Here is a 72,089-nt window from a genome sequence, read left to right as displayed (position 1 = left end):
TCAACTAAGCTTTCTCCTTTTAAAATCACTTGTGTCTTTCTTCTTTCAAAAATTTTCAACTCGTTATGTGCAAACTTTGCTTGTTTATTCCTACTCTTCTTAAAGTCATAATTAAGCACGGTCGGGAACCACACTAGTGGATCTTGAGGGGTGCCTAACACCTTCCCCTCGAGATAATCTCAAGCCCTTACCCGAACACTGGTTTATCTTTCAAAGTCCTCTTTTTTTTAAGTGTCCTAATGCACTATAATTATTAGGTGGCGACTCTTCAAATTCCATATCCCGATTCCTCGAAAGGGGAATAAGAGTTGTTTTGTCCATAATGTCGTAAACCCGATTTCGCCTTCTTTTAGGAGGGAAAAAGGGGGGCATCGACAATATGGCGACTCCGCTGGGGAGATGCCTTAAGGCTTTTACCATTACGTTCTTTTTTATGACTTTATTGCTTCCTTTATTTCCTGCTTTTAATCATTTCTCCGTGAATACTAACTTGACTCTTCGTGTTTTCTTTTCCTTTAATTGCTTTCCCCTTTACTGTTTTACCATTATCTCAATTCCGTTTTCATTTCAGAGCATTTATTGTAATCTTTACTTTATGAACGTGAAAATACATGTAATTTGTTTCATTATTGTAATTGCATCTCTCAACATCATATCCCACTCGTGCCAAAACAAATCCTATAGCAACGCTTATAATGAGTGGTTGCGCCCTTCCGATATCATAACCCCTAAATGTGGCAAAGGCATATTTGCGGTAAAACCAGTCGATCAATGGTGTAGTCGACGGTTCCGCGCCTTTCCCTCTTGAGTTGTCCGCTCAAGGGTACCTTGTCTAGCACTTCAAAGTAGAAACCTTACTCTATTAAACTGTTCATGCATCATGGTCAAGCCTAGCCGAGTCAGTTATGTTGTCCGCATAATGACTCATTAAGACAGCCTAAACCAAAGTCCATTGGGTTTCTTGAAACCCAAACGGACACCTTCACGCTATGTGCATTTATTTGGAGAACTAAACGCCTTATGCTAATTATTGGTATTAAATAGTCGAGTCCGGTGGGGGTGAGGTCTTAACCCTTTGTTTTGCAGGAAATGAATGAGAAAGTTCCCGACTTCCGTATGGTAAACATACCCTCAATCTTGTTGACCTGGTGGAGGAACCTCCCATCAAGTAACCAAATCAACGAATGGAAAGAAAGAGTCACCAAGGCTAGTGAGAAGCTAGAATACCTGGAGTACAGCTTGCTAGAATTGGAAGGGAAAGTGAGGAAAAGAGTCACCGACTGTCAAAACATTGAGGGAATCGAAGGAGAACGCCTGGCAAAGGCATTTTTACTGGAAAATCTGCGCGAGCTGGAGGATCTGATCAATGAGAACATTCAACCTGAGGAAGGTCCTTCGGGGACCAAGTAGTTAGGATTTTTACTCTTCTGCTTTCTTAAATGTAATAAGGCCGCTGGCCATTAGTGACATCTTTTATTATTCAGTTGTTTTTGACTCGTCTTATTTTTATCAATAAAATAAGGCATTTAGCATTATAAGTTCTCCCAATTTAATTTGTCGCTAGGCTTACCTCAGGCACAACGAGGCACCCAAATTAGGAAGCGATTTATATTCTAGCACAATGTGTTTAAATATTGCAATATTATTTATCAGAATCCACGCTAACTTTTTACCTTTTTTTTCTTTTATTATTTTTATTCCCCTCCCCAAAGGTTAGTTCGTGCATTCTGGCACCATCAGCATACTCAACAAGATCCAAGGGTCCTCCACCTCCTCCTCCTCCAAGTCCTACCAGAAACAGGAACAAAGGCAAAATGGGAGATACAAGTGCTAGAAAGGAAATCGAGGAAACCTCTCAGAACGCTTCAATCACTAAGGAAACTGCTGCTCATCTTGAGCAAACTTTGCTGAGATTTCGAGAAGAATTGGAACAAGTTCGAAACCTGGAAAGTCTGTCAATCACTCTTGCCACTGCTGATGCCAACAACCAGAACCATACTACACCACCAGTACAACCCGCTCATGCCCAAGCCTGAAACACCTGCAACAACACTCCACTGCACGTTCCTGAAACACAAAATACCACAAAAGACCATAACACTCCAATCTTTGTGGACACCATGCCACATTACAGTCAGCCAATCGCCAGTGCAATCGAGACAGATAACAAGAGCTCCCTCATTCAGAATCTGGCCGCTGAGATCAAGAAGTTAACTAGCCGGGTCCAAGATTTCGAAGGTAACAAAAGTGTTGAAGGGTTAAATTACGAAGATCTCTGTGTTCAGCCAGATGTTGAGCTCTCGGAAGGGTACAAACCTCCCAAGTTCGAACTATTTGACGGTACAGGTGATCCCAGGGTCCACCTTAGAATGTATTGTGATAAACTAGTAGGAGTCGGAAGGGACGAGAAGATTCGCATGAAGCTGTTCATGAGGAGTTTGAAGGGTGATGCTTTATCATGGTATATTAGCCAGGATGCAAAGAAATGGACTAGTTGGGTGAACATGGCGTCTGACGTTATGGATCGGTTTAGGTTCAACACTAAGAACGCACCAGATGTGTTCTATATCCAGAATCTCAAGAAGAAGCCCATAGAGACCTTTCGCGAGTATGCTACTCGTTGGAGGTCAGAAGTTGCTAAGGTCATCCCCGCCGAGGTAGAAATTCCTTACTTAAGGGTCATACAAGAAGCAGAATTAGATGATGCAGAATGGGTCAAGAGTCGATACGAGCAGTTAGCCCTCATAGACGAAAAAAGAATGAGCGCTGTTTGTCACAGTCAATTATATCAGAAGAGAATGTCCAGAGCCTTCAACAAGAGAGTCAAGCCAAGGAAGTTTACACCAGGACAGCTGGTGTTGAAGAAGATATTTCCATATCAAGATGAAGCCAAAGGGAAATTCTCTCCTAATTGGTAGGGTCCGTATATGGTGCATCGGGTTCTAACCGGAGGAGCCCTTATTCTCATGGAAATGGACGGATAAGTTTGGCCGAAGCCTATCAACGCAAACGTAGTGAAGCGATACTACATTTGATCATATGTTTTTCTGTCATAATGTATTTTGAACTACGCCTGACCTGATTCTCATTTAAGAGGGGATACGTAGGCAGCCCTATGGGTTCGGTCACATTTTAATAAAAATTCCATTTTTCCCCGCTATTGGAACTGGGGCAGAATTTTGAGGAGGACCCTCAAAATTCTGAAGTCAGTCGTCAGTTTTCTCATCAGCACCAACCCAGTAAACTGGGGCAGAATTTTGAGGAGGGCCCTCAAAATTCTGGGATTGTTCCACGTTCAGTCATCCAGCACAGCCGTCAGCAGTGTCAGCCTAGTAAACTGGGGCAGAATTTTGAGGAGGACCCTCAAAATTCCGGAGCAAGCGAGGTTGCCGTGTCTTGAACCACGTTGCAGTTGTTGGTTCATCCCGAAATAAAATTATTCTTTTTACCTATATATACATGCACTTGCCTTAAATTCATTAGGTCATGCCCGAATATCATTTGGATCGCATCGTTTAGCAACGCTACCCCAATGATACGCAACAGCAAGAGCCGGAGGATACGAACTAACCTCCCCCCTATAAAACTCACAATTTTTCTTTGGATGCAGGAATTTAGGCAACGAATCAAAGTATATTTGCTCTTCAGAATCAAAAACCCTCCAGAGGGTCACTATCCGCCCACCCGAGACTAAGCTTTGTCTCCATTTGCATTTATGCATAAGGCTACTCTCTGCCTTCCGAGGTTAAGCTCTACCTCCATACTGCATAAGGCTACTTTCTGCCTTTCGAGACTAAGCTCTGTCTCCATCTGCATTTTTGCATAAGGCTATCTATCTGCCTTTCGAGGTTAAGCCCTACCTCCATATCGCATAAGGCTATCTATCTGCCTTCTGAGACTAAGCTCTGTCTCCATCTGCATCTCGCATAAGGCCACTTTTCGGCCTTCCGAGGTTAAGCTCTACCTCCATTCTGCATAAGGCTACTTATCTGCCTTTCGAGACTAAGCTCTGTCTCCATCCGCATTGCATAAGGCTATATTCTGCCTTACGAGGTTAAGCTCTACCTCCATCTTGCATAAGGCTACTTATCTGCCTTTCGAGACTAAGCTCTGTCTCCATCCGCATTGCATAAGGCTATCTTCTGCCTTCCGAGGTTAAGCTCTACCTCCATATTGCATAAGGCTATCTATCTGCCTTCCGAGACTAAGCTCTGTCTCCATCCTGCATGGCTGAAATATCGCCACTTTATTTAAATTCTCGCTTCGGCTGAAATATCGCCACCTGCATTCAAATTCACGCCTTGGCTAAAAAATCGCCACTCTTTGCATTCATTCGGCTGAAAGATTGCCACTTTCTCATGCGCTGAAAAATCGCCAACTTATTCAAAGGCGTCATAGTTCGAGGGCACCATATGCATAGCTCGAGAACACCATTTCATGGCCTGCGAATCTTTATTTTATGCTTTTCATGGCCCAGGACATCATAGTCTGAGGACGTCATCCTAACCGTCCGAAGACAACATTCATGGTCCAACGGGAACTTGCATCACGTTTAAATTACGTAAATATATACGCACATCACGCACTTGCAGGTACTCCGGATGGCTCATGGCTGTCTCAGCGATCCCGCTCCAGTTCTCCGCAGCCTGTCCGATTCCAGGCACCCTTTCAAACCTGACCGTCGCGACCGTTCGTTTAAATTTCCATTGGCATATTCCGCCAATAGTTCCTGAACTACATGTGGCCTGATTCCTGTAAAATCAGGGATATGTAGGTAGCTCAGAAACCAGAGAACGGTCAAAATTCTTTTACAATCGCCATTTTCGGTCAAAATTGGCCATCTTGTCTTTACCCGACAACTCTTTCATCCTCCTCGGGTAAAGAGGGGCAGCTGTTGATACCCAATTTTTCCCTATGTATTTTTATACTCAAAATACTTTCAAAATAACATATATATGCATATACAAGCACGCCCAAAGGCTTTGGTATTTTCCCAAATTTTTAAAGATTTTTAAAACCAATTTATGGCCTATTTTGCACTATAAAAAACCAATAATTATTCCCAAAACTTGTCATTTTGGCGAATAATTTATTTTATTCTCATATTTACACAAAATATAATTTACATGATTTTTGCATAATTTTACAAGTCCAATTGGTATTTTTAAACTAAAATTGCATGAAATTGCAATTTTAGCCTATTTCTCGATTTAATAGCATTTGTAATCACAAAATCATTTCTAATATTTTTAAATTAATACTTATACATTTCTTATTAACTCAGTATTTTTAATTTGATTTTAAACACTATTTACTATTTTTATAAAATCAAAACGGGGAAGATTAGCTATTTAAATTGCAGTCCTTTTTTTTTATTGTAGCCCAAATTGCACCCTCAATTTCAACCCCAACCCGTATTCCTAGATTACCCGACCCATACCCAATTAATTTACCCGATCCAGCCTTGATCTGATCTGAGCCGTTGATCAAATGAGATCAACGGCCCAGATTCTATTTCCCAAATTAAATCAAACGACCCCCCCTTTGACCCCTCATTTCTCATAGAGACCGGTCTCTCTCTTGGTCTCTTCGTCTCCTCCTTCTCTCTAGAACCCTCTGGTTCCCTCCTCCTTCTCCGACGAGCTTCATCGCCTCTCCGGCCATGCTCCGTCCTCACTTCTCTCGACCACCAGTCGCCATGGAGCTGTGTCTCGCTGATCTTCTCTAAGTTTTGAGGCTCCATAGACTTCCACCATGCAAGATGGTCAATGGAATCCTTGATTGGATTATCTCCGTCCTTTTCTCCAATGGTTTTCAGTCCGATGACACTATGAACGCCATTATTAACGAGTTTCACAGCCAGGTTCCTTACCTCACCGATTTATTGCAAAAAACCCTAATTTTCGCCTAAGTCTCTCGATCTCTATCTTTTTAAAGCATTTTTAACTTATCCTTTTGTGTTTTACACTACATTCTGCCTGATTCTCAAATTTTAAACGTTTTGTTCTTTTCTCAAAAGCTAGGGTTTCCGAACCCCTTTCAAAAATCACTATATCTTCTGCTTCTTTTTGAGTATTATGTGCTTATGCCTGTATTATTTGTTTATGTTTGTGTTATGAGCTTGTTTGTGTGGTTTTCTGGTTAATCCGAGTTCCATGCTTTAAGTTTCTATTAGGGCTCCTGTCTTGTGTTGAAACTGTGATCTTCTCACTTAGTGTTCTCTGATTTTCACACCTATTGTGTTTATAGGTCTAATTGTTATTCTAAATAATTCTGTGCATCTCTTTGAATCCCTGATTATCCGTATATGATTTCCTTGGAGATGCTCCACTGATTTGAATTGTTTCCTTGATTGTGAGATGCTTTCCTTACTTAAGGATGATTCCCTGTGATTTTCCATCTCACCCGTGATTTTCCTTAACTAATTGCTTTCAAAATCAGTCTGTTTATATGCACACTATATGTTTATTTACTTTCCTTACTTGTAATTATGTTGTACCTTCCTTATTTGATGCATTTTTCTTTACCGTTTGAGCTGTGACTCCCTAATTGAAGGCAATTTGAGTTTTAATTGATTCTAATAGGTTTTCTTTCTATAATTATAATCAGTCTATATGTGTTACCTTGTTTTTCACTTATTTGAAGACTATATATACTCTACCCTCTCTTTAGTATGAGGGGGAATCATTTTCTGAACTCTCTCTTACACAAAAGAAGTAATTCAGTACTCTCTCTTTGTTTCACACAATCTCTCTCCCCTTGTGACTACTGGCTGCTCAACTAGCTTGAAACTCAGGCTGAGTTTCAGGCTGCTTCATTGTTCCATTGCTCTCTATATTGCTGCTCACTTCACTACTATCGCTGAACACTCTCTATATTGCTGCTCACTTCACCACTTTGCATATTATAACTCACTACTGTCATGCATTACTTTGCCTTCAACTGGTATGTCTCCTATTTGATTTATAGCTTCAAAGCAATATGTTTTCTATGGGTATTGCACTTCTTTTTGTTTCTCGTATGTTTCTACTTATGCTTTTGTTGTTCTTGCTGCAATTAGCATGCTTCTATGTTGATTAACATGACTATCTTAATCTGGCATGCCCATTACTCCCCTTATATGTCTCATGCATGTCTTTCCTTATCCTCTAACCCCAGTGTAGTTATCAACATGAAGTTCTGACCTCTTTGGTTGAAACCTGCCTGATTGTTTAAGTGTTGAAGTGCTTCTCTTTGATGTTTGTGTAACTGTGTTCTCACTCGTGAATTACTTGTCCCCTTCTCCTCTTCCCCTGCTTGTGCTTACCTGACATTGTATCTTCTGTTTCAAACTGCTTTTCAATTCAATCTTTTGAAACTCCATCACTATCTCACTACTCTTAGAAGTTTAGGGTCAGCCACCTTAGTATAAGCATTGCTTTGGGTACCTTGAGTACCCACTGAACTTTGATGCACAAGGCTGGTAATTCCACACTTGCACTTGTCTTGTTAATTTGTTTTGGGTGCCTGGTATTGGCCAAGGGTCCCAATGGGCCTTTAGGGAGCTTTGCCGCACCCAAACCTTGGTAAAGGTTGTGAAACTCGAAAGAAGTGAGGATTGGAGACTTGGGCCTGGTTGAAGGCTCCCTATAGAATAGCTTCTTATTTTTCTACTCTTCGCTACTGTAATCTGATTACTTCGTCTGTAATAACTTGTAATGAATAATTGGGGCTATAGTGAAATTGGGTGGGATTATGCATGCTTGGTTAATGGGTAGAGAACATGTCTATAGGGTTTTACTTACTTATTTGTGCAATAGATATCCTGCATAGGACATGCATCTCACACGATTAGAAATCCTGTTTTAGGCTCTTTTACTTTCAGCTCGTTATTATACTCACTTTGTAATCACGATTAATTAACAACCTGTTATACAAATGGCTACTGCATTTAGGGACCATGTTTTAGGAGCTTTATGTGCATTAGACATCATGTTACTTAGGATCTTCGTTTGAGTTGCAATTGCTGAACGCCTGACTAATTTGTCTAATTTAACAACATAAGTCTGATGAACTATGCCTCCTCTCCTGAAAACTGGATTTATATGCATGCTCACCTTTTAAGTAGGCAATACATACGACGCCTAGGCAAGCTTTAGGCCTAATAAAATTGATTGATTTTGTTTTGCCAGTTTTCAGACTACTCCGTCTCTTTCTTAAACTACTGAACTCCATTCCTTGTTTGCCTCGCTGAGGATTACTCGGATTTCTGTTAAAACTCCAGTCCCATTTTGACATACTCTCGGAATCAGGCATATGTTTTATCATGTCTTCTACTGGGTTGTTTGCTTGTCCAGAATCGTGCTATTTTACTACATCATTACTATATTTTGAAAGTGTTTCAATATGTCTTTTACTAATTCCTAAACTATTATATACCTACTGCCATTTTTTAGTTATACTTCTGAAAATTTCGATCAAACTTTTTGATTTCTGCCAAAACCTATCTTTAATATTCCTGCTTTTAACTCTCATTTCTTTAGACCTTAAATGTGATTGAGACGTGCTAATTATATGTCTATCCGTGGAGGGACATTTGAGCCTCTTACATGCCTTTATGTGATCCCTTACATTAAGTCTTATTTGTTTTGTATGTCGCCTAGTATTTTGACCTTCAAACCTAAGGGTTCAACCTAGTCCTTACCTTATAGGAATAATGGTCCTAAATACCCTCTAGGACTTATAGGACGGGACGGGTAATAGCACGCAATAAGCACTCGCGACCAATCCACACGTTTAATTAACCTTTACGGGGCGGGAAGGGTAGAATATGGAGATGATGACGGTGCGCTAATATCTCGTGCAAGAATGATTGTTGGGTATTGCACCAAACTGATTCATAAACCTAGGACCCCTTTTCTCCTTCTTCAGTCATTGATGTTTTCTTAAATTAATGTTTCTTCAACTAAGCTTTCTCCTTTTAAAATCACTTGTGTCTTTCTTCTTTCAAAATTTTTCAACTCGTTATGTGCAAACTTTGCTTGTTTATTCCTACTCTTCTTAAAGTCATAATTAAGCACGGTCGGGAACCACACTAGTGGATCTTGAGGGGTGCCTAACACCTTCCCCTCGAGATAATCTCAAGCCCTTACCCGAACTCTGGTTTATCTTTCAAAATCCTCTTTTTTTTTAAGTGTCCTAATGCACTATAATCATTAGGTGGCGACTCTTCAAATTCCATATCCCGATTCCTCGAAAGGGGAATAAGAGTTGTTTTGTCCATAATGTCGTAAACCCGATTTCGCATTCTTTTAGGAGGGAAAAAGGGGGGCGTCGACAATGGCACGTCTCGATTTCTAAGGATTAATATTAATTAAATGAGGGCCATGAGTTTTGAGATTTTATTTGGCATGACGGGCCTCGATTATTCTAAAAGGATTGTATTCAATTTAAAGCAAACTACAAATGTTCATGATTTTGTTTCTTCCTAAAACTACTTTGAGATTATTGTAAGGTCATGATTTATGAATATGGAATTATTATTGGAGAAATATATGATTTGAGTTATTATGGACCTAATCACCCATGTCGGTATCAAATTTGCTATTGACTTAACATCCTTTAATTTGGATCCAAGCTATTACATCGTTCTCTCTCCATTTTGAATACATCTTCCTATCTTTCCCTATGAACTACAATCTCGTTGAAGAAACTCATTCTGTCTCTCATGAATTCTATTTTTTATGCTCTTCCTTCATTTTTTGTTCATATCTTTCAAGTTGGTAGATAACCAAAATATAATTTACAAATCAAAAGGAAATACGGTGAAAGAAAAATAATGGAAACAATGATTAAAAAAAGAATGAACCTTTTATAGATGAAGATCTTATTCAATACATATGGAGAAAAAAACCCATCAAATTTAATGTGCGAACGAACCATAATCAGAGGCAACGAGCGGAAACCTTTCGAACCGAACTCGACTTCGACCTCTTCGGGCTAGTATTTTGGGCTATCTTTTAAATTGAGTTTGAAGTTTTTTGATTTGATTTTTGGTGTGATTTAGCTCCTGTTTTTGAGGTTTTTTTTTGTCTTAAACAAGGTAATGAATGGCTATATTTTTTTTGTTTGAAAGAAATAGGTAGAAAGAATGAAAATAGTAGAAATTCTATTTTTGTATAGAAGAAGAAATATGTTTTCTCTCAATTCTCTCTACTCTCCCCTCTTTTTTTCTTCAAATAGTTCTCTTCTATTTATAGGAGAATTTTATGAAAATTTTCAGTTTTTTTTTAATTATTTTTTTATTTTTTATTTAAAAGAAATCTCACTTACATTTTGCTTTTCTTTTTTTTTTTTCAAAAAGAATTCCCACCTTTCTTTACTTTTATTTTTTAAATTGCAACTTTAATTACTTTTATCTTATTTAAAATCCCACTTTTTTACTTTTTTAAAAGAGAATTCCACTTATTTTACTTTTCTCAAAACAAACAATCTACTTTCTTTTGCTTTTCTTTTTAAAAAATTCTACTTTATTTTACTTTAAATTTTTTAAATTTTCAGTTGCCTTTATATTTATTTTTTAATTCCAACTTTCTTTTACTTTTTATTTTTTTAAAATTTCCACAAAACTTTACTTTTATTTTTTTAATTTTTCACTTTCTTTTACTTTTTAAAAGAGAATTCCACCTACTTTTACTTTTATTTATTTTTTAATTCCATACTTACCTTTTTCTTATTTTTTAAAATCTATCCCGAAAATTAAAAAAAAATTAATATTTTTCGGATTTTTTTTATTATTTAAAGTTAAAAATATTAATAGTAATAATTCACCTTCTAAAATTTTGTATTTTTAACCTATAATAAAAAGTATAACAAAGCTAAAAATTGTAGGTTAAAACTCCCTAAAATATTTACATAGAAGAAGCGACAAAAAAAATTAAATATTGTCAAAAATTAGGTGTTCACAGCTGCCCCTCTTTGCTTGGAAACATGAAGAGTTTTTAAGCAAAGATAAGGTGAGCCATGTGATTAATTTTTGAACTATCTTTATTCAAAAGAGAATAAATAAGGATAAAAGAACAGAGAAAGGGTGCAACCGAGTCTTGGTTTTGGACAGCCTCCATATTCCGGGTTATAAGGGAATCAGGTCGCGTGTAGTTCAAGAAAAAATGGAGTGATGAGTCCCAGAGTCGAGTGAGGTCCCGTCGAGGCTCCGATCCGTGGTCCTGTAATTACGTCAAAATCAAAAAAGACTAACTAAACTTATCAGCTACGAGTTAAAAGATTCCTATCTATGAACCTTCTGAAGTTTGATCTTGAGTCTTGGCTGGTTCTTCATGCAAACTCTGATCTGAATCTCGATGCTCATCAGCTGTAGGTGCTGGTTCTTTCTTCTTCAGCTTTTTGGATCAAGGCAGGACATGCGAAGCTTGTGACTTCAATCATATCTTGAGCAACCCGCATCTTTATCTGCTTCCACACCTTGAGTTCACTTCTTTTTTTTGTTTGTTTTCTTCTTTTCTTTGTTTTGGATTGAGACTCATTCTTTTTGTCGTCTCGAACCCTGTGCCTCGAGGTAAAACCTGCTCAGACACCAAAAACAAACAAACGAGCGAAATTTTTCTGCCCCAGTTTTCACGAGGAAAATTTCATGAATTATTGTATCAAACCCTACACTATTTCTCTATTGAAAGCAATAAAAGAAGGATCATGTGTCTTTAGGAGAAATAGATTAGGGAGTGGAGCCTATATCTATAAAAACTCAAACAGGGAGTGGAGACCACGTGTTGGAAAAAGCGACTAGGGGATGGAGACCCTATGTCTAAAAATAATCTCAACTAGGGAGTGGAGACCCTACGTTGGCAAAAGGCGACTAGGGGATGGAGACCCTATGTCTAAAAATAATCTCAACTAGGGATTGGTGACCCTATGTTGTCAAAAGGCGACTAGGGGATGTAGACCATATGTCTAAAAATAATCACAACTAGGTTTTGAAGCCCTATGTTGGCAAAAGGCGACTAGGGAATGGAGGCCCTATGTCTAAAAATCTCAACTAGGCCCTATGTCTAAAAATCTCAACTAGGGATTGGAGACCCTAGGTTGGAAAAAAGGCGACTAGGAATGGAGGCCCTATGTCTAAAATCTCAACTTAAGGATTGGAGCCCTAATGTTGGCAAAAGGCGACTAGGGAATGGAGGTCCTATGTCTAAAAATCTCAACTAGGGGTTGGAGACCTAGGTTGACAAAAAGGCGACTAGGGAATGGAGGCCATATGTCTAAAATCTCAACTTAGGGATTGGAGCCCTAATGTTGGCAAAAGGGCGACTAGGAAATGGAGGCCCTATGTCTAAAATCTCAACTTAGGAATTGGAGCCCTAATGTTGGCAAAAGGCAACTAGGAAATGGAGGCCCTATGTCTAAAAATCTCAACTGGGGGTTGGAGACCCTAGGTTGGCAAAAAGGCGACTAGGGAATGGAGGCCCTATGTCTAAAATCTCAACTTAGGGATTGGAGCCCTAATATTGGCAACAAGGCGACTAGGGAATGGAGGCCCTATGTCTAAAAATCTCAACTTAGGGATTGGAGCCCTAACGTTGGCAAAAGGCGACTAGGGAATGGATGCCCTATATCTAAAAATCTCAACTTAGGGATTGGAGCCCTAATATTGGCAACAAGGCGACTAGGGAAGGGAGGCCCTATGTCTAAAAATCTCAACTCAGGGATTGAAGCCCTAATGTTGGCAAAAGGTGACTAGGGAATGGAGGCTCTATGTCTAAAAATCTCAACTTAAGGATTGGAGCCCTAATATTGGCAAAAGACGACTAGGGAGTGGAGGCCCTATGTCTAAAAATCTCAACTTAGGGATTGGAGCCCTAATGTTGGCAAAAAGGTAAAAGATTGATATTGGGGCTTCTAAACTACCCTTTTTTATTTATTTTCTTCTTATTTATTTTCTTTCAGTTCAATTCATTTTTTAGTAAAAAAAATGCAGGAAAGAATTTGGAGGAGACTTCCCTTTTGGGTTGATTATTGTTGCAAAGCTGTTTCTAGCGCTTGCACATTTTTTTTTCCATTTTGGTTGCACCTGCTTCTTGCACGGTTGTTTTGGATTGCACCTGTTTCAATTTTTCAAACAAACAACAATTGTTAGTTTGAAACGATGGTTGGTTTTGTGGCCTTGACTGTTTTGATCACTTGATCGCGGCCTAACTCTCCTGGTGAGAACCCCTGCCGTTTGCCGACTTTTCTGAAGATTGATCTCTCTCCTAAAACTAAGGAACTCAAATTTCCAAACTTTCCATATGACGGTTCAACCACGTGGGGCTTTGGTCTTTTCACCTTATTCTGCTTCTAGGGGCTTTTGACTTTGATTTCTTTTCATTTTCAATGACTTTGATTTCAAAGCATCGGCCATCATGGCCAGTCGGGAGCGACTTGATGCACCCGCTGAGGCTGGGTACTTTTCTTTGGACTTGGCTTTTGTTAAGCAGAACCCGGTAAGACCAATCTTGCCACCTTTTCTTTGTATTAGTTTCAGAACAGAGTTAGACCAAAAGGGATTCAAAGAAAAATAAAATAAAGGACAAGAAAGTGAATTTAAGGAGAAGTGTCCCTTTCAGGGAGGAAAGAAAGACTTATCTAGAGCGCATGCGGACTTCAATAGACATGACATGCTTCTTGGACTGGATACCTGATCTGCACAACTATCCAACTTCTCATAAACCCATTGCGACCCATGTTTTAAAACCAAGAAACTTTGCTAGGACTCTTTCAGTACCAATGGTGGTGAGGGTTTCTTCTTTTCGATCAACGACGCCCTTTGCGGGTTTTCGCCAATCGACCTCTCTCATTTCTCTTCTCACCATTGCCTTATAGTGCTCTTTACGAGTTTTCACTGACAAGACTCTCTCATTTTCAATTTCTCTATTCACCGTTGACTTATGGTGCCTGTAGGTTTTCACCAATAAGACTCTCATTTTATTTCTCTCATCTTAATTGTATCGGATCCAAACAGCTGCGTTCTCCAATTTTGAAAACCTTTCGCCGATTGATCGGAAGGACTTGAACAAGGTTTGGGTAAAAAAAGTTGGATCAAATTACAATTTTGGAACCGTTCAGGCAGGATCATCGTCGAACCATTATAACATCTGCCCTAGTTTTACTTTTGGGGAAAATTTGATTTTTGTTTTGGTGTGACTGAACCTCAAGAGAGAGGCTGCCTATGTAGCCTTTCGGAATCAAGTCGAACGTAGTTCAGGGAACTTTGTTTTTTATTTTCTTTTTTCTTTCCTTTTTTATTTTTATTTTTTTTCGAGTTTAAAGAGGGTAATGAAAGAAAAGTAACCGACTCAAAGGGTTAGCAAAAGGATTGGAGTGTTTGGGGTAGCGAGAATGAAAGCCTTCGTCATCCCAATCGGATAGTGCTATTACTGCAGAAGGACTAGACATAGTATCTTTTGACCCCGTCTGCGTTCACAACTGCCTCGGGCTCGTTTCCTTCGATATCTTCCAGATATAATGCTCCTCTTGGTAATATCTTTCGGATAATGTATGGGCCTTTCCAGTTAGGAGCAAATTTTCCTTTTGTTTCCTGATGATGAGGAAGAATACGCCTTAAAACAAGTTGTCCCACTTCAAAATTTCTGGGCCGTACTTTCTTGTTGTAAGCATGGGCCATTCTTTGTTGGTACAACTGCCCGTGGCAGACTGCAACCATTCGCTTTTCATCAATCAGGGTTAACTGTTCCAGACGGGCTTTGACCCACTCACTGTCTTCAATTTCAGCTTCAACAATGATCCGGAGAGAAGGGATTTCAACTTCCGCAGGTATTACGACTTCAGTGCCATAAACCAAAAGGTACGGGGTTGCTCCGACCGACGTGCGCATAGTAGTGTGATACCCCAACAATGCAAAAGGCAACTTTTCATGCCACTGCTTCGAACTTTGAATCATCTTTCTCAAAATCTTTTTGATGTTCTTGTTTGCTGCTTCGACAGCACCATTGGCTTTAGGCCGATAAGGAGTAGAGTTCCGATGCGTTATCTTGAATTGTTCGCATATATCCCTCATCAAATGACTATTCAAGTTTGCAGCATTATCTGTGATAATAGTTGCAGGAATGCCAAAACGGCAGATAAGATTGGAGTGCACGAAATCTACCACAGCTTTCTTGGTGACAGATTTGAGAGTGATTGCTTCAACCCATTTCGTGAAATAGTCGATGGCGACCAATATGAATCTGTGCCCATTTGAGGCTTTTGGCTCGATTGGCCCAATGACGTCCATGTCCCAAGCAACAAATGGCCAAGGTGCTGACATGGGATGCAGTTCTGTGGGAGGTGCATGAATCAAATCACCGTGCACCTGAAACTGATGACATTTCTGAACAAAACTGAAGCAGTCTTTTTCTATGGTCCTCCAGTAATAACCCGCTCGAAGGATTTTTTTGCCAAAACATACCTATTCATGTGGGGTCCGCACACTCCTACGTGCACTTCGTACATGATTCTTCCGGCTTCTTCGGCGTCAACACATCTTAACAAGTTGAGGTCCGGGGTCCTTTTGTACAAGACATCACCACTCAAAAAGAAACCACTTGCATGTCGTCTAATGGTTCTCTTTTGGTCTCCACTGGCTTGCTCGGGGTATTCTTTGGTTTTCAAAAATCTTTTGATGTCATGATACCATGGCTGAATATTTGGTTCTGCCTCAACCGTATTACAATAGCCATGCCTCTCCCTGATTTGGATTTCTAAGGGATCAATATGGGCATTGCCTGGGTATGGCAGCATCGAGGCCAAAGTAGCAAGTGCATCGGCCAGTTCATTGTGACAACGAGGGATGTATCTGAACTCTATTGACTTGAACCGCTTGCTAAGATCTTCTACATATTGCTTGTAGGGAATAAATTTGACATCTCGAGTCTCCCATTCTCTTTGGGCATGTCGGATAATCAGATCTGAATCTCCCATGATTAACAATTCTTTGATATCTTGGTCAATTGCCATGTTCATACCCATAATGCAGGCTTCATACTCGGCAGTGTTGTTTGTGCAAATAAACCGAAGTCGGGCCGTGGCTGGATAATGCTGACCAGTGGGTGAGATTACGATTTCCCCGATTCCAACACCTTTTGCGTTTACCGCTCCATCAAAGAACATTTTCCAAGTATTAATATCTTCGGATATTGCCTCAACAAAATTTACCTCTTCATCCGAGAAGTAGGTGCTCAAAGGTTGGTATTCATCATCAACCGGGTTTTTAGTCAGGTGATCTGCTAATGCATGGGATTTCATTATTGTGCGAGTGACGTAGACTATGTCAAATTCCGTGAGCAGGATCTTCCACTTCGCTAACCTCCCAGTGGGCATTGGCTTCTGGAATATGTATTTTAAAGGATCTAACCTGGTTATGAGGTAAGTGGTGTAGGCCTGCAAATAATGTCTCAGCTTCTGAGCGACCCAAGTTAAAGCGCAACAAGTTCTTTCTAGTAAAGTGTACTTGGCTTCATAATTGGAAAACTTCTTGCTTAAATAGTAAATGGCCTGCTCTCTCTTTCCGGTCACATCATGTTGCCCGAGGACACAGCCGAAAGAATTTTCCAAGACGGTCAGATACAGGAACAGAGGCCTCTCTGGCTCAGGTGGGACCAATACTGGCTGATTCGACAGATATTCCTTAATTTTATCGAAAGCTTCTTGGCACTCGTTTGTCCATTTGATCGCCGCATCTTTCTTTAACAACTTGAATATGGGTTCACACGTGGAGGTCAGATGGGCAATGAACCGGCTGATGCAGTTCAATCTACCCAACAAAATCATAACATCCTTCTTGGTTTTCGGAGGAGGCAAATCCCGAATAGACTTTATCTTTATTGGGTCTAACTCAATGCCCCTTCGGCTGACTACGAAACCCAAGAGTTTGCCAGATGGGACTCCAAATGCGCACTTGGCAGGGTTTAGCTTCAAATCATATTTGCGTAGCCGCTCAAAGAATTTTCTCAAGTCCCGAACATGGTCATCCTGAGTTTTGGGTTTGATGATTACATCGTCCACGTATACCTCTATCTCTTGATGCATCATATCATGAAAAATGGCAGTCATGGCCCTCATGTAGGTTGCCTTGGCGTTCTTCAGACCAAATGGCATGACTCTGTAACAGTATGTACCCCAAGGTATGGTAAAAGCTGTCTTTTCTGCATTTTCTTGATCCATCAACACCTGGTGATATCCTACGTAACTATCCACGAAGGACTGTATCTCATGTTTGGCGCAGTTATCAACAAGGATGTAGATGTTCGGCAAAGGGAAGTTATCTTTGGGACTTGCCTTGTTTAAATCTCTGTAATCCACACACACCCGGGTCTTCCCGTCTTTATTTGGCACTAGAACTACATTAGCTAGCCATGTGGTATATCGAACTACTCGAATCACCCCCGCTTTCAGTTGTTTCGTGACTTCTTCTTCGATCTTGTCGCTGATGTTAGTTTTTAAACTTTCTTTGCTTTTGCTGGACAGGGGGTAGTCGGGGTAAGTCGACAACTTATGAACCACCAAATCAACACTTAGTTCTGGCATGTCGTCATATGACCAAGCAAATACATCTTTGAACTCAAACAAGAGTTGGATTAATGCGTCCCGGGTTTTTTCATCTGTGTGAATGCTTATCTTGGTTCCCTGATTTCTTCAGAACTACCCAAATTAACCGGCTCGGTATCATTTAAGTTCGGCTTAGGTTTATTCTCAAATTGTTCCAATTCTCGATTTATTTCCCTAAAAGCCTCTTCTTCATCGTATTCCGGTTCTTGGTTCATTATTTCACGGTTAGACAACATGTTTGGATCTGGGCATTAAGTCCGCAAGCATGTCATGTTATTTAAAGCCGCATTATTAGAACTGAAAGAAGAAATAAAAGAGAAAAATAACCGAATCAAAAAGAATAAAGAAATATGAACGATGAAATATTGATTTCATTTCATTAAATTTGAAGATAACAGGGTTTACATAGGAAATTAAAAGACAGGAAACTAAAAAAAACATCCGAGTTATACCCTGGAATAACTCGTGATGTAGAAAAAGTGGCAGGACAGGTCTACCGGGACTCCCACCTGATTGGGAATGGCGTGGCCTTCCAATTCTGCAATTTGTCATTAGGTCCCATATACAGAACCTCAGCGGTGCTTGAGCCTTCCCCTGGTTGAACCATGTGGGCTTCATACAGTATCTTCCTCATGGCCCCACAGATTTCTTTGATTTCTTCGGCCGTAAAGGCTTTATCTTCCTCTTCCTCATTGTATTTCGGCTTGACAATGTTCTGTACAGATGCGGCACCGGTTGAGGCAAGACCCAACCATCATTCTTTCTATCATCTGCCCATTTTACATCAGCTGGAGTAGGTCGGAAGCCTACCCCAAAGAACTTTTCACTGGCGGTCAGGGTGATAGGTTCAGCTATTCCTTGCAACGATTTCCCAAGCCCTTTCCCAGGTTTGTAGTCGTGCCTAATCACTTCTTTGGCCACCATGATTGATGCATTAGAAAGGAAGGGTTGAGGCAAGGTTTTCCTTCTTTGCACTAATCAGCGACCACGATTTCAAAGGCCTGATAGACTATGTGCTCGCTCCCCTCTCTTGCTTCAAGACACGGGACTGATGGGTCCCGATAAATTGATTGCTCATCTTCCCCGTGGACCACAATCTCTTGATCCTCATGCTCGAACTTCACCATCTGGTAAAGAGTAGAGGGTACAACCCCCGCTGCATGGATCCACGGCCTCCCCAAAAGAAAGTTGTAGGATGTGTCCATGTGCAAAACCTGGAAGGTTATTTCAAAGTCTACTAGGTCGATGGTCAGAATTAGATCAATCTCTCTAATTATGTCCCTTTTGATACCATCGAAGGCATGTACACAGACGTTGTTGGGTCAGATTCTTTCGGTACTAATTTCCATACGCTGCAGAGTTGAGAGTGGGCAAATGTCTACCCCAGAGCCTCCGTCCAACATAACCTTTTTCACGTAGTACCTTTCGCATTTGACTGTCAGGTGCAGGGCTTTGTTATGTGTGGCCCCTTTTGGGGGCAAGTCATTTTTGTTGAAGGAGATCTGGTTGATTGCGAAAAATCTTTCGTCCATTCTCTCCAACTGCTCTAGAGAAGTCTCAACAGGCACATATGCTTCGTTAAGGGTCTTGATCAATACCTTTTGATGTTCGGTGGAGTTCATCAATAGAGATAACAAGGAGACTTGTGCGGGAAATTCTCGAAGCTGGTCGATCACCTCATAATCCGCCATTTTCATCTTTTGAAAGAAGGCCTCCGCTTCTTCGGCACTCACGGGCTTCTTAGATGGGAAGCGCTTTCTAGTGGCATTGTTCACCTCTTCCAAATTGAAATACTTTTCAACCAAGTTATTTTCTTCAACTTCTCCTGAGATTTATTTGCCTTTGTAAGTCACTACTGATTTGTTGTAGTTCCAGGGCACAGCGGTAGGATCTGTCATGGGCTTTTGTGATGCGCGGCCAATAACCACGGGCTCACTCAGCCTTGATGGATTAATTGGCCCCCACATCACATAAGCTCCCTTGGGCACATACATTTGGGTTGTCTTATTCAGCTTGAATCTCCTGGGAGGACTCAAAGTCATCTGCTTTTAAATGCGGCCTCGAGGGACATAGAGAACAACATCTTTGGGAGGCGTTGCCCCAGTTTCAACTTCAACTTTCTTCTATGACTTTGGAGGGGTGGTTTTGTTCTTTTTCTCCCCTTTGTCTTGCTTTAGGGCAGCTTTTGGTTTCTTTTCTACATCAGTGATGTCAATGATGGCCTTCAATGCTAGGTCAAATTCCTTGTCCTCACAAATCATTCCAATTACCAGCTCGTTGTTGTGGGCCGGCAGTGGGTTGTTAGTCACATAAGGAATATCTTCATCATTTAACACTATCTTCTTTTGTTCTATCAAGTTCTCCACAGCTCTCTTTAGAGTCCAGCAATCATCCGTGTCGTGCCCTTCTACCCCTAAGTGATAGGCGCATCGGGTACCGGCTCTGTAAGCGGGTGATACTGGGTTTTGCCTGGTTTGAGGAACAGGCTGTAGCAGACCCATTTGAACAAGCTTTGGTAATAGGCTGGAGTACGTTTTGCCAATTGGTGTAAAATTTGGCCTCTTGGGTGGTTCACGAGGGTGGAAATTGTTTTGTGGAGGCCGGGGTTTGTAGTGGCTTTGGTAAGGAGGCTGGTTTCTAGAGAATGAAGCTTGGTTCCAGTTGGATTGTTGTTGTGGCCGAACATAAGGTTGAGTATTCATGACCGTGTATGGCTGAGGAGTATATGTTACGACTTGGTGGGGGTAATAGTGTTGCGAGATCCTTTCTGAGAAAATGGATCTGGGAGTACGGTGTTTTCTTGAACCCGACGCTGCCATGGATGTTTCTTCCTTTTTCTTGCCCTTCGCTACTCCTCCAAACCCACCCTGAATGGCTTGGGAGATAGATCTGATGGCGGATTGGCTCAGAATTAGACTCGTTTTCAACCCATTTTCAACTATTTCACCAATCTTGATGGCTTCAGCGAACGGTTTACCCATTGCGGACATCATATTTTGGAAGTAGTCAGCTTTCTGAGCTTGGAGGAAAACTATGACCATTTCAATCTCATCCATCGGAGGCTTTACCCTGGAGGCATGTTCACGCCATTTAACTGCGTACTCTCGAAAGCTTTCCGAAGATTTCTTCTTCAAGTTTGTCAATGAGTTCCTATCTGGAGCAATATCAATGTTGTACTGGAACTGCCTGACAAAATCTCTAGCAAGGTCATCCCAGATGTGCCAGCGGGACATATCTTGGTCCATGTACCACTCAGATGCGATGCCAACTAGACTTTCTCCAAAATAGGCCATGAGGAGTTCTTCCTTCCCACCGGCTCCTCGCAGCTGGTTGCAATATCTCTTGAGATGAGCAATAGGATCACCGTGTCCATCATACTTCTCAAATTTTGGGGTTTTGAATCCAAATGGCATATGCACATGAGGGAACATACATGAGTCGGCATAGGATACACTTTTCTGTCTACTCAAGCCTTGTATGCTTTTGAGACTCTGTTCCATACTCCTTATCTTCTTCGCAATCTCTTCTTGCTCAGGGGTTTTGGTGACTTTCTCTTGCTCTGCGGTGAACTCATACCGGGGTGGTTGGGAGTAAGTATAGGTGGGAAACTGTGTAGGTTCCAGTGGGAAAGATAGTGTTTGGAAGGTGAAGGATGATGGGTCAAAGCTAGGCCTAGGCAGTGTAGGCTGTGCCGTAGCCGAGCAAGGCGGAGCAGTGAAGATATTAGAAGTTGCACCTGAATCTAACACCTGGGGGTGAGCCTCAGAAGGTGTTCCCACAAAGTTGGCAGAAATAGTAGGGTATCCTAGTGGGGTATTTGGATAGTTTATGGGGATGTTGGAGGTCCCACTTGACCTGGGAAAAAGCTCGGGAAATCTAGGGATTACACTTGGTGGTTCTTTTCCGTTTGCCCAGGCGTCCCACATTTCTATCATGCGGAGACGCAATAATCTATTTTCCTCGGCAACTGCCGATTTTGAAGTTGGGATGCCCGAGATCGGACTCTCATCCATAATAGGAACTGTTGGTAGAGTCATTTATGAAGACATTTCAATGCTTCCCTTCGACCTTGTGAAGTATGGATGCGAAGCTAGACTACCACAAAACCAACCACCTTTCTATAAAACATGTACTTAATAGTAGACAACAAACCGGTCAGTTTGAAGCAAATAACACATAGGTAATCACATGTTAGGGTGTGATACACCTATACAGTCAAATGTGTTTCTACGTGTATCGCAACGGTTGCATGTTTCATCCCAGCTTTACTTATTTTCCCCGATTTTCTTTTCTTTCCACTTCCAATCTTCCACTTCTTTGTTTCTCTTTTCTCATTCTCTTTTCTCATTTTTCTTTTGATTTTTCTTCGGCTCTCTTTTCTTCCTTTTTGGGTTTTTCTTCTGGGTCTTTCTTTTCACATCCCTTTCTTATTGGAGTTATTTACAAAATCATGACCGAATCCGATGAGTATTGCCTATGTATCACGACATTGCGTGAATCAGATCATTACGTAGTTCAAGAAAATAAATGCGAAAAATAAAGAAATTTTTTTTGGGGAATTTTCGATTTTCATTAATAAAAACTCCTAAACTATTCTATTACAAAAAACTTCAAACTACTCGTTTTCTTGGAACTGCGAACAGACTAAAAATAAACCAAAATACAGACTCGACAAATGAAAAATTAGGAATAGATTAAGGCTTCGACTCCTGGGGCCCGTGGGACATCATTTGGTCTCGCCACGGGCCTATATGCGAGATCCCCTTGAAGTCTCTCCAAATCACTCATTATCTGGCGGACAAATGTCATCACTACAACGAAAAAAGTGGTTCGAGTGATGTCCTCACATGCTTGGTATTTCATGACAATGTAGTCGGCAATGGCTCTAACCCTCTCTCAGATTCTACCCTTTTCCTAAAGCAGACGCGCGACCTGCTGAGTCTTGGCTTCTAACACTTGAGAGTCGTGAAGGTGTTGATTTTGAAATTGTTGTATTCCTTCCTCCATCTGAGCCATCAAATCATAACAGTGTTCCCTGTCAGCTTTGAAATCTTTAGCCTGCTTAGCTGCCTCATTATCAAGAGTAGTTACCTTTCTTCTTAGGTTGGTGATTGTCCCTTCATATTTTCTCTTCATTTGTTGCACAAACTGTGTCCGACCTTTTGCATTTTCTGCTAATTGAGCCCGGGTTTTTGCTAGACTGGCCTCAGACTTTTCTAGGTCATCTTGACACTCAAGGGCTTTCTTTTTCAGACTGCTTATAAGCCTTTCATCCGCTAGGCTTCTTTCCGGGTTTCTAGCAGCTATTTTCATCTTCCGGATTTGAGCTTTGAGGGCTTCATTTTCTTGAGTTAGTTTTTTCTTTTCTCCCTCATCTGCGGCGGTTTGTAAACCATTTTCAAACTGAAGGTCCATCACTTGCCTTTCCAACTGGCTTATTTTAGCCCTGTAGCTTTCTTCTTTTGCCAACCAGCCTCACTGCTCTTGCGAGTCGCTAGTAAATTGTTGAACGTGGGCTCTCTTAGCAGGTCTCTCAAGAATCTGAAATCTTTTACCGAACCAAACAATGTACTTAGGGTCTACTTCACCTCTAGCTAGATCTCGCACCATGGTCTTAGGTTCAAGAAATCTACATTCATTCCACACCTGGCGAATTCTCCCTTCTGGAAATACGGCTTTTGGGCCCAATTCAATGACATATTTACTCAAAGCTTCGTCATAGGGGACGGTTAGAAATCTTCCTAATTGACGCAAAACCTTGTGGGGAGCATACGATTGGATGCTCCGGATGCCCATCAGGAAGAGATAACACACTTCAGCTGACATGTATACTACTTCGGTGATAGGAAGTCATCCGAATGTCCACTCAATTTTATCGGCAGTCAAGGAGCTCAAATGTGCAAGCCAAGCTTCAGTCCCCTCGGGGAATTCAATACCCACTACTCGGCTTTCAAATTCTTCAATGTAACTCAAACCGGTCATACCGTAATTCATATACCCAACCCGGTGGCAGAGATTTTCCTGCATCCATAATTGTAGTAACAGATTGCAGCCTTGGAAGAACTTTCCCCCTTCCTGACAGATAGTCAAGGCTCAGTAGATTTCAGATAAGATCAGGGGAATCACAGTGTTGTTGGCTTTCTTGATTGCAACATCGATCATTCCAACGAGACCTACCTCTATATTACCATCTTTTCGCGGGCAGACTACAACACCCAAGAATGTTACTATAAAAGCCAAACCCCGCCTTGCCTCCCATTTGTCTTTATTCCCGGCATAGGTCAGACCAGTGTTCGGCTCTTCAAAACCTCGGGGGTTACCATAATGTTGATACAAGAACTGGAGAGTGCAATAACCTTCAGATAAACTTCCATCCTAGATATCCCGACTAATACTCAGCAGATCCAAAAATCTGTGGGGAGATACTGGTCTTGGTGACACTGGATATCGACTTCTAATGTTTCCATTAAGGCTCGCATAACCCGCAACTTCCTCCAACATGGGTGTGAGCTCAAAGTCAGAGAAACGGAACACATTACGAGTTGGGTCCCAAAAAGGTACTAAAGCTTCAATTATGTCCAACCTTGGCTCGATGTTCAACAGTCCGACGAGGCCTCCCAGAACCTTTACCATGGTTTCTCTACTGCCTTTCCTTAGATCATTCCACCACATGTGGAGCTGTAAGGGGATCTCTTTAAGGGCTGTGAAGGGTTCAATTTTATTTGTGCTCATCCTGCACATTTATTAAGGTGATTTAATAACTCATTTTGACCCAAAAGAGTAACACCATTTTTTCAAAATTTTACTTAAAAATAAAACCCGATTTTGCAAATACGGCCTTTCAGCACTTCGGGGAAGAAGATTTTAAGGTTGTGCCTACTAATCGGTCGAAAAATAAAAAAATGACCAGAGGTGACTTTCTTGCAAAAACAGTCTTCCGGTGCCCTTTTGGGGACATTCAGCTTATTTTAGACAAGAATGGCATCACTCTGCTTATTTGTGACAAAAACTAAAATTTTGTTGTTTTGGGCTATTTTTGCAAAAGGGAAGTTGGACCCGATGAGGGTTGCCTACGTATTCCACATCCAGTGAGAATCAAACTGGCGTAGTTCGGGAAGATTGAGAACGGAGTAAATAAGCTAACTCTTTTTTTCCTTTGGTTACTTTTATAAACTCCAACCATGAAAGCTTTAAGAAAAAGAAAGACATTTTTTTTTTTAATTCTTTTTTTTTTTGATTTTGATTCTTTTTTTTTATTTTTGGAAGTAAGACTTCTAAAAAAACAAAAAAATTCTTTTCTCTTGATTTGAACTTTGAGAATTCCAAAAGTAAAAGAAACATTTTTTTTTGAATTTTTATTTGTTTTATCTTTTTCTAAGGAAGAAAGAAAATATTTTTGGACCTTTTTATTTATTTGCAAAAATACTTTTAAAGAAAAGCAAAAATATTTTTGGACTTCAATTTTTCAAAATTTTTTTTAACATTTACGAAAGAAAGACTTCGAAAGAGAGAAAAGAATATTTTTTTTTTATTTTTGTTTTGACTTGTGGATTTTCGAAAGAAGGACTTTTAAGAAAACATCTCGGATTTCTGAGTGTACTTTTAAAGAAAAGCGAAAATATTTTTGGACTTTAATTTTTCAACAATTCTTTTTGACATCTAACGAAAGAAAGAGTTTTAAACAAGGAAAAGATTTTTTTTTAATTCTTTTTTTTCTGATTTTTTTTTGAATTTTGTTTTGATTTTTTTTTTTGAAAAAATAAATATTTCAAAATAACGGAAACTCGTATTTTTGATTTTGATTTTGATTTTTTGATTTTTATTTTTATTTTATTTTTAATTTTAAAAAAAAAACTTCTTTTTTTTTAATTTTTTAAGGAAAGATTTCTAAAGAAAGGAAAATATTTTTGGATTTTTAAAAATTGGGGTCGGAACCGATGAGGTTTGCCTACATATCACATCCGGTGAGAATCAGACTCGCGTAGTTCGGTCAGTTTTGACAGAACAGGGGAAACATGTCACTTGAAAATTTTGGCTCATTTTGAAATGACCTTTTTTTCAAAATTTCGGTAGAGTTTCAGAATTTTCTAAATACCTAACTCTCACTCCTATTTTTGATTTTTGATTTTTTTTTATTTTCTTTCCCTATTCTAAAAGCCGGTCAACATGCAAGCCGAAACAAAAAGATGCGTAAGTAGCATGTAAGATGCATCAGGATGGTCTTTTTAATTCGGGTACACCTGTCCTAGACGGACCCAACCCCTGTGTTGATTCCCCAAAGTCAAATGCACGTGATGCAAAAAAATGTTCCTATTAGGGATCCGGCGTGAGGCTGTGTTATTCTAGGTTTAAAAACCTAGGTGTATTGTTCTAGACTTGGCTTATCCGAGCGGACAGCTCGAGCCGAGGGAGGGCAGTATACCGGGAATACAGAAGCTTCACCGGCTTTGCAACTTGTCCGAACCTCGTTCTAAAATTGGGATATGACTCTAACAGAAAAGAAGTCACACAAAGTGCACACTTCCTAGATGATTTAGAAGACTCATAGAGAAGAGGGTGTCGTAACAGTTTTATATACAATTCAAGCAATATCAAAGCAGTAAAAAGCAGCATTTAGCACATTAGGCTCAACACGTAAAATTATATAACACAAGCCAAGTATAACAGTTATTCTAAGCTCGGATTCTTGAACCCTGAACCAAAAGTTCTGGGTTATGTTTCCCAGCAGAGTCGTCAGAGCTGTCACACCTCCTTTTTACCCGCCCGAGAGGGCGTAAGGGAGTTTTTCAATTAAAGTGACATTATTCGAAATGAGATTATTTAATTTAATTTTTTTCAAAGTCGCCACTTGGAATATTTTAATTGGTGTCCCAAGTCACCGGTTTATTTTAAATCCCAAATCGAGGAAAAATCGACTTTCCTTTGGAAGTCTACGAACTAGAAATTCTGAGTAAGGAATTCTGTTAACCCGAGAGAAGGTGTTAGGCATTCCCGGATTCCGTGGTTCTAGCACGGTCGCTTAAACTATTACAATTGGCCTATTATCTGATTTTAAAATATGTTTCAACCTATGGTATATTTTTTGACTTATTAGCCACTTTTAATTAATTTTAGGAAAATTCAACGCCATCTAAAACACGTCTTGAACCACGTCACATGAAATGCACCCGCGGTCCACGACACATTTTATCTAACGTTGTTGAGATTTGGATTTGGGTCACATGAAATGCACACCCAAGTTTAGGAAATTAATTTTTAAAAATAGCGCGCCTAAAGCAACTACGCACTTTCAAGTTTGCGAGGGCCATGGAAAATTCAACTAAATGGAACGTCTCGATTTCTAAGGATTAAAATTAATTAAATGAGGGCCATGAGTTTTGAGATTTTATTTGGCATGGCGCGCCTCGATTATTCTAAAAGGATTGTATTCAATTTAAAGCAAACTACAAATGTTCATGATTATGTTTCTTCCTAAAACTACTTTGAGATTATTGTAAGGTCATGATTTATGAATATGGAATTATTATTGGAGAAATATATGATTTGAGTTATTATGGATCTAATCACCCATGTCGGTATCAAATTTGCTATTGACTTAACATCCTTTAATTTGGATCCAAGCTATTACATCGTTCTCTCTCCATTTTGAATACATCTTCCTATCTTTTCATATGAACTACAATCTCATTGAAAAAACTCATTCTGTCTCTCATGAATTCTATTTATTTTATGCTCTTCCTTCATTTTTTGTTCATATCTTTCAAGTTGGTAGATAACCAAAATATAATATACAAATCAAAAGAAAATATGGTGAAAGAAAAATAATGGAAACATTGGTTAAGAAAAGAATGAACCTTTTATAGATGAAGATCTTATTCAATACATATGGAGAAAAAAACCATCAAATTTAATGTGCAAACGAACCACAATCAGAGGCAACGAGCGGAAACTTTTCGAACCGAACTCGACTTCGACCTCTTCGGGCTAGTATTTTGGGCTATCTTTTAAATTGAGTTTGAAGCTTTTGGATTTGATTTTTGGTGTGATTTAGCTCCTGTTTTTGAGTTATTTTTGTTTTGTTTTAAACAAGGTAATTAATGGCTATATTTTTTTTTGAAAGAAATAGGTAGAAAGAATGAAAATATAAAAAATTCTACTTTTGCATAGAAGAAGAAAATATGTTTTCTCTCTACTCTCCCCCTTTTTTTCTTCAAATATTTCTCTTCTATTTATAGGAGAATTTTCGAAAATTTTCAGATTTTTTTTAATTATTTTTTTATTTTTTTATTTTTTATTTAAAAAAGTTCCCACTTACATTTTGCTTTTCTTTTTTTATAAAAAGAATTCCCACTTTTCGTTACTTTTATTTTTTAAATTGAAACTTTATTTACTTTTATCTTATTTAAAATCCCACTTTTTTTACTTTTTTAAAAGAGAATTCCACTTATTTTACTTTTCTTAAAAAAAACAATTCACTTTCTTTTGCTTTTCTTTTTAAAAAATTCTACTTTATTTTACTTTAAATTTTTTAAATTTTCAGCTACCTTTATATTTATTTTTTAATTCCAACTTTCTTTTACTTTTTATTTTTTTAAAATTTCCACAAAACTTTACTTTTATTTTTTTTAATTTCCACTTTCTTTTACTTTTTAAAAAATAATTCCACCTACTTTTACTTTTATTTTTATTTTTAATTTCATACTTCCCTTTTTCTTATTTTTTAAAATCTCTCCCGAAAATAAAAAAAAATAATATTTTTCGGATTTATTTTATTATTTAATAATAAAAATATTAATAGTAATAATTCACCTTCTAAAATTTTGTATTTTTAACCTATAATAAAAAGTGTAACAAAGCTAAAAATTGTAGGTTAAAATCCCCTAAAATATTTATATAGAAGAAGCGACAAAAAAAATTAAATATTGTCAAAAATTAGGTGCTCACACCCACCAAGTTGCATTCGGAAAGCATGACACACAAGTCATCAACATCATCATGCTTTTCAATCATGTTTGCTTGACCCTTCTTCTTGTCTTTCTTCGGAGCACGACATTCCGTAGATTTATGTCCGGCTTTTCCACAGTTGTAGCAATTTCTACTGAACCGCTTCTTTCTTGGGTTGTATTTCGGTCCAGAAGCCTCCTTCCTCTTTTTGTTCTCTTCAACAATATTTGCTCCCATTATTTTTGAGTTTCCACGACCTCTCTTGTCAGCAGCTTTATTGTACTCTTCGATTCTCAACCGAACAATGAGATCTTCAAGGGACATCTCCTTGAATTTGTGTTTCAAATAATTTTTGAAGTCCTTCCACAATAGAGGCAACTTCTCAATCATCGTTGTTACTTGGAATGCTTCATTAATGACAAGACTTTTAATGAAAATTCTGTTAGTAAACATAATAAAATTAACACTACCAACACTAGTATTAATTCTACTTATACCTTCAGCAAGGAGATCGTGAATAATCACTTGCAATTCCTGGACTTGGGTAATAACAGACTTGCTATCATTATTTTGTAGTCTGAAACCTTTGCAGAAACGAACTTCTTCAACCCGATATCTTCAGTTTTGTATTTCTTTTCAAGCACAATCCACAGTTCTTTTGATGTTTCCACACCACTGTCGACGTTATACAAAGCATCCCCCAGCCCGGTTAGAATATAATTCTTGCACAAAAAATCTGAATGCTTCCACGCCTCAATCACGAGAAAGCATTCAGTCTCTGGAGTTTCATCGAACAACACAGAAACATCTTATTTGATGAACTTCTGGAGACTTAGAGTAGTCAAGTAGAAGAACATCTTTTGCTGTCAGCGCTTGAAATCAATCCCAAAAAAAATTCGGGTTCTCCGCCGGTGCCAATGTTGTCGGTGTTGTTTAGCTCGTTGAGGCATTGACAGTCACCATTGGAATAACTTGGTTCATATTATCATTAGTCATTTCTGTAAAAGAATGATACAAACGTTAAAATCACGTAGATTTTAATCTCCAATAGAGTACAAAACCTCAAAGGTTTTACTCTCCAGAAACAGTGAGTACAAATACAGAAAATATATTAAATTTCTTAAGCTTGTTAGTAAACTGTATTTGTAAAATAATTCTAGAAAATATAAATGAACATAAACAGAAATAAAAAACAGAAACAGAATTTTAATCCGAGCCCACTGAATTCACAGTGTTTCCTTAAGGAATTTAATCCCCTCATAGTACCCAAGGTTGTGGATTATTTCCTCCCAGGATAGAACGAATTACACACTGGTGCAGTGGTACTTCAAACCACAGTGTTTCAGCGAACACAAAGTTCGGTAGCAAATCACACTTACTGTTGCTTTGTTTGATGTTAAAAGTATGCAGAAGAAGGAGGAGAAACTCAGAAAATCGTATGGAAATTCTAAGCAGAATAGTCTTGTATTTATAGCCAAAGTTGGGCTGAAATCTGAAGAAGTACAACTCTTCAGAATGGTTGTTTATACAAAACGGCCACAGCATAAATGTCATAACATAAATGGCTATTTACTCAACAATAAAGAGGAAAAATAAAGAGGGAAAATTGAAGAGGGTAGTTTAATTTTCAGTTACACAACTGAAAAATGGATTGGATTTAATATTAATATTCTATTATTAAAATAAATATTTAATAATATTTATGTTAATATTTTACTATTAACAAATAAATTTGGTCCAAAAAATTAATTAATCAATCGAGAATCTGAAGCCGAAGTCGAGCCGAGCGACGACGACGGCACGAGGCTTGCCTTCTTCTCAACTATTTAAGAGCTAGAAGAAGAGCAATTGCTTATATACCCATAAAAAACCTCTTCCTCTTCCAATATGGGACAATGTCCCTTTGCAAAGGGGGGGAAACTTAAAATTTCACTTAAAAATTTCATTTCTCTCCATTTCTCATTCACCCTATTTTAAGCATATCATATACTTAAAATCCCAACAAATGGCATTCCTAAACGGCTTGGCTAGGGAGTGCCCTTAACCCTTATACGGTTATATTATGTGCCATTTTTTCACGCAATTTCTCTCTCAGTAATCACAAATTCTATCAATAATAAGCAAGCAATCGAAATGACCTCTAGCCACACCTTCCTCAATCTTCGTTGGACTATCGGTAACTCCAAGCAAACATTGTTACACAATAGTAAACATTGATTATAAGGAAGGAGAAGAGAGAATCAAAATATTTAGAGTTATTGGGGGGGGGGGGGAGAATTTTAAAAGGAGAATTTTTTGTTGTTGGTTGTACATCTTTATTGAGGGGGAAAAAACCATTAACCCCAATATGGTTATATTATGTGTCGTTATTCCACTCAATTTCTCTCTCAGTAATCACAAATTCTGTCAATAATAAGCAGGCAATCGAAATGACCTCTTGCCACACCTTCCTCAACCTTCATTGGCCCATCAGTAACTCCAAGCAAACATTGTTATACAATAATAAACATTGATTATAAGGAAGGAGAAGAGAGAACCAAAATATTTAGAGTTATCAGGTGGGGGAATTTTTAAAAAGGAAATTTTTTTGTTGTTGGTTGTACATATTTATTGAAGGGGAAAAAAGTGCAAAACTGAGAGGAAAGAAATACCAAACCTATTCGAATAACCTTGAAAATTGCAAGCAAAATGGTATGGAAATTACTTAAGTCTGCCGCAACACCTGTATCAGTTTCTTATGTAAGTCTTCTTTTCGCTGGTTAACTCGGTACAACCATATGAACATTTATTTCTAATTATAAAAAATAAATAATAGTAATAGGACAAATTCTGAAAAAGAAAAGAGGTGTTAGAGAAATAAAAGACAGAACAAACTTTTACGTAACCTAATGATTATTAAGCCAAAAAAAAACTAATAATTAATAATTAAAGCTTCCACAATACCAGTAAATGAGACCATTAATCCATCAAGATGATTGGTCTTTTTGTACTTAAGTCCAAATTTTCAAAGTCAAAAACCAAATAAGATATCGGAAGAAAAGTAAACACAAGAGTGAAGCAATATGGTACCAGATAAAATAAATTATAATATTTCGTTTCATATATAGATCCAAGAATTTGTAAAATAGCAAGCCAGTTGAAGAAATTGCCATCTCAAACTGTAGAGATAAAATTATGATATACAGTTACTCATTTTTATTTTGTCATTACTAAAAGGAATAGAATCCTATAAAATATTAATATTACAAAGTAAAGACAAATAAGAGAAGTGGTACCTGAAATCTGTGCAGACGATCACAGCAAGATAAAAAGAACTTAATGAGAGAGAAGAACCCATTTTCCATGAGACAAACAGAGCAAAAGTTATATAGGTACTACAAAAACGTAACCTTCGGGGAAAGAAGAGAAAGAGTGGGAAATATAATTAAGAGAATTTAATTGGAGAAAGAGACGGTTTTAGTCTCCTAAATTCCATGAAATTGGAGAAAAAAGGAGAAAAGGCTAAAAAAAAGGAGAAAATAGATAAATATGTTTCTTGGCCAATGAAAGGTGCCAAGCCAGTATTTTTTTTTTCTTACTTTATACATATATAGATAGATAGATGTATTCGATCGAAATTCAGCCATATTAAATGTTTTAAATTCCTTACGTTACTTCCTTTCACAAGAAAAGAGAAGTGCTTTTTGGTTATAATACTTGATTTAATGCTTGATGTTCTAATTGGGCCTTCCGAACATTCAGATGATATTCAAAATGATACTAGCAATCTTGAGGCTGCTAATTTAGAATGAGGAATTTTCAGAAACCACTATTGTTTAGTGGTTATTAACTTCTTATAGTTATCATATATATAATTACTTTCTATAGCTACTATTTAGTTGTTACAATAGTATATTCGCTGTATTCGCGCTGTTATATTCATGAATACAGCAGCAAAAAGCGCCTAAAATCAGGGCAGTCCAACCGTATGTGCATGTATTCACATATATTCGCGTTGTTGTATTCATGAATACAACAGTAAAAAAATACCGAAAATCAGGGCAGTCCAGTTGTACGTGCATGTATTCACATGTATTCGTGACATGTATTCATGAATACAACAGTAAAAAGCGCTTAAAATCAGGGCAGACCAGTTGTACGTGCATGTATTCACATGTATTTGCGTCATGTATTCATGAATGCAGCAGCAACAAGCGTCTAAAATCAGGGCAGTCCAGCTGTACGCGCATGTATTCACATATATTTGTATTGTTGTATTCATGAATACAACAGTAAGAAAACTCTTAAAACCAAGGCAGTCCAGTTGTACGCGCATATATTCACATGTATTCGCGCCATGTATTCATGAATACAACAGTAAAAAACGCTTAAAATCAGGGCAGTCCAGTTGTACGCACATGTATTCACATATATTCTCCTATATTCATGAATACAGCAGTAAAAAGCTCCTAAAACTAGGGCAATCCAGTTGTACGCGCATATATTCACATGTATTCGTGCCATGTATTCATGAATACAACAGTAAAAAACGCTTAAAATCAAGGCAGTCTAGTTGTACGCGCATGTATTCACATGTATTTGCACCATGTATTCATGAATACAGTAACGACAATACCCTTAAAAATAGGTATGTCCAGCTGTCTAAGAGAGGAAAAACATAAATAGCATATTTCATGTCTTATTTCATGCATCAATGGTAGTATATACCATAAATACTTATTTTGCTATAAAATATAAAAGATAGCTATAGAAAATAATATTTTAAATAATTTTGATTTATAATAAATAGGGTGCATACCTGAGGTAAAATTTCCATTAAGAATTCACATTATTCAGAAGGATTCCTTTTATGTAGTGTTTAACTCCCTTAGTCTCTTGCAATATCATACCATATACTCGTTTCATTTCATTTCATATCGTATGGTGTTAAAGACTTGAGGCATAATAAGCATTCTTCAGCATTTGGTTTATTTTTAGTCCAACAGATTTGTGTTCTCTAAAGCTAGCGATTTTCTAAAAAATAATACTTATCATGAACAAGTCTTATCAGACTAGTGAAGAGTGTGGACGAGAAGGCTTTGAGCAACAAATTAAAAACAAGACAAGTTTCGTCACTCTTCTTTTTCCGTGTAATGAATGTTTTTCACTTTTTTTCATTGGACTTTTATTATGAAACTCAAAAGTGTGTCACAATTCGTGCACTTGATTTAAGGTTTCATTGCCTATGAACCAAAGAAGGAGTCGAGAGGGGAAAAAGCATTCAATTATACCATGATTGTAGTAGTATTAATTGCATAGAGAGGAATAAAGGAGAGGAAAAGGAAGCATTCAAAGATTCAACTTTTCTCTTTTCCATTCCATACAATTATGACAATGGAGTGGAAGTACTAATTTTCTCATCATCCTTCCTTTTTATACACAATCTAATCTAATGGTTTCATATTTTTCCTTTCAATCATATGGGATATTGTCATTTAAAAATAATTTTTACACTATCAATGCCACTTAAACCAACTATTGTAGAGTAGCACTCTATTTCAGGTTATATATCAAACAAATCTATAGACTGTTTGTGCCCAAAAATTAAAACAAAAAGAAAAATCATGTATAACTATGTGCATTGCCTCAGCTAGTCAGCTGAAGTCCATAAGAAACTAATAAAAGAACCCACTCAGCAGAACATATTTCATGATCAAAATGGTAATTGCTAGTAATAAGACAGCATGTTATCTTTATTGATTAACATCTTTCCAATAAGGATCAAGTGCTCTACTACAAATAACATTTCCATCTAACAGAAAAAATAACATGTTGCTCCGAAGGTTCAATGATTGTCATTTGCATATTTATGTAGATATTATAAAGAAACATTTAAAGATTGCTAAAACTCTTAATGCATTTTACCTATATTGTACAAGACAGCTGCAATAAATCAGGGGATGGTACTGCTTCTTACTTCGTCGCTGAATTAACCAGCAAGTATGCAGGACAATTGAATAGGTTTACCCGAAAAGTCCTCAGTCGATCTAACTTCAGGGGTCTAGTTGAGGATAGATGCATCCCGGTGTGTCAACACCAGTTCAGGTAAAAGCACTTAGTTGAAACCTTTGCACTGAGAAGATGTGCTCGCTAGTTGAATGGCCAAAATACTGCCTAGAGGAAAGGTTCAACCAAAAGCTTCTTTATGCTTGTAAATCCGAGCTGTCTAAAATGGTAGTGAATGAATCCTTCAGAAACTTACTATACACAAAGTGACTGATGGCCGTCTAGAACACGGAGGGATAACACCGGAGACCTGTCAAGTTTAACTGTTGCCTTAACAATATCAATCTAACAATTATTTAACAGTTGGAGAAGTCTGATTCTGATCTGTAATACCATTGCTGAATTTTCCACTAGGATGTCGGACTTTGAAACTGCCATGTTTCACAGGTTTTGAATGAAAAAGAGAGCTCAGCATTTTTTCCAAAGACTGAGCCGTATATTTCACATATTTGGTACTTCCTTCTTGTTCAACCAATGGCCCATAGTTCTGCATGTAACTCCGGTAAACAGGCACAATCGCCTGAATGATTAGCTGGCATGTCTTATCCCGTAGGTCTTTGTCAAGCATTACCCAATTAGACTGCTTCTTATACATTTCATCAAATGCTTCATTAAAAGCTTTTAATCGTTTCTTGACAAGATCACGAGCAGTCGCACGCCCACCAGAAAACAGAATAAGACCTTCCCTGCTTAATAAAGCAGGAAGCTTTCCCCAGCTCTCTTTCAAGAAGAAAGCAGAATAGTACTCCTTGTACTGTTCATGTTCTCTTAACCGCGAATCTCCCAGCAGACCTCCAAGCTTTGTTCCTTTCAGATGCTTATATAGATGCCAATGATTATTCATCAAGAACACATATGACAAAATAACATCTTCATAGGCCTTCGACCAATTCTCTAAATTAACATCAACAGATCTCATTATATTCAGCAGCTCATTAATGAGGAGCCGCTCTTGAAACTTTTCGTGCTTCCAACTTCTTTCAATAATCAGAACTTGGGTGAGGATCGACTTATAATCATCCCCAAGCAGCTTATTGCAATAATCAGTGATAAAAATGATAAGTTTTGGAACACTGCCATCAGGAGGAGGCGGCATTTGCCTTTGCAACTCAACTTGAACTAGAAGTTCCCAAAAGATCTCACTAGCCCCTTCGATCACACTCTTGATTAAATCCCTAGTCAAATTTTGTATTTCCACACACGCAGCTCCACCAAAGAGCCGATTGAAATCCAATCTTAACTTGTTTAAAGATGCAAATATGTCCAACAGCTTCAAAAGCTTGATAGGATCCTTCTTGCTCTCTGCAACAGTTTTTCCAAATTGAAGGAATGCAAAAATGCCTGCTTGGGCAGCTATCTTAGCAAAACAGCTCATCCACACATCCAATCCTATTCTCTCAAAAACATCATTACAAAGTTTATACTCAGCTTCAAAAAGATGCTTTACAGCAAATTCTAAATGCTTACCCCACTGAGCAATGTGACCCTCTATGCTCTGCACATCATTGAACTCGGAGACCGAGATCTCTAGATAATCCAAATTAAGTGCCTGCAAACTTGCACGGACATTAGAACTCCTCACCTCAACATAAATCGATATGCACTTTTCAAGCCTGTTATTAGCAATCAATCTTCCGATTATAGCCTGTAGCTTCTGGATAACAGTCACTGGCAAAGGGGAGGGGGCAATGCAGGCTTGTTCACCAGGTAAAGCTGGAGCAGACATTGGCAACGGAATAGTATTTTCAACCAAGAGCCGCCTAAATTCGCTTTCCAATCTATCCAACGCAACCTCAAGAAGCCCTCCATCAAGTCGACCCTTTTCCTCCCCACCGTGCAATTCCCTAAGAGAAGTCAATGCTTCCTTCATACATGAAGTAAACCTTCCATCAGCAACAGCATGGTCTTCTAAATACTCCACAATATCAGCCAACCACTGAATTGCCATCTCACAATTCTCCCCTAAAAATCTTAATGCTTCTTCAAGTCTCTTGAGCACGCCAAGGTAACCAGGGAGGTCCGATTGAGGATCGGACAAGGACTTCTCGAGTCCATGAATGGCATCAAACACTTTGAGAACTGCGGTGGCAGGAACCACGGCACGGTTAATATGGCCACCCACGGCACCAAGGGCATCTTTCTGAGCCCTAATTGGCCTAATTGCAGCCTCCAAGGATGGCAATCTCTGCATAATCTCATCAAATCTAGGCCCAGCTTTTTCAATAGATAAACCTAAGGCTTTTGACTTCTCAAAATTTACTCTCAAAGATTTTCTTGCAGAGATCAAATGTTCAATGCCTTTCTCCATCTGCGTCATTATAAAATCAACCAAAAACACACAAAACCAACAAAACCCCAGTAATCCACTAATGAACCCACAGATAAATCTCAAATATCAAACAATTTAACACAAAAAGAATGTATCTTTATGCAATGTACAGAACAAACTTGAATAAAAAAGCCAATCTTGGGTTTTTATAAAAGTGCACTTGGATCACTTTTCTTCACAAACAAAACCAAAGAAGCGTCCTTTTGCACTTCTTCACGTCTTTGATCAGGAAATTAGGCAAAAAATCACAACCCCAACTAACAATTACCAACTAAAATAAAAAATCAACAACTATTCATACAACAAAAAAGAAGAGCGATATAGAGAGAGAAAGTATGAAGTTGATTAAAGAACTCACGGATATTGCAAGTAAAAATAGAGATCCAGTAAATAAGAGGAATTTTGTATATACTGAATGTTGGGAAGAAGAAAGAGGAGGAGAAAGTAAACCCTAAAGATAAATCGGGAAATGGAAAGGGAGTGCTTTTTTACAACACACTCTTTGCTTAGCCCAAGGACTGTCCTAAAGTGCTAGACAGTAATACATCATTCATTTTCTTCTTTCTTTCCTTCTCTCTCTATCTTTTTGAGATTTTATGAGATGATTTGGTTATTTCCGAGTTACTTCCTTACTCTTTGGGGGAGTCCACAAGGTCGGACCCCAGAGTAAAAAATGAGTACTTAAATTTAGAGCTCGTTTGCACGTACAAATTTTTTTTTGAAAATAATGTTTGATTATCTTATTCTTACCATTTTTTCCTTTTGCAATTGAAAATGAGAATTTGCTAGTTTTTAATTTTATAAATTTACCCTATATTTTTAAAATTTATAAAATGACCCCATCAATTTTTATCTTTGGCAGTTACATCTTTGGCGACTGATGGTGGAACATTAGTCCTAGTAGATACTTGAAATCTGCCTACTGAAAGTTTGATTATATGGTTGTATGGGTCAAAATCTGACTGTAGTGGTCGTCCCCAAGAGGAATGATAAGAGGTCGACCAAGCTGTAATTATGCCCAGGGGGCGAGATAGCAAAGAACACCTCGATCATTGTTGGGGTCAAATCGTCGAAAAGCGTACATCATAGAACAAGCACGGTGTTCGAGCAACAACGAAAGGGACAGTCATAAGAAAACACGCTGGTCAAAGACCATTGGATAAAAAGGGAAAGGAACTATACATATGGGCAGAGAGAGCTCAGAGAAGGGGGCATTCTTTGGGAGGAGATCAACCACAACAGAGGAAACAAGAGGAATCTCTCGTTTATCAACAGTTGCTTCTCCTCCCCTTATTTGCTCCCTTGTTTATGATACATCTCTGCTCTGGATGTAAGCTCATATCTAATGTTTGATGTACGATTATCACATTAATAAACCTTATACATTACTACTCTTCGTTATTTCGCACTTTATATGCTTAGATCTGAAGTTAATTATGTTTGGCTACGATTTACTTTCTTTATTATCAATAATTAGTTTGACAAAAGAGTTTTAAGCCTTTTGCCCAAATAATTTGGCGTCGTCTGTATGGATTTCTTAACCAGATTTCTTAGTTTCCTTCAAATCTAAAACCGGCAAAATGTAACCACCCACTCGAAAGAGTGGTAAATAAACCTCACATGCTAATTTAGATCAGGATGCTATATAAAAGTAGAAGTTATAACCAATATCCACGCAAAACCCACATCTCGCTAGTAATGATAGATTTAGCACATTCAAAATAGGATCATGGTCATCTGGCCTGACCACATCCCCATTTGACACATTCACCTTGTATATTAACCCATGCTCTCACCCCTTATGAGAGGATGGCAGCTTGACGCACAGTCCTTTGAAAGAATGGGCATATCATGCCCTACTTTCACATTCCCCCACACATCGGATGGTCTATGAACAAAGTATGACATGTCTCCCTTGTTGTGGGTACGGATTGAACAGATCGGACCGGGACTCGATTTCAACACTGCAGCAAGTGAGGCGAGCCCAACCCGCGCAAAGCTTAGACACTGCTAAAAAATGGAGTTGAACACGGCCGCCAAATCTAAAACCACTATTCCATCAACCATTTAAACACCAGGCAGAGCAAGAAACGCTACAAAGCCGCCCCCTATGGATCGAGTTACAGAAAATTTTATTTTGGTTTACCTCTGTTGTTGGTTTAAACAGGAACACAAGCGCCCGCACGGGCAAGCGAGCAAAGGAACATTCCAACTAGAAATAATAGAAGGAAAACTACTACCAAATAATTGAAATGTCGCCCCACCTCAAATTCACCAACTCCTGAAAAAGGATACGCCTCAAGTCATACTCTCTTTCCCTCACCCGGGTTTCACCTCAATCGGGTTCTCGGAGAAGTTTCTAATGGGGCGACGAAGGGGATGTCTCGAAGTTCAAGTATGATTCATCACTCCGCCTGTTGACTACTTCCCTAGACCGGGACATGGAAACTTCTCCAATATATGTATGAAACAAACATGTACAACACTCTCCAATGAGCGAAACAACAACATTTTATACTCCCCGTCAACGTATCCTCCAATGCAAGAAAAATTAAATAAACTGGGACTTACCCAGGAAACGCATCGCATTCTCCAACGCAAGAAAAAGTAGACAAACTGAGACTTACCCAGGAAATGCATTGTATTCTCCAATGCAAGCAAAATTAAGCAAATTGGGACTCACTCAGAAAACACAGAAGTTAAGCAAAACTGGGAATCCCCCAGGGCATGCCCAAAATTCTCCAGAAAAAACAAAATCGAGTATGCCAGGATCCACTCCGACGTATACACGGACAATATGGTGACCTGTGATTCTCCAAAATCTAACAATGAAACAACGGGTTAATATTTTGATCTTAGCTCAAAATAACACCTCTATGGCCAAGGGCCACCGCCAAAAGAAGAATTTGACCACGCTCGAATCACAATGGGTTAATATTTTGACCTTAGCACTAAATAACACCCCTACAGCCAAAGGTCACCGCCAAAAGAAGAATTCGACTTCGCTCGAATAACAACGGGTTAATCTTTCGACCTTAGCTCGAAATAGCACCCCTACGACCAAGGGCTACTGCCAAAAGAAGAATTTGACCTTGCTCGAATCACAACGGGTTAATAGTTCGACCTTAGCTCGAAGTAACACCCCTACGGCCAAGGGCCACCGCCAAAAGAAGAATTCGACCTCGCTCAAATCACAACGGGTTAATATTTTGACCTTAGCTCGAAAAAACACCCCGACGGCCAAGGGTGATCGTCAAAAGAAGAATTCAACCTCGCTCGAATCACAATGGATTAATATTTCAACCTCAGCTCGAAATAACACCCCTACAACCAAGGGCCATCGCTAAAAGAAAAATTCGACCTCGCTTGAATTACATGGATTAACATTTCGATTTTACTCGAAATAACGCCTTTGCGGCCATCGATCGTCGTCAAACAAAAACTTTTTTTTGTTTCTCGAACTTGTTCAAATAAGTCTGATATTGATTTCGCTCCAAGTCCCAAGTTCTACCTCGCTCGAATACATATGAAAAGGTCAACTTCGCCTAAATCAACAACTGAGTTCAATCCCTCTAGAATGATTCAAGCCGAAACTGACTTCGTCCAAAACGACGAATCCGAATTCAACCTCGTTTGAATCAAAGATGATTCTGCCTAAAGCGACAAATCAAAAGTAAATCTCGCCCAAATATGCAAATCCGAAGAAACTCTATTCGGACTTACACGACAAGACCCTACTCGGTTTGGTTAAAATTGGTTTCGCTAAACAAGAAATCAGGGATTCGCCATACAAAAATCCAAAGGTCTATGCCAAAACAAAAAATGTAAAGCAAGGAGAAGGGAGATAAATACAAAGGACATACAACGACGAAACAACCCTTTTATTTATATACTTGCGCAACGCCGCACCTTACACACGGCCAAAACCGGCCCAATGTAAAAAAAACAAAGCAAAACAAAAAAAACATAGACTAAGGCAACAACATTTCACTCGGCGTCATCACCGCCATTCTCCCCATCATTATCTCCAAGAAATTACTCCTCAGCATCAGCATCCTCGCCGGCCTCCGGTGTCGCAGGATCGTAGCCGCAGTTGACACGAGCCTCTCGTGCCTTCGTCCGAGCTCCTTCATAAGCGGCCTCAGAAATATTGCTCGCCTCCCACAAACTCTTGTATATGTCCCGTTGGGCCTTGGCATGAATCTAGAGCTTGTACAAGTGGCGAGGAACAGCAGCAGAGGCAGATTCAACTTGGGCCAATAATTGTGCCTTTTCGGCCTCAAGAACAGCGACCCGATCTCCCAAGTTTGAAGTTTCCCGGTCAATTTCACCAATGCGCTCTTCAAGCCTCGCCTCCCTTAGCGTGGCCATTGCACTCTCGGATTCCTGCTCGGATTGAAGGATGTAGATAGTGTCCTCCAATGTCGCCGCCCTTACTGAAGCCGATGCTCGAGCACTCTCGGCGCTCTCCAACTCGAACACTTTCCTCTCCAGCTCGGCTAATTTCTCCATCCATTCCACACTCAAAGCCTCAACTCTGACAATATTTTGATCGAGCTCGGACTGCAATGACAGCACCTTTGCTTGAAGATGCTCACACTCTGCGGAGACCCCCTTTCCCAACTCGAGTTCTTCGTCCTTTACATGAAGTAGCTCCTCGAGCTCACTGTTCCTGTGAATGGACTGCATTAGCTCTTGATCCCTTTTCTCCAGCTCCTCTCCGAGAGATTGATTATCGGCGCTCGCCCTGAGCCGCCTATGCATCTCACGACACTTGTTGTGGTAGCGATGATACTTTTCCAACATCATCAGAAAAATCTTGGCCCAAGTGTCGGCCCTGCGAGCACTTTCGATCTCCAGCATGTAAGACTAAAATCCAAAAAAAAAAAGATAAAAGAGACGGTAAAGGCCAAGGCCGCCAAAAACAAAAGGAATACAAAAAAGAAACAAATAGGAGAAACTTACTCTCAGGCCCATAACGTCCACTTCATGCATCAATTCGACATCACTGACGTCTCGAGGAGCCTTACACTCTACGGTAGAGCATAAAAGATCAAACTATGATACCAAGACCTCTGTGTCCCGCAAAAGATTAAGCTCCAATACAATCTCAAGTATATTGGAGGGACCTCCCGCTCTTACTACAGTACGGGTAAAGCCCTCCTCGAACATCCTGACATCATCAGGATCGAGGTTAGAGTCACACTCGTAGTCGTCGACCACGATACCCTTTCCCCTCTCTGTGGCCGAAGAAGAAGCTCAATTCGGTCCGGATGATGAAGGCCTACCCAAAATGGCAACAGCAGCCTCGGGACCCCGACTTCCCGTTGTAATAGCCTATTGATCATTCACAACGGCCGAAGCCTCTACCGTCGAGTTGACCTTGGCCACCTATTTTCCTTTGCGGTCGGGTTGGCATCACCGCCAATTTCAGACATTGTCAAGGGAAGGTCGCCCCCCGAAGGTACTGCGGCTGAAGAAGCCACTTCAGACTCTACTCGCCATCTCTTCGATGGGCCCTTCCCGCCATCAGCATGGGAAGATTCACTCGTTGAACGGGCAGTAGGAGCCAGAGTCTTAGCATGAGGAATAATTTCCATGCACACGGCCCTGGCCGTAGGAGTAAATTGAGCAACTCTTGATGTAGGCCGGGCAGCGGACCTCGGTGTGGGCCAGGCAGGAGGCGCCGGTTGATGGAATGCGAGTGGAGAAGCCCTCGCCCTTCGCCCTCTCCTTGTTAAAAGAGGAAAATGACCATGTAAATACCGAGGTCAAATTACAAGACAAAAAACAAGGAAACTACAATGGGCCGACTTACCAGTGAGAGGCTTATGCTCGTATCTCTCATAGAAGGACGCCCACTCATAGACCCCCGCTGTATGGTGAAGAATAGCATTAACCCATTCGTAGATGTCATCAACAGGGGTGGGGGAGGTAATCTCTCAGCTGCAAACACAGAAAACGAATTAGCAACACCACATAAAGAGAAACAGTTGGCCACCGCCTCGAGGGGAGTCATAAATTAAACAAAAAAACTTACGAGCAAAGTTCCACATCTCGAGAAGCCCTGTTGGGTCCGCCACAAGGTGCTCGATCCGTACGAAGAAATAACTCTCCAGAAATGATGATTAGACTTGTCGTCCATCTTCACCACCAAACTCTTTGTTCCTCGGTGACGCATGTGGATCATCGAGCCTTGAATAAGTTAGGGAGCAAAAATAATAAGCATATGCCCCAAAGTGACCTCTCGACCAGTGAGCTCTACGTACTTGAGCAGCATGAGAAAGAGTTTGTACACGTACGGTGAAAGCTGAGCTAGGCACACCTCGTAGAAGCGATAGAAGTCTATCACTAGGGAGGGGAGGGGAAGCGTATACCCAACAACAAAAGGGTACACGTCAAATGCGTAGTACCCTGGGCAGTGATGATGTACAATATCTGTTCCCGTCACTGGTATCATTTCAATATGATTCAGAATTCCTCACTTGGTCTTGAGTACCGCAATCGCCGCTTCATCCATGGTAGATGACGCAGGTTCTGACTCTTCTCCGGCGGGGCTGTTAAAATCATTCCATAATTTCCTTGGATGGGGCAATATTTCAGCCGCTGTTGGAACCCCCTCATCTTCCTCCACCTCCACTCCTTCTTCGAGAACAGATGCGTCGTTTTCCGGCATGAGAGCTTTGACAGGTCTGTCAGTGTAGGAAGAAGTACCAGCCATTTGTCTCGATTAATCGGAATAAATGAGTAAGAGAAAGAGAGAGAGAGAAAATGGTGGCGTCAATTTCTAACTGACAGGAGAATGAACTCAGAAGTTTGAAGTATTAAAAAAGGTAAAGGTTTGCAAAACTCCTTTGATAAGTCGAAAAGTGTGGCAATAGAATGGTGTTTTCCCCTATTTATAGGAACATAAATCTCTTGAGCGGGAAACCCAAGAGCCGCCAATCAATACTGATAGGGCACAAGAAACGATACGATTTCTGGGAAACGTGCACCATAATGATAGTGGCTACTCATGATGCATTGAATCAATACAACGGTTCAACTCCGAACGAACGTAACATTCAATGGTATCATTGAAGCGTCACGCTATCGCCTCGACCTAAAGGCCTTGCCTAAGGCGTAAACATTCAGATTTCTCCTAACTTTTGAATCGACAGAGTCCACCCATTGAGCCCACTAAGAGGCGACCTTGACAGACGGAGGGACTAGTTGTATGGGTCAAAATCTGACCATAGTGGTCGTCCCCAAGAGGAATGATAAAGGGTCGACCAACCGTAATCACGCCCAAGGGGCGAGATAGTGTAATGACCCGACTGGTCATTTTTCTTTTTAGAACACCGTTCCCCTAGATAAGACTTCATGTACTTGCTTTTACTAAGTTATGACTTGCGGGAATAGTTGGTTCGGGATTTGAAAGAGTTTGGGTTGAAATCGGAACACTTGGTTCCTTAAGGTTGGCCTAAAAGGCCAAGTTTGACTTTGGTCAATGTTTTGAGTAAACGACCTCAGAATCCAGATTTGATGATTCCAACAGGTTCATATGATGATTTCGAATTTGGGCGTATGTCCGGATCGGGTTTTGGATGACCCGGGAGCGTTTTGGTACCTAATAGTGAAAGAATTTTGAAGTTCTTAAATATTTGGTTCGGAGTGGGTTTTTGTGTTATCAAGGTCCGAACGGAGTTCCAATACTAGGAATAGTTCTGTATTGCCATTTAAGACTTACACGCAAAATTTGGTGTCAATCCGAGTAGTATACGTGTGTTTCATCGTATTGGAAGTAAATTGAAGAACTTGAAGTTCATAAGTTTGATTCAATTGGTTTTAGGAGGTGATTCTTAGATTTAGCGTTGTTTCGGGCGTTCTGATGGTTCGAGCGAGTCAGTTTTATGATTTCAAACTTGTTGGTATGTTCGGCGGGGCCTGGGGGCCCCGAGAGTCAATCGGACGAGGCTCGAGTGAAGTTGGAAAATTTTGGAAGGAGCTGAAGCTCCAGGCATCAGTCATAACCGCACCTGCAGTTGGTCAGCTGTAGTTGCGAGACCGCAGGAGCGGTCGAGCTCTCGCAGGTGCGGCCAAGGGGGAGGAGCCCAGGAACCGCAGAAGCGGAACCATAAGAGCGACCCCCAGATTGCATAAGGTCCCAGCCAGCCCCAGTGAACTCCGCAGATGTGGGCTATCCCTCGCAGAAGCAGGACCACAGATGCGATCCCCTAACCGCAGGTCCGGAAATCGCTGAAGGCAGTGCCTTCATTTAATACGGGAATGTGTCATTTTTTACACATTTCCTTCATTGTTTGGGCGATTTGGGAGTTTCCAAAGAAGGGATTTCCACCTAACATTGAGAGGTACGTTATCCCTACTTATTGTGAGTTTAATACTTGGGTTTTGGGTAGATTAACACATAAGGATTAGTGAAAAATCATGGGATTAGAGTAAAACCTAGGGTTTTGATAAAAATAAGATTTAACCACGAAATATGTTATGGAATAAAGTAGAAATCATATATTCTTGATCCTTAGATTGTAGAGAACAACTTTCTTCAAAAATTTCCGGAATCCGGGCACGTGGGCTCGGGGATGGATTTTAGAAAACTTGTGTTTAAGGTTGGGAAATTACTTTAATAGTTAGAATGCGAACTCTTGAGCTTGTATTTACTAGTTCCTACCTCGTTTAATTAGTTTTGGATTGTTCAGCTCCAAATTAAGGGTTTGAGCACGTTCTTGATATTAGAAGTAAGCTTTGGAACGAGGTGAGTCTCCTTTCTAACCTTGTAAGAGGGAATTGTCCACATAGGTGAGTTAACTGATTATGTACTCCTAATTGTGGGGGCTACATACGCACGAGGTGACAAGAGTCCATGCGTAGCTACTATTATGTTAATTGTCGGGGTAGTTTAGGACCCGTATCATGCCATATTTGCAAATGTTTATATCCTTTCATGCTAATGAGATCACTTAGGATGTGTTAGGGATTGAAAATAAATATATATGTACGTATGCACTTACTTGAGGACTTGTATGAATTTATTTGACTATGAATGCGCCTTTATGTGCTTTCTTGGTGATAATTGATATTTGTGGATCGGGCCGATCGTCTCGGTAGAAATAGATGCATCTATGGTTCGTGGCATTTGACCATCTGGCAGTGCACAGTTTCTTTTATGTTGGACTGGGCCGTACGACCTCAGCATTATGTGCGCATGATATTTATGTGAAATCTCATTCATGACTTACTTTGTTAAATGCCTTGAAGTGCAATTATTATAAGACATGACTGAAACTGATATACTATTCTCTGTAAACTTTGATCTTGTTATTATGTACATGTTATCCATGCTTAGTGTAATCTTTAATCACTATTGGTATTGATATTAGTGAGTGTCAAGTCGACCCCTCGTCACTACTTCTTCGAGGTTAGACTGGATACTTGCTCGGTACATATTGTTTATGTACTCATACTATGCTTCTGTACTTTATTGTGCAGGATCTGAGGCAGGTACATCTGGCTACCAGTCTGGTGCGCATTCTTGATAGTAGGCCGAGATTCCACAGTGAGTTGCTCCCTTCCTATGCCGTTCAACAGCATGATGATGTCTCTCTTTGTTTTTGGACTGTCTATTCTATTTCAGACAGTAGGATGGATTTATTCTTTTGTATATTCTATTAGATGCCCATATACTTGTAATACTAGGTCTTGGCACACACATTGGTAGACTATTCTTTTGGGTTGCATACCTATAATTTTACGTTGCTAATTATCACTTATTTTAAATTCAAATTAAGAAAATGCTGGAATTATTTTGGTAAAGTAAAATGAGAACTCACTAAAATTTTTGGGTTGGCTTGCCTGACAACGGTGTTGGGCGCCATCACAACCTGTAATGAAATTTGGGTCGTGACAGATAGCAAAGAGTACCTCAGCCATCGTCGGGGTCAAATCGTCGAAAAGCGTACATCATAGAACAAGCACTGTGTTCGAGCAATGACGAAAGGGACAGTCGTAAGAAAGCACGCCGGTCAAAGACCATTGGATAAAAAGGGAAATGAACTATATATATGGGCAGAGAGAGATCAGAGAAAGGGGGGATTCTTTGGGAGGAGAGCAACCACAACAAAGGAAACAAGAGGAATCTCTCGCTTATCAACAGTTACTTCTCTTCCCCTTCTTTGCTCCCTTGTTTATGATGCATCTCTGCCCTGGATGTAAGTTCATATCTCATGTTTGATGTACGATTATTACAATAATAAACCTTATACATTCCTACTCTTCGTTATTTCGCACTTTATATGCTTAGATCTGAAATTAATTGTGTTTGGCTAAGATTTACCTTCTTTATTATCAATAATTAGTTTGACAAAAGAGTTTAAAGTCTTTTGCCTAAACAATGGTTATGAGAAATATGTGGCTATGCCTGATTTTGCACCTTTTCTGTATGTTAGTAGAATTGAAAAATGTGATATTGATTTTGCACTTCTGTGTATTGCAGTAAAGCAGAATATGATAACAATTAAACAATAGCATTTTGATTATTTATTTCAAGTAGGATAATCAACTTGGGGTGGTTTTGATATTTTTCATAAGTTGTGGGTATAAATAATGTTTCATATTTAGTGTGTATTACTCGGGAGAGAGTGCATATTTAGGAAATTATTGAATAATATCACTCTTAATGTATATAAGGGATCAATACGGGGGGTTTAAAGGTGGGATTAGGGATAACGAAACCTTGGTGCGACCCGAGTGAGCCGTACTTAATGCCAACTAGCGTAATTCGGGAGAATATGTCTAGTAAATTGTGGTAATTACTCGGGAGAGAGTTACGACAGTGAGAGTGCTCATGATTGGTAGAGAAGACTTAGGCAAATTTATAAAAAAATGCAGCGAAAAGGATTCCGACAATAGGGGAAATCATAACTCTAGACCTGCTTAATCTTGTCTCCAAGCCTTAGTATCCGTAGTTGTTAATCTACTAATTTAATCTGTTAGTTAATTAGATATAAGAATCTTAATATTTATAACATATGAATTATTCGAGCTTGTCTTCTTAGCAATATTGAACAGTTGTAGCTAAGCCTTACTTCTCAGTGAAATTCGACTCCGGACTTGTAAACTAGATTATATTTGCAACGACCGCTTAGTCCTTTTTATAAGGCATAGTTGGGTGTGATCAAATTTTGGCGCCGTTGTCGGGGAACTAACGATGTAGCTATAGGTGTACATATTTCTAGGTTGCAAGTTTGAACCTTTTTTTGTTTTCTTGTATTTGATTATTTTTTTAATTTTTTTTTATCCGAGAGACATGGCATCTTGGAATTATGAGAGTTTTAATATTGGTAATTCTACCTTTGATCCTCCTTATGTATATTGTGGAGGAAATCACCCATTGCAAATTATCAAAATATTCTCGAGAGCGAGTTATGTGTACCAACTCAATCTTATGTGTGTGATATGTCTGATGGTCAATATTGCACTTTCATAGTTGTGATTATATGTCTTATCTTCCCTCAACCCCTTATTATAATGGTTTTACTTTTTCTTGTGAAGCTAATAGGAACAAAGAACCCAGGGAAGCTGACCTGAAGAAGATCAAGGATATGTTAAAGCTGACCATTGATATGTTACAGTTGCCTTGTGGAACAAAATAGTAAAATACAACGGTAGATAGAAAGGCAAGAGGAAACTATTCACAACTTGAAAGTTCAAGTGAGTCAACTGGTTGAAGATTTTAATGCTCAACAAGCCAATATTGTGAATAGTATCCAAGAAGAGCGTGAATTAGATACAGAAATTGAGGTGCTAGTGGAGAAGACCAGAGTAGAACACCAACAATCAATCGAACTAGATTTTGAGGATGTCGATGTTGTAGAAGAGATACTAGAGTCAACCAAAGATAGTGAGGATATGTATTTAGTTGACTCTAGTGTCATTAGTGTTAAGGATGTAGACAGTCCCAATGTTCATGTAGTTGAACGCATTGGTCCACACTCCAACCACTTTTCCGCATTTTGTCTAGATGATGATACGAAAATAGAGTCATCCGAGCCACTTGAGGAGCCAAGGAATGAGGAACAAGGTGCCTACATTCTGGAATTCTTCTTGCTAGAAAGTCGGGAGTACACACTTCATCTAAAGGCCAAGAAGTGCAGTATACTACATTATTTTATTGGGCCAGTCAGATTCGTTCTACCATCCCAGGAGCATGATCATAGAGCAGAATCAAAACTTGGGGTCCAATTCATAAGTTCAAAGTGGAGGCAGAAAGTGATTCGCGCCGTGCCGCGACGTTAAATCAAGCGCTTGTTGGGAGTCAACCCAGTTTTACTGCTTTCTTTTATTTTATTCTATTTTGTTTTTATTATAGATTTTTTTAATTGTATTATTTTGGTAGTGTCGATTTTTTATTTTCTAGGAGCATGGAAAGCAAAGGTATTGGAAAGATGCAACAACAAACCAAATGGTTGGAACTAAGTGTGAGGTACCCACACGAAGGACCAAGCTTGGTAGAAGTTTGAGTACCCATAAGCTGCTAGTGCTTCGACATTTGGCCTACCATGGAGTTTCTTTTACCTTCTTATTAGTTATGGTGTGCATTGGGGACAATGCACAATTTTAAGTGTGGGGTGAGGAGATTGTCTGGGTGACTTTCTATGCTATTTTAGTTGTGTTAGTTTAATTAATTATTTTTTTCTTTTTCTTGAGGGATTTAAATCTAAAAAAAAAGATTTTCTTTATAGGTAGTGTAGTAATTCCCCCTTGATTTTCTTTGTGTCGCGGTTCTTTTCCAAGGGTTTTGTTTGAACCGGGTGTAGTTAATTTTTTTTTTGGGAGTAGGAGCCACTGTAAGATGAATTGAATTGAAGTAATATCTCTTGACTTTGTTAGGCTTTGAGAATAGTGAGTACTCTGGTTGTGACACTTAGGCTCAATTTTTGACTCTTGTATAAGTACCTTAAATCGTAGATTCTTATATTTGCTTAATCGTTTTGACTAGAGTGTCGTGATAAAACCAACCCTGAGTGAGTTATGTGTCATGTGTGTGTAAGATTTTGTGTTATTCTGTGCATTGCATTTGATGTCTAGAATTTGCCCCGCGTGTTTGCAAAGCGAAATAATAGTTTTGTTCAGTCTTGGAAGTGATATAAGCGTTTCTTTGTTGAGCCAAATATGTATATTTTACTCGCCTAATTGTTATGTAACGCAGTTAACCCCTTTGAGCCTGTAATCCTGCTTCTTTGGCAACCACATTACAAGCCTTACATCTTTGTTTGAATTAACCATCTATTTGAACCTGTTCACCTCTCATGAGCACTTGAATTGTGATGATTTATGTAAAAGTTAAAGTGTGAGGTGGTTGGTTTGACTTTTGAGTGGAACTAATGAAATAAGGAGAAAGGTGTACTGTGTTAAAAAATAAAAGCCACTTGAATTGATAAAGAAAGAAAAAATATATAGTTGTATTGTTGTAAAGAATATTCCTTATGGTGGTGGCTTTTGATGTAATTATGCTTAAAGAAGTATGTGGTAATATAAATTTAAGTGAAGGTGGAGTTTTGGTTTGACATAAGTATGAGCTTGAATGTTAAAGTATATGTATTAAAGTGCTTAGGGAGGTGTATTCACTCTTATATCCAAATGTATCCTACCCGACCCGTAGCCCACATACAACCAAATAAAGTCCTACTTGATCCTAGACTGAATGAGCTCGATTAGTAGAGTAGTACACTACGGGCAAGCCTATGGTGCATCTTTTGTGGCATGTGAATGTTATTTCTGAGAAGGAGTAAATTCTTTCTATCTTGAGTTCTTAATTGTTTTTAAATTTTATTTTATGTGTGAAACTACTCTCTTTTGTATTGTAAAGGCACGTGATTCATGATAGAAAGGTAATGTCATTGACCTCCATGTTAGAGTAAGTGAGTGAATTGTGAATAATGCATGGTACTTGCAAGCCAAATCTTGAGGTGGAGATGTTACACCCTTTGTGCTTAGTTTTTTTTAAATATTCTTGGTGTGACGAGTTAAAAGAATTGCTTAAAAGGTCGTGTCTATAAGTGTAGTATGATTGCTCGAGAACGAGCAATGTTTAAGTGTGGGGTATTGATGTGTGGCTATAATTCCATAGTTTCATACATTATTTACCTTGCATTATACATGCTTTAATGATAAATTACACTTTATTTGCGCGTAATTGAGTCTATTTTATGTGTAGGTGAATTGGAGATGAAAATAGAGCTAAAGGGATGCTTAATGTCGAAAGTGCGCTCGAGAACGGTGAAAAGGAGAAGCCAAGCAAAAGCCAGCTCAACCAGGCTTTAGCCTGGCGAGGCCAGCTTAAAGCCAAGCCCAACCAGGCATTAGCCTGGCGACGCCAGCTTAAAGCCAGGCTTAGCCAGGCGTTAGCCTGGCGACACCATCTTAAAGCCAGGCTGAGGCTGGCGTTAGCCAAGCGACGCCAGCCTAAGGTCAGGTCCAGTACGAGTTTTGAACATTTTATTTGTTTCCCGTCTTGATTAGGACTTGACCTACACGTTTAGGTTTTGTCCTAAACATATAAATAGACCTAAAAACATCAGTTTTGAAGGATTTTAGAGAGACGAAGAAGAGGAGATCGAGTTTGGACACACTTGAGACCTACGGTGGCAAAAACACACTAGGAGCAAGGCGGAGAATTCTTCTACGAATTTTTTAATTCCTTCTTCATATTTCTATTATTGGTTATGAATTCTAGTATTGTAGTTATGTATACTATTATGAATAGCTAATTTGTTATCTAGGGTTTTGATGGAACCTATTGGAGGATGATTTTCCTGTTTCGTTAATATAGATTTGTCGTAGTATTTTCTCTATTTGTTCAACTACGTTATTCATGTGGTTGATTGAAGGGCCCTCAATTAGCTGTGCCTATTTAGTATGTATTACTCGGGAGAGAGTACATATTTAGGTAGTTGTTGAACAACATCACTCCTAACGTATATGAGGGATCAATACAGAGGGGTTAAATGTGGGATTAGGGATAACAAAACCTTGGTGCGATCCGAGTGAGCCGTACTTAATGCCAGCTAGCGTAATTCAGGAGAATATGTCTAGTAAATTGTGGTAATTACTCGAAAGAGAGTGACGACAGTCAGAGTGCTCATGATCGGTAGAGAAGACTTAGGCAAATTTATAAAAAACGTAGCGGAAAGGATTCCGACAATAGGGAAAATCATAACTCTAGACCTCCTTAATCTTGTCTTCAACCCTTAGTATCCCTAGTTGTTAATCTACTAATTTAATTTGTTAGTTAATTAGAAACAAGAATCTTAATATTTATAACATAGGAATTATTCGAGCTTGTCTTCTTAGCAATATTGAACAGTTGTAGCTAAACCTTACTTCTCTGTGGGATTCGACTCTGGACTTGTAAACCGGATTATATTTGCAACGACCGCTTAGTCCTTTTTATAAAGCATAGTTGGGCGAGATAAAAAATCTAAAATCTAATTTAATTATTCTTTTCTTCTTAACACTAATTAATGAGAGTTTAATTTATATATACAGACCATCTTGCCTGATTTAGGGGCAACAAATATGGCGAATATCATGTCATACACAGTGAAAACATTTTGTTATCCACACAAATCAAGTATGATCATAAACATTAAGAAAGAAGACTAATCCCTTCAAATATTTGTGCCTAAGACATTAAAATTCTTCATGCTACAAACCAAGTAGCCAACACCTTCTTGATCAGATTGGAGCACAGAAACTAACTTGAAACCTTACTATTTAGAGACCATTTCTTTACCAGAAGCAATAGGAGCATCTTTGCTATATACACCATTGCTTCCCTCTTCAATATTCTTCCACCCTCTGCCCCTTTCAAATTCTTTTGCGGTGTCATAGGAAGCATGAAGTCCAAAAAATAAGTAATATACCAATAGAAATCCAGTCCATGCACCAAACCTTATGAACGATTTCTTATCAATTGACCCTAAAAGGAAAATGTTAATAGCTATAGAGGCTGATGGCAACCATGGTACAAGTGGGACACCCCAAAGCTTTGGATTACGAGCATGAGGTACAAAATACCCAAGTCCAATTGTTGCTAATAACCAAATTGGCAAAGTAATGCAGTATCCAATCCATCCATGTTTACTTAGTCCCCAATAAGTAGCTCTAGCAATGGAGGATCCGAGACTAATCAAAAGAAACGCGATAAGCTTGTTGCGATTTGCTATTGTAGTTTCTCCGCTCACATAGTAACGTCGAACCAGGAGAGCAAGCGCCACAAGCATGAAAATGAAGAGGGTGGAGATTGAAAGGAGATTGGAGAGAATATCGAGTTTCGTAAATAAGGCAATGATTGCAGTAGCACAAGACATGACGGCCGTAGCATTGACTGGTGTACCTGTAGGGACGGATCCAAAAAAATCACTAAATTTCAACAAATATTAAAATCTAAACCCATAATGGCAGAAGTGCATCGGATTCAATAATGAGAACATAAAGCCGAACCGATTCAAATTTGAATTCTAGATTCGCCTCAATGTACCTGTCTTGTCATTTACTTGAGAAAACCATGGAGGCATCATGTGAGTTCTTGAAATATGAGTTAAATATCTAGCTTGACCAACAACACCAACTAGCAAAACTGATGTCATTCCCTTCAATGCCCCTGCAGCCACAATATATTGTGCCCAGTTCCATCCCACAGATTTAAATGCCATAGAAAATGGAGCATGAATATCAATATTCTGATATGGTTGCATGAGGCACAAAGTAATGGCTAGTAAACAGTACAAAAAAGTTGTGATCACCATAGAACCAATTAGTCCAATTGGAATATCTCTGCCTGGATTTTTAGTTTCCTCAGCCATAGTTCTGCAGATTTCAACAATACTCTCATGTATGACTTCAAACTGACTCAATGGTATTAAAAAAGATAATGGATGGGATATGGAAACCACCATGGATCATATCTGAGCAGGTAGAGGAAATGATGCAACTAATGAATGGGGGCAATTACACAGTTACTCATATTCATAGGGAGGGCAACAAGTTGGCTGATCATTTGGCTAATTACGCTTTAGATTATGGTGAAATAGAATGTCAACATTTCTGGCATCTAGATGAAAAGGGAAGGAGGTTGGGTATGAAGATAAGATGCAATGTCCAAGTCTAAGGGTGAAGGTGGACAGGAGATAAGAAGCAAAGAGAAAAGGAATAGCAGGAGGATTGTCAACTTGAACGACAAATATTTTCAAATCCTAAGGGAGGAGGGTATCTTTAGCGCGCAGATATAACATCGCTATTTTAAAGAACAAAATCACTTCAGTAAAAGATGGGCAAGAGATATTATGCTCAGTAACAGATAATTTTATTGAAATCTGCAAAAGCACGCTAGGGAATTGGCATAGAGGGATGCAAGATATTTTTTCATGTAAGCACATTGTTTTTTCTGAAAAACGTGAAGCATGTCTACTGGTCTGGGAAGGGAACAACAAAGCACAAGGCTCGAGGGTTGCAAATACCACAAATAGAGCAGTTGGGACGTGAATTTGGGATTAAACTACAAAAAGGGAGGAAAACATGATCTCACATAGAAGGGCACTCTAGAAGGTAGAGCATGCTGGACATGGACGCTTTTGATACTTGAGCATGCAATACTTTAGCTAAATTCGAGAAATGGTAGAGCGTGTCCATGAAATTATGTACACTGGAATTGATTCTATCGAAGCTGGAGATGCACGCATGGCATGCGCATGGGTTGGAAAGCTGTCCAGTAAGAAAGCACGCGCACGGGGTTCTTGACATTGTTTATACGCTGCATCATGGGCGGACAATGAATTGTTCCTCTCAATGCTGAAGATGCACCCATGGTTTGCGCAAGAGGCGAGAAAGACATTCAGCAAGAAAACATGCGCATGGGTTGGAAAGCTGTCCGGCAAGAAAGCACGCGCACGAGGTTCTTGACATTGTTTATTGCACGCTGCATCATGGGCGGACAATGAATTGTTCATCTCGATGCTGAAGATGCACCCATGGTTTGCGCAAGAGGCGAGAAGCAGGAAAGCATGCGCATTGGGTCTTGACAACAAAAAGTTGGGACATGTTTTATTGGGAATGCTTATGGCAGCATTCAAAACAGAAGCAGCTGGGGCGTGCCTTATTGGTACGACAATTTTAAATTACAACAGGGATACAAACCTGTTTTCACAAGGAATTGAAAGCTGGAAATGAGACGCATACTGGACAAGGAATTGGAATTTGCTATTTTGGTCGTGCATGTATTATCACAGTGAAGAAATGTGGCCATACTTGCACGAATGCAGCGTTTATGGGATATCGCAGATCAGAGGATGCCGGTTCGTCAAAGAAGAATAGGCTAAACTAACAACACTCTTAGGAGAGTTTACTGAAGAATTTGCTCAAAGAAGACCATATCTCGGTGGGATGGACAGTTTATTTAACATCAAACTTTGGAAGGTAAAGCTCAAGGTGCACTCAATAGGACAAACATCCGGTGGATCAGGAGGGTTGGCACAAGCATACATCATCAAGAAAGTTGGGCAAAATCAAGAATACAAATGCATAATTTTGATAATACGCTATTTGTTAAAGTTCAAATTTTATTCCTTTCATTTGGTAGGATACCATGACATTGTATTTTGATTTTTAAGTTTTTAATATAAAAAACTAGCCCTAGGCATTTGCCTAGCGGTCTGCCAAAAAAAAAAAAAACCTAAGAGAGCTAGACCCCCCCCCCCAAAAAAAGGCCAAAAAACCCCTTATCCCCTCTCCGACGCAGGAAGCCATTTTCGTTGGCAAAAGATGTAATGCCCAGATGATTTTGACTGATTATTTTGCAAAGATTGTCTACGTTCAATATTTATCTCAAAACTCAGACTTCGTAGAAAAAGCCCTAAAACTGAAATCAACTTCACTCTTTTGTGCTCGAATTTCACCACGAAAGATAACTGAAATGCTAAGCAGAATTTATAGGCGCAACACCCAGTCCCTCATCCTTCTCCTCAACTTTCTTCCGTCACTCTTGAACCAGTGATTCAAAATCGGGTGAGCTCAATTTGCTATCTTTTTATTCCCAGATTTGTTTTATGGAGCTGTTGATTTGTCTTTCTGTTAAAGCATTCTTTGTTTATTGTACAATTAATTAAAACACGAGATTTATTTCAATATATTAGCTTTTTTTAGGGATTTTATAGATCCCATTTTCATTTCCTATTTCTGCCTCTGATCAAGATTCTATTTGGATCTTCGAACTTGTATGCACGGATAGATCCATGTTTACTGTTTTTATCGAAAAAATTGTGTTGGGAATATATGTTAAATGAATCATGTTTATATATACTCATTGCTTTTACTTGGAAACATGTGGTTTAATTAATTTATTTGGTTAAAAAAAGGTGTTTTAAGTGATTAATTTCATATATTCCTAGCTTAGTTTATTGGGCATTTGACAAATTACTATCTTTCAGATCTTGTTTAGTTAAAATGATGTCTTGGTTTCATAATTACGTGTGTTATGGGTAAAAAATGCTAATCGACTGTTTGTGCTTTAGCTAAGATATAAGTAACACTTATCTTTCAGTCTTGTCAAGAGAAAATATATAGGGCTGTGAGATAGAAACTCGTTTCAGAGACTTTGTATACACAGAGGCGGAGCCAAATTTTAACTTTATGGCTTCAGGAGAACTTACCTGTTAATAACCGGATTCTAGATTTAATATTTGTACATATTTAATAACCGGATTCTAGATTTAATATTTGTACATATTTAATGAATTTTTTTACACAAATACAATCGAAGTGGCATAAATTTGGCATCTCATCGTCCCACTTTTCCCAGTGATTTCTTCTGTCACTTCATGCTCCGGCATTGCTTTTTTTGTTTGTTTGCAAATGCCATTGTCTTATTAGTGTGACGTTACTTAACTTTTCTGTAATTTACTAGTTGTGAAATTTTGCTTTCCTTTTTATTTATCTTTCCGATGCAGCTTCAATGTGGGCTTGGCCCTGACCAAATAATCTAACGGGTATATAGCTTTATATTAAGTTCAAATTAATTTTAAATAAGAATATCCATAGATTGCTTTAATTAAGTATAATTCTTTTAAAATAAATTAAGGTGTGCCATCTACAATTGAATCACTTATGGCCCTCACATTAATATTATAACTTAGGTATTAAACAATTTTGAACATTCGTAGGTTGCTTTAGGCGCGACTTAATCTATTATCGTGATTATGTATACGTTCGCGTAGCATAATTATAATTCTTTTTCTAAAAAAATAAATCGAGGCATGCGTTCGCGCAATTTCGACCAAACTTTCTTAATATTAATAAAGCGTGATTAGTTGTGGACACGTACGCGTGACATGATTCTTGACGTGCCAAATGAAATGAGTACACGTATGCGTGACTCCTTTTAAGATAATTTCAAAATTATGAATAATCAAGCAACTAAAAGCGGTTAAAGGGATAAATGCACATAGGTCCTAAAATAAGTAGTTAAACAATTTAAGCCAAGTATAAATCACTAAGCGACCATGCTAGAACCACGGAACCCGGGAATGCCTAACACATTCTCCCGGGTTAACAAAATTCCTTATCTAGAATTTTTGGTTCGTAGACTTTTAAATAAAGTCGAAAATTTCCTCGATTTGGGATTTAAAAATAAACTGGTAACTTGGGACACTATAATAAACTATTCCAAGTGGCGACTCTGAAAAATTAAATAAAATATTCTCATTTCGAATAATGTCACTTTAATTGGAAAAACTCCCTTATATTCCCCCTCGGGTGGTAAAAAAGGAGGTGTGACAGCTCTGGCGACTCTGCTGGGGAAGCTAACCCAGAACTTCCGGTTCAGGGTTCAAGAATTCGAGCTTATTAATGTGATTTCTTATTTGGCTTTATTGTCGATATTACTATATTTTGTGGACTTAATGTGCTAATTGCCATTTATCGCTTTGATATTACCTGAAATGTATTTAAATGTCTTCTTACGCCTCTCTTCTGAGTCTTCTAAAAAACGGTGCTCACATTCGCGTGACCCACTTTTCTGTTAGAGTTATACCAAATAGAACGGGGCCGGGCGAGCAATAAGGCCGGGCAGACTTTCATGCTCCCGGTACGTTGCCCCCTCCTCAACTCGAGTTTGTACGCTCGGGTAAGCCAGGCCTAGGACACAACCCCAGGTTTAAACTTAGAATAACATAACCTCATGTCGGTTCCCTAGTAGGAACGTTTATTGCATCACGTGCATTTGACCTTGGGGACTCAAAATAGGGGTTGGGTCCGTCTAGGACAGGTGTACCCAAAAATAAAGATCTTGATTTATCCTACGTGCTATATGAATATTAATTTATTTCGGCTTCATGTTGACCAGCTAGAAAAAGAAAATCAAGAGAAAAACAAAGAGTGAGGTAGGATAGAGAATTCACCCAGTTCTGAAAATCTCGTTATTTGAAAATGCCTCGAAACTCTGCCAAAATTTTTTGAAAAGAAAAAGAGGAAAGGAAAATGTATCATGTTTTTTCCAATTATATTAAAATTGACCGAACTACACGGGTCTGGTTCTCACCGGATGTGAGATACGTAGGCAAACCTCATAGGTTCCGACCCCAATTTTCAAAAAATCTAAAAACATTTCTCTTTAGTTCCTTATTTAGAAATCTTTCCTTAGAAAATTTAAAAAAAAAAAAGTTTTTTAAAACTCAAAAAAAGTAGTTTCCTTCTTTCTGAAGTATTTCATACGGAAAAAAAAATTAAAAAAAATCCGAAAATCAAAATCCAAAATATGGGTTTCCTTTATTTTGAAGTATTTTTCCCAAAAATTAAAAAATCAAAACAAAACAAAATCCATTTTTTTTCCTTCTTTAAAAGTCTTTCTTTCGTAAATGTCATAAAACTTAAAAAATTGAAGGCCAAAAATATTTTCGTTTTTCTTTAGAAGTACTTTTGTAATAATAAGAAAAAAAACTCATAAATCCAAAATATAAAAAGTCTCTCTTTCGAAAATTAAGAGGCAACATCCAAAATCCAAAAATATTTTCTTTCTTCTTTAGAATAAGAGAAAACAAATGAAAATTCAAACAAAAAATATCTTCCTTTTACTTTTGAAATTCTCAAAGTTCAAATCAAAAGAACATGAATTCTTAGAAGTCTTTCTTTAAAAAAAAAATCAATCAAAAATCCAAAAATAAATATTTCCTTTCTTCTTTTAAAGCATTTCTTTCAAAAATTCCAAAAAATAATAATTTAAAATTAGTTTATTTACTCCATTCTCGATCTCCCGAACTACGCAAGATCTGATTCATGCAACATCATAATACGTAGGCAATCCCCATCGGATTCGATCATAGCCATAAAATTAATTGAGTGAAAAATAAAGTGAAAAAAGAGAAAGAAAAATTGAGTGAAAAAAGAAAAGAAAAGAAAGAGTAAAAAAAAGAGCGACATAAATAAAAGAGTGACAAAAGAAAAAGAAAAAGAAAAAGAAAAAGAGAAGGCCAAAAATAAAAGAGCAGCAAAAACAAAATGAAAAAATCAAGAGTGATTAAAGAGAGACAAAAATAAAAGAAAAGAGGTACATACTGAAAGAGTTGGTTAAGGTTGGGAAGAAACATGCAACCGTTCAAAGACATGGTAGAAACGTTTAACTGTTTAGGTGCATTGCATCCAAACATGTGATTTCCTATCTGTTAAGCGTCTCAAAACTAATAAGGTTGTTGGGTGCGCAGAATAGCTAGGTTTTGGTGGTTGGTTTTGTTGGTAGTCTAGCCTCCCCTCCTTCACAAGATCCAAAGGAACATATGGCCTCTGCAAGCAATCTACCAATCATCGGTCCTGAGGATAGCTCGACATCGGCTATTCTACAGCTAGAATTAGCAGCTGCTGAAGAGAATAAGATGTTGCGTCTCTGCATATTGGAAATGTGGGACGCCTGGACTAATGGTAGGAAACCTCCAAGTGCAATCCTTGGGTTCCCTGAGTTGATCCCCAGGTCAAGTGAGGTTATCAACGCCCCTGTGCCCAACCCGCTCATCCCATGCGGTTTAATGATCCTGGCATGCCTTCTGTGGTTCGCCCCCAGGCGCCAGTTTCCCGGTCACCTCCAATATTGTTCTCTACAGCACCAGTCTGCACCAGAACATAACCAACTTTACCATATCCGTATGTTGAGCCTCCAATGGTCACCTTTCAGGGTCCACAGTTTCAATCATAAATAACATATGTGCCCCCGTACTCTTTCACTCAACCTCCGCAATATGATCTCTCGGGGGAGCAAGAAAATGTTGTTAAAAATCCCGAGCAAGAAGAAATGCCTCGGAAGATGAAGAGCCTAGAACAAAGCCTGAAAAACTTGCAAGGTCTGAGTGGCCAAAAGAGTGTCTCATACTCTAACCTTTGTATGTTTCCCCATATCCACTTGCCAGTTGGCTTCAAGATGCCAAGATTTGAAAAGTACAACGGGCTCGGAGATCCAGTCGCTCATCTGAAACTATATTGTAACCAGTTAAGGGGTGCTGGTGGAGAAGAGGAGCCGCTAATGGCCTATTTTGGGGAAAGCCTCACCGGAATCGCTTTTGAGTGGTATACGGATCAAGAAATTACTCATTGGCATGTGTGGGACGATATGGATCGAGATTTTGTCCGCCAATTCCAATATAATGTGGACATTGCTCCCGACAGAAACTCCTCGTCCAATTTGAAAAAGAAAACTACGGAAAGCTTCCGCGAATATGCTGTCAAATGACGTGAGCAAGCTGCTAGGGTAAAGCCTCCAATGGATGAAACTGAAATGGTCACGATTTTTCTGTAGGCCCAAGAGGCTGACTACTTCCAGAACATGATGTCTTCTATGGGTAAGCCGTTCGCTAAGGCCATCAAAATTTGGGAAATGGTTGAAAACAGTCTAAAAACGGGCCGAATCTTGAGTCATGCTGCTTTTAAGCCACATCACCAGATGTTCAAAATGGTTCGGAGGGTTTGATGAACAGAAATGGGAGTGAGGAGGGAGCCATGATGGTTTCAAGCTCGAGGGGGGCCCGCAGGTCATTCAGCCAGTCACATGTGCCTCCTATGGTCCCACCACACTATTATCCCCTTCAAGATGATGCTTATGTCGTGGCACTGCCTCCCTATACGGTGATGAGCGCACAATTTTACACCCAGCCACAACATTATATACAAAACCCAGCTCCACCTCCCAAAAATGCCCATCCTTACTAAGCTCCATATAATCCTTAACCAAATGATCCCAATATAATCCTCGCCCAAGACAGCCTTTCAGAAAGAATTAGTTCACCCCTATTGGTGAATCGTATTCAAGCTTATTCCAAAAGCTAATCAGGCTAGATCTATTGTAGCCAGTGGCCTCGAACCAGCCGAACCCCAAGTCCCCCTCGTACCGAGCTGATGTTAGATGTGAATACCACTATGGAGCAGTGGGACACGATACAGAGGACTGTTGGATCCTCAAAAGGGCAGTTGAAGATTTGATTGAAGCTGAAAGAATTGTTTTTCAGGATAAAGTAGCTCTTGATGTGATGAACAATCTGTTGCTTGCACACAACAACGGGCCAATAGTCCGAATGATTTGTGAAGACTAGGAATTTGATCCGGCACTGAAGGCCATTGCTGCCATTGCTGAGACAAAAGAAAAGCCAAAAAATGGTTGCCAAGCATGAAAGTTCCCCATCAGACGGGAGTCTCGGTAGCCAGTCTTGCTATCATTTCTGCGTCTGAATTATCTCAAGGTGTGATATGGATGTTTTACTTTATTGTCTTACTTTCTGATATAAACCCTTCTATCTTCAAAAAATTGAAAAAAAATCAAAATTAAAAAATCGAATGAAATTATCCAAGAATGTCTCTTTTCTTAATCTTGTCGTTTTACTTATTCTCTTTTTACTTCTGTTAAATGTAGATTTCAATAACATGACATGCTTGCGGACTTCATGCCCAGATCCTAAAATGCCGTCAGACTTTGAAATAATGAATCAAGAATTAGATTGCAATGAAGATAAGTTTAAAGAAATAAAACAAAGAGTTGGAATAGCTAGAGGAAAATTGGCTCCAGATTGGAAAGATCCATACATGGTAACAAGGATACTGCCAAAAAGAGCGTTGTACCTGGAAAACATCGAAGGAAATATCCTGAAATGTCACGACCCTAACCCGGACCCGGTTATAATGGCACCTCTCGTGAAGACAAGGCTAGCTGACACTTCCCATTTTCCAATTATTAACAGTTAAGCATTTAAGAAAACGGTCTAAACATGATAAAATAAATCCGAAATAACAATGATAACATAAGTACGCAGAAGAACACCCATACATAATCCTAACCGGGGTGTCACTAGTCATGAGCATCTATAAGTCATAATACAAATCCGCTAAGTCAATAAACTAGTACAACTGTCTAAAAAGAGATAGAAGTGATAAAGGAGTAGAGACACGGGGCAGCGGACGCCAACAGCTACCTCGTGAACTCCGAATGTCCGCTTGAAGCTGGAGGGATCAACACTCGAGAGCGGAAGTAGATACGCCTGAATCTGCATACTGGGTGCAGGGAGTAAAGTGAGTACTCCAACTCAGTGAGTAATAAATGTAAATAACGACTGAAAGTAAGAAAATACATAAGGCACAAGACATTCTATAATGAAGTAGTAAAACCATTTAAAAGCAGTAAACCAGTGAAAAGTTAAGTAACCATCCTTTGTCAACAAGTATACAGGTAATTGATAGGCAGTTAAGGTAAAGTAAACAAATAGAAGTCCGTCCTTCGAGCACTGTATCAACAAATCCGCCCCTCGAGCAACATCTCGTAACAGTACCAGCCCCTCGGGTCAATCTCACATCACAATGGGTACCCACGCTCACTGGGGATGTACAGACTCCTAGAGGGGCCTCTTACGGCCCAAGCGCAATATCAAGCCATCTCGTGGCATCATCTATAGTCCCTCGGCCTCATATCAATCAAGCCACCTCGTGACATACATATCTCAGGCCCTCGACCTCATAATCGCTATCAAATGTTTCCTGATGATCTGATTCACGCGACGTCGTGATACGTAGACAATCCTCATTGGATCCGGTCATGATTTTGTAAATAACTCAAATAAAAGAGGGGTGTGGAAGGAAAGAACCGAAAGAAAAGCCAAAAAGAAAGAAAAAGAGAGCCAAAGAAAAACCAAAAGAAAAACAAAAAAAAAAAGAAAAAGAAAAAAAGCAATAAAAGAGAGGAAAGAAAAGAGAGTAAAATGGGAATGAGAGGAGAAACGTCAAAGATCCAAAGTGGAAAGAAAAGAAAATTGGAGAAATAAGCAAGAGCCGGGATGAAACACGCAACCGTTTCGAAATATGTAGAAACACATTTAACTGTATAGGTGCATCACACCCCAATGTGTTACTCAGTCAAAAATACTTACAAGCCACTCAGGCAGTAGTAAAACATGTTTCTCAGCCCAAAATATCATTTAAAAGATCATGTAAGTGTCAAAACAGAGTAAACATGACTGAGTACAAAAAACAGTGAAATATAACATGACTGAGTTCAAGTATAAAGTCAAAACAGTGAGGAAACACTAGTAAAAATCCCCGAAGGGTTCAAATAGTTGGCACAAGGCCCAAATATGGCATTCAACCCAAATAATGATGATAACAAATAGATTTTAGTCAAATATGCGGTAAAATCATCAATCGGGATGGACCAAGTCACAATCCCCAATGGTGCACGACCCTACGCTCGTCATCAAGCGTGTGCCTCACCTCAATATAGCACTACGATGTGAAATCCGAGGTTTCAAACCCTCAGAACATCATTTACAATCATTACTCACCTCGAACCGGCTAAGTCTCTAGCTCGCAACACCTTTGCCCCTCGAATCGGCCTCCACTCGCGTCGAATCTATCCAAAGTCAGAACGAGGACGTCAAAATATGCTAATGGAACGAAGCCCAAGCGAAAATAATCAATAAATGGCACAAATCCCAAAATTACCAAAATCCGACCCCCGGGCCCATGTCTCGGAATTCGATAATTTCCACATCAATGGAATCCTTATCCTCACACGAGTCTATACATATCAAGAACACTGAAATCAGGATCCAAATGACCCCCAGATCCCCATTTAGAGGCCTCTTAAACTCAAGCCCTAATCCCCAATTTTTCTTCCTTAATCTCCACTAAAACCATGATTAAACAATGGAAAAATAATCTTAAACCCAAGTAATTAAGCTTAGGGAACTTACCCAACTAATATCCTTTGATTCATCTTGAAATCCTATGCCTTAGCCTCTTTTCCGTCTTTAAAAATGATAAACTTAGCAAAATTTCGTGAAGAAGGCAATTTATACCTTCTGCCCAGACCTTTTCGCATTTGCGGTCCCATACCCCCTTCTGCGGTACCGCAATTGCGGTTCAACGTCTGCTTCTGGGGAATCACTTAAGTTCCCAGCCATCCGCATCTGCAGTTCCTCGCCCGCATCCGCGACATCGCAGATGCGATTCTCCTAGCCGCTTCTGCGGTCCCAGTCAAACATACCTCTGGTCGCTTCTGCGGCCACTCTCTTGCATATGCGGCACCGTACATGCGATCCCTAATCCGCAGGTGCAAAAATACCAGAAGCAGCAATTCAGCAGCTGCAACAACAATCCAAACTTCCCGTTAACCTTCCGAAATTACCCCGAGGCCCCTAGGACCTCAACCAAAAGCACAAACATATCCTAATACCGTATTCAAACTTGTTCCAATCGTCAAAACACCTCAAACAACATCAAATCGAGGTATGCGTTCGCGCAACTCCGACCAAACTTTCTTAATATTAATAAAGCGTGATTAGTTGTGGACACGTACGCGTAACATGATTCTTGACGCGCCAAACAAAATGAGTACACGTACGCGTGACTCCTTTTAAGATAATTTCAAAATTACGAATAATCAAGCAACTAAAAGCGGTTAAAGGGATAAATACACATAGGTCCTAAAATGAGTAGTTAAACAATTTAAGCCAAGTATAAATCGCTAAGTGACCGTGCTAGAACCACGGAACCTGGGAATGCCTAACACCTTCTCCCGGGTTAACAGAATTCCTTATCTAGAATTTTTGGTTCGTAGACTTTTAAATAAAGTCGAAAATTTCCTCGATTTGGGATTTAAAAATAAACCGGTAACTTGGGACACCATAATAAACTATTCCAAGTGGTGACTCTGAAAAATTAAATAAAATAATTATATTTCAAATAATGTCACTTTAATTGGAAAAACTTCCTTATATTCCCCCTCGGGTAGTAAAAAAGGAGGTGTGACAGTATATATAAACGGAACTTTCCAGCCATTTTTCTATTTTCAAAACCCTTAAATGTAAGAGGCAATTTTTTAAACACTCTTTCTACCCTAAAACACTAGTAAGTGATTTTAAACTCATTTCTTTCACTCCTTAACTTCTTCTACAAGATTTTATCCTAGAATCTAGAGTTTTCATGATGGAAATTGGGTATTTTGGGTAGAACTTCAGAATATCGAAATTTGGGGATTTAGACCTCAAATTGAGGTCGGATTCCAAAACCAATTGTATATCCGAGCTCGGGGGTGAATGGGTAATCGGGGTTTGGTCCGAATTTTAGGTTTGGACCAAGCGGGCCCGGGGTCGATGACTTTTTGGGTGTCACACCTCCTTTTTACCTACACCCTGTGAGGGAGTATATAGGGAGTTTTTTCCAACTTAAAGTGACAATCGAAACGGGATTATTTATTTATTAAATTCAGAGTCGCCACTTGGGATAGTTTATGGTGTCCCAAGTCACCGGTTCCAATCCCGAATCGAGGAAAAGATTGACTGCGTTTTACAGTCCGCGAATACAAAAATCCGGGTAAGGAATTCTGTTAACCCGGATGAAGGTGTTAGGCATTTTCGAGTTCCGTGGTTCTAGCACGGTCGCTCAATTGTTATTATTGGCCTAATTATCTGATTTTAAACATGTTTAATCCTATGTGCAATTTTAACTTTTTAACCGCTTCTATTCATTTTTAAAGGAAGATTGCAACGTCATTTAAAATTTGTCTTGAACCACGTCATATAAATGCACCCGCAGTCCGCAACACATTTTATCTAACATTGAGATTTGGATTTGGGTCACATAAATGCGCACCCGAGTTTAGGAAGGTAAATTATTAAAACAATGCGCTAATTAGCGAGGGCCATGGAAATTCAACTAAGTGGCACGCCTCGAATTCTAAGGATCAAAACAAAATTAATCAAGATGAGGGTCGTGCAATTGTCATTTTTGTTTGGCACGACGCACCTCAATTTTAGAAGGCTTGTTTAATTAAGGTAATAAGAGGACATTCCTACTCATAACTATTTCGGATTTAAGCTATTGATTATGGGAAAATTAGCTTTGTGATTACTTTTGGCAAAATATAACTATCATAGAACACAGTATCGATCATTTTGTTAAGGCTAAACTAATGACCTGATTCTATTTCCAATAATCAAGAAATCTCCAAATCCCATTATTTTGTTCAATCACAAAGTTGAAATATTGAACTAAAATCAATTGGAAGGTCAATATACTCAACTACACATATTTGGATTGATGACACAAGGAAGAGGGATGAAGCACATAAAAATATCTACTGCAACTAGTCCAATTTAAATATCTTGACAAATGAGATCATATTGGAATCAATCATAACCCATATTGCATTAACGAACTGATTCACTTCACACGCTAACCCATTTAGCACATACAGGCTGAGAAAGAGAAATTGAAGACGATGTAATTGAGGAAACGCGATGTTATTACTATTCAATTTCCTTATGCTAAAGAATGTTCCGGTGCAGTAACATCGCACAAGATACGGTTTATGGATTTTGAACCTGGAATGGAACTCTTAAAAAATTAAAAAAAAAAGGCGAAATCAAAAGAATTAAGTACCTAATATTGGCAAAATACGATGGCGTTACTGGAAAGAATTTGGGGAATGAAATCGGGATTGACATTTCCAATGCAATATTCTATCTAAGTTGGCCATGCTAATTGTTTGCTTAATAGCACTCTAAATGAAGTCAATGTTATATTTAGTCTATCTTGCTCAGTATACCATAAAACATATCTTTTCCAAATGTACTAGAAGGTAGAAATTCTTCTTCCCTAAGCAGAATTTTAAAATTTAACACTTAGCATGCTACAAAAAAAACAATATAGAGATTAAAAGAAGTTAAACGTGCTTTCAAGTGTTCCCAAGTGAAACTTTAATAATTCCAGCATTCTATATCTCTATAACTACACAAAACTCACAGATACGGAACAAATCAATCTTAAATCTTTAACCAAATTCTTTCAAAAAATGCTTTTAGAACAGAAGGTAAAAGACGAACCTCTACATGTCAAAGCTTGCTCCCTCTACTAGCCCCAAATGGCCATCATGAAATCAGACCACAAATAAAGTTACGGGTATTTGGCATTAAAGTTGATACATCATTGGTTGTTCAAAAAACAGATATCTATATTAAGTCAATTGAATTGTCCGGGCTGTATTTACAATTCCGTATACACAATCAAATTAATAACCTGCACACTAGCACAATTCTTTGCATTCAGCTTGCATATGTTGACATATGTTTTCCTGCACCCCATTTCCTCACCTTAAATTCCATTATTAGTGACTTGAAATTAACATCTACCTAGAAAAACAACAAGAAATCAAGTATAACACACTCTAGGCTAATATGCTCAAAGCAAAACCCTACTAAGGGTCTGCTTGACAGGTTTCCATCGAGTTTCCTTCCAACAGTCCAAAAGTAGCTATAACAACAAGAACTAAAAAACTAACTCTATGCCAAATAGAAGATAATGACTACTCTTTGTAATGAACCTACAGTACATTAATAATGTCAAAACCATGCTGTTTACACAAAATAAAATTAAACTAAACCAATCCAAGCATGTTGAAGCTATCAAACTCCAGATTTCATTACAACTTCAAACCAAACATCATGATAAGAGTTCAGGAGTAGGTACCTGGAATTCGAAAAACAACAACACAAGAAATGAGAGGACAACAACAGAACAGCAACAAGAACAGTGGTCAGCAACAAGGAAAACTAAGAAAGCCAGCTTTAAACCAAGAAATGAAGTGCAATACTCAACAAAACTCGGCCAGAACTTCAAACCAAGATTTTACAAACTCAAATTCCATCCATTCTAAACTCAGATGAATCAGAAAGTGTTTCAGAAATTGAAAACTTCAAAAATCAAAGAAATAGCTCAATGGAACAGTAGCAGTTTTATTTTCAGTAGTTTTAGTTTTTCCTCACTTCTGATTCTATCCCCCTGTCTCTCAGAATGTCCTCCCCTCCTTAGTATTTTTTCAGAGTTATTCTTGTATGTATTTCAGAATACCAGGCCCTATATATGAACTCAGTGCCTATCCCTCTCAGAATGTTCTCCTTTGAACTCAGTGTGTTGTTTTCTTAAATAGGCAATGGGAAATGCCCTTAGGATTCATAGAATGCCCTTTCAACATTTAAAAATTCAATTTCACTCAATTTTTATGGCTTTAAATTATTCAGTAGTGAATTGTTATCCCTACCATTATAGAAGCTTCTCAATTAGGTGACTACCCCTTTTTATTAAACAATTCTCATGCTATCCTTGCAACCCTGAAACTAACCCTGGAATCAAAGCCAAAATGGGTCAAGTTGACCCAATTCAGAACCCATAAATCTGTAATCCCCATTGAGCATCATCCAGAAACCCATTTCAAACAAACCAAGAAACTTTTACAATGAAACAGGGGCGAAGGAACAGATGATGACGAACTAAATAATAGAGACTAATGAATTAAACATGCTATTAAATTAATCATGTAATACTGACGGACTAATAGGTGAGTCTATAATGAAGAGAAGAAAGGCCGATACAACAAAGACTAAAATGAAATTAAAAATGACAAACAAAATCATGCAATACCAGTTTAATGAAATAAAATACCTAGCAAAAATGGCCAGCTTTGAATTTCTTCTTCAAACTCTCGATTTCGACCGAAATAGATCTCAATCACCTGTTCTCAGATGAAAATACATGACTGAGGTCCGTTTTGGTCTTAATCATCACCAAATCTACCGATTATGGAGTTTTGACATTTTTAGGTCTTATCTTCGATCCAAAATTTGACAAGTTCGGGGAATATTCGAGGGAAAAGAGTCATGGATTTGGAAAGAGGGGCTCGGGGTGGTTCTATGGTGTAAAGATGAGGGTGATTGGATAGGCTAAGGTTCAGCGGTCAGAACTTCAATCAAATATTCGACGAGTTCTGAGACGATTCGAGGGAAACGAGTCATGGATTTGGAAAGATGGGCTCGGGGTGGTTCTGGGTTGTATTTTTGGGGGTAATTGGCCACCGTCCGCCGCCGTGGACAATTTCCGGCGAGCGGAATGTGGTGGTGAGGCAGGGTCGTCTCTGAGGAGATGAGAGACGAAGGAGGGAAGGGGGGGGGGGTTCTGAGAGGGGTAAGGGGTTTGGGGTTTTGGGTATATTAAATTAGGGAATTGATTAGAGCCATTGGATGAATAAAATCCAATGGCTGTGATTAATCTCTTAATGAAACGGGGTCGTTTTAGGTTAAGCTGGGGCGGTCCGGGTATGGGAACGGGTCTGGGCTTGGGTCATGGGCGAGGTTAGGGACCGTTCGATCAAGTGAGATCGATGGTCCTGATCAAACTATACCAAACGACGTCGTTTGATATGGCCTGGGGATGGATCGTATTTTGACACGGGTTTGGGCTGGATCGGGCAGGTTTGGCTGGGTAATTGTTTGGGCTTCTTAAATTAAATTGAATTTGGCCCAATTCCGATTTCCTTCTCTTTAATTCGTTTTCTTTTCTTTTTTTCTTCTAAAAATTAAACCTAAAATCCTAAATTAAATTATAAAACCAAATCATCTTATCAAAAATACTAATTAATTCTAACTAAAAATTATCCCAAATATTATTTACCAAATAAAAAAAGAAAATCATGAAATTTCGATATTAAACACTAAAAATGCAAAATACGTTATATTTTTTTGAATTTTTCATTTTTGTAAAACAACAATTCACTTAATTAATCTAAAAAATGTAAAATTAAATCCTAAATGCAGATACTATATTTTTGTATTTTTAATACATTAAACATGTACACAAACATATGCAAACAATCAGGAAAATAGCATAATAATTCCTAAAAATAATACATAATTAAAGAAAAGACCTAATTTTGGGAATCCTTTTGGAGTAATTCGTATGAGGCAAAAATCACGTGCTCACAGCTGCCCCTCTTAGCCCGAAAACACGAAGAGTTTTCGTGCAAAGATAAATTGAGCGGATACGAGCGATTTTTGTCGGTTTGAAGACTCCATGAGAAGCATTTTTGAAAGAATTTGACCGAACCTCTGCTTCAAAGGTTTCCTACATATCCTTGGCTTTAAAGGAATCATGTCAATGTAGTTTGGGAAGTTTCGGTAGCTAGGACTACCATGAAGCTGTGATTTTACTGTTGCTGTTGCTGCTGCTACTACTTACTGACCTCCTTATTACACCATGACAAAAATTAAGAAGCTAGACTAAGATATGATCTATGCATTACAAAGATCTACTCTATACTTCTCAAACTTGATCTTGTGATTCTTGTTGCCTCATTGACTTGTGTTTTTCAACGGAAGTTCCTTTGTTGCTGACTTGAATTGTATTTTTGAGATGCTTTCTCTTTCCTCCAGGTGGGCACCTCATTGCTGAACCTCGAAATGTATTCCTTTGACCATTTTTGCCTATCCTCTATTCTACAGGTGGGCTCCTAACTACTCGAACTTGAATTGCTTCTTCCCTTCGTTCTCCAGACGGGCTCCTGACTACTTGAAATTTGAATTGTATTCCCTTGTTCTCCAGGTGGGCTCCTGATTGCTGAACTTGAATTGTATTCCCTTGCTCTCCAGGTGGGCGCCCGATTGCTGAACTTGAAATGTATTCCCTTGTTCTCCAGGTGGGCTCCTGATTGCCGATACTTCAACTGTTGTTCCTTGTTCTCCAGGTGGACGCCTGATTGCTGATTTTTCAACTATCTTTCCTTGTTTTCCAGGTGGATGCCTGATTACTTAATCTTTAACTGCTTTTCCTTGTTCTCCAGGTGGATGCCTGATTTCTGAAATTTGAATCATCTTCTTCTTGCAAATGCCTTTCTTTGACTTGTTCTCCCTCGTTCCTCCAGGTGGGCGCCTGATTACCAATACTTGTGCCAATCTTCCTTGAAACTTGATTTGTTTTCCCTTGTTCTCCAGGTGGGCCCTTGTTTACTTGGTCATGCTCTGCTTTTTATCTTTAATATCCATGTTGTCCTTCCCTATTCTTCAGACGGGCATCTGACTTCAGCAAAATAGAAAAAACAAAAGAAAATTTTCTGCCCTAGTTTGGTAGCCGGGCGCATCTGTGAGCGTTAAATTTTCACCAAATATCTCTAATAATCTGTAAGCTAGATCCCATTATCCAGGAGGGTCCTGAAATTATCTAGTAAGTTTCCAAAGCCACATTATATTTTTTAGAGGTAGGACTTTCATCGAATCTTGTTATCTAAGATAGTCTTAAAGCTACATCCCATTATCCAGGAGGGTCCTGAAATTTCGAATTAAAGCTTATCTTACGAATGACACTTCCAATGTTAAACTGTACGCTCTTATAACAATACTTACTTATCTAATGGAATGCTTAAAGTTACGTCCCATTATTCAGGTGGGTCTTGAAAACTCTTATGCGAACTTTGAAGCCAACTTATATTCCTTCTGGCGTACATTTATGCTATATCTACTACTTATGATTATTTTAGATCTTATACTAAGTTCCGTTTTCCAAGAGGGTCCTGAGAATTCTGCGATCAAACCTGCATGGTTCTTGCTTTCCTTATAAGGTACTTCCTAAAACAAATGCCATCTTTGCCCCTGTTTTAAATCAAAGAAAATCTTGTCAGTTTAAAATGTGGTGGTTAGTTGTGGCATTCTTGCTGGGGATGATTTTCTCTTTGCCATGCTTTGCTTTGATCGACTGCCTTGAACTAGTCGAGAATTGTTTTGACCTCCTGACTGATCCTTAATTGCAGGATCCTCAACTGTTGTTTTTCACTTCTGAACCTTTTATTTGTAATCAT

At 38.9% G+C, this 72,089-nt stretch overlaps 2 protein-coding genes and 1 long non-coding RNA gene across 3 annotated transcripts; all 3 read right to left on the bottom strand.

Annotated features, from left to right (window-relative positions):
* Positions 1-28,395: 28,395 nt before the first annotated feature.
* Positions 28,396-31,917, bottom strand: LOC142174788 (uncharacterized). Its single transcript, XR_012703853.1, has 4 exons — positions 31,797-31,917; positions 31,178-31,243; positions 29,019-29,519; positions 28,396-28,945 (listed from the first exon to the last, which is right to left on the bottom strand). It is a non-coding gene; the product is annotated as an uncharacterized LOC142174788 (long non-coding RNA).
* A 2,296-nt stretch (positions 31,918-34,213) lies between these two features.
* LOC107762773 (exocyst complex component EXO70I-like) lies at positions 34,214-37,473 on the bottom strand. Its single transcript, XM_016581156.2, has one exon. It carries the CDS (start codon positions 36,881-36,883, stop codon positions 34,859-34,861), a length of 2,025 nt encoding a protein of 674 aa, XP_016436642.1. The 5' UTR covers positions 36,884-37,473; the 3' UTR covers positions 34,214-34,858.
* Positions 37,474-52,369: 14,896 nt separating this feature from the next.
* Positions 52,370-54,705, bottom strand: LOC107762775 (cationic amino acid transporter 1-like). The gene is made up of 2 exons (XM_016581157.2): positions 53,436-54,705; positions 52,370-53,291 (listed from the first exon to the last, which is right to left on the bottom strand). Exons 1-2 carry the CDS (start codon positions 53,851-53,853, stop codon positions 52,666-52,668), a joined length of 1,044 nt encoding a protein of 347 aa, XP_016436643.2. The 5' UTR covers positions 53,854-54,705; the 3' UTR covers positions 52,370-52,665.
* Between the last annotated feature and the right edge of the window lie 17,384 nt (positions 54,706-72,089).

This window comes from Nicotiana tabacum, chromosome 20 (assembly GCF_000715075.1).
Source record: "Nicotiana tabacum cultivar K326 chromosome 20, ASM71507v2, whole genome shotgun sequence".
In the NCBI taxonomy this organism is placed as follows: Eukaryota; Viridiplantae; Streptophyta; class Magnoliopsida; order Solanales; family Solanaceae; genus Nicotiana; species Nicotiana tabacum.
This window is presented reverse-complemented; position numbering and strand designations above follow the sequence as displayed.

Bases quoted from the DNA above. Each gene is read 5' to 3' on its own strand.
- LOC107762773 (XM_016581156.2), bottom strand. From the start codon at position 36,883: ATGACGCAGATGGAGAAAGGCATTGAACATTTGATCTCTGCAAGAAAA.
- LOC107762775 (XM_016581157.2), bottom strand. From the start codon at position 53,853: ATGGTGGTTTCCATATCCCATCCATTATCTTTTTTAATACCATTGAGT. The intron at 53,292-53,435 runs GTACATTGAGGC...CCGTCCCTACAG, and splicing joins TCAAGTAAATGACAAGACAG to GTACACCAGTCAATGCTACG.